This window comes from Phyllopteryx taeniolatus, chromosome 5 (genome assembly GCF_024500385.1).
Source record: "Phyllopteryx taeniolatus isolate TA_2022b chromosome 5, UOR_Ptae_1.2, whole genome shotgun sequence".
NCBI lineage: Eukaryota > Metazoa > Chordata > Actinopteri > Syngnathiformes > Syngnathidae > Phyllopteryx > Phyllopteryx taeniolatus.
In genome coordinates, this window is record NC_084506.1 from 982,700 (window position 1) to 1,050,000 (window position 67,301).

At 42.3% G+C, this 67,301-nt stretch overlaps 3 protein-coding genes across 5 annotated transcripts in view; all 3 read right to left on the reverse strand.

Annotated features, from left to right (window-relative positions):
* has3 (hyaluronan synthase 3) overlaps positions 1 to 6,742 on the reverse strand; it is a 20,415-nt gene extending 13,673 nt beyond the window's left edge. The window contains exon 1 of the mRNA XM_061774619.1: positions 6,548 to 6,742. The gene's annotated coding sequence lies outside the window, so the exon portion shown is untranslated. The remainder of the gene's footprint in view (positions 1 to 6,547) is intronic.
* An 8,224-nt stretch (positions 6,743 to 14,966) lies between these two features.
* tango6 (transport and golgi organization 6 homolog (Drosophila)) lies at positions 14,967 to 60,733 on the reverse strand. Of its 3 annotated transcripts, none has more exons than XM_061773495.1 (18): positions 60,578 to 60,733; positions 59,291 to 59,946; positions 58,922 to 59,038; positions 58,298 to 58,445; positions 58,176 to 58,225; positions 57,754 to 57,916; positions 53,813 to 53,880; positions 50,935 to 51,047; positions 39,565 to 39,741; positions 39,334 to 39,460; positions 38,292 to 38,498; positions 30,261 to 30,404; positions 29,220 to 29,714; positions 26,792 to 26,849; positions 26,502 to 26,660; positions 22,178 to 22,329; positions 21,876 to 21,989; positions 14,967 to 18,172 (listed from the first exon to the last, which is right to left on the reverse strand). In XM_061773495.1, exons 1-18 carry the CDS (start codon positions 60,627 to 60,629, stop codon positions 17,996 to 17,998), a joined length of 3,177 nt encoding a protein of 1,058 aa, XP_061629479.1. In that variant the 5' UTR covers positions 60,630 to 60,733; the 3' UTR covers positions 14,967 to 17,995. The 3 variants fall into 3 exon arrangements, with proteins under 3 accessions (XP_061629479.1, XP_061629478.1, XP_061629480.1); XM_061773494.1 differs by having other exon boundaries at positions 58,119 to 58,225; XM_061773496.1 differs by lacking the exons at positions 14,967 to 18,172; positions 21,876 to 21,989 and having other exon boundaries at positions 22,187 to 22,826; positions 58,119 to 58,225.
* A 2,278-nt stretch (positions 60,734 to 63,011) lies between these two features.
* Positions 63,012 to 67,301, reverse strand: part of cry2 (cryptochrome circadian regulator 2) — a 27,543-nt gene continuing 23,253 nt past the window's right edge. The window contains exons 11-12 of the mRNA XM_061772886.1: positions 65,654 to 65,734; positions 63,012 to 65,544 (exon numbers count right to left, since the gene is read on the reverse strand). Of these exons, the coding sequence (XP_061628870.1) occupies positions 64,985 to 65,544; positions 65,654 to 65,734 (641 nt within the window). The 3' untranslated portion in view covers positions 63,012 to 64,984. The remainder of the gene's footprint in view (positions 65,545 to 65,653; positions 65,735 to 67,301) is intronic.

A 67,301-nucleotide genomic window follows, 5' to 3' on the forward strand; every position in this document is an offset into this window, starting at 1 on the left:
AATTTTAACACGCTCAGGAATGGTTCCTTTGCTGCTGCCACCACTGTTACTACTTGAAGAGCAACTAATACTTGGACTTTATACATCAAATCTCATGCATTTGTCAGATTTCTCACATTGAAGGTTACACTAATACTTTGACTATTTGTGTAATAGTAGGCTAGTAAGTACTACTATACAACTACTACTAATACTACTAATGAAAATACCATTTAGAATACTACTACTGAGAATAATAATAATTCCAAACATAAAATTCCAAACATTTTAATTTACTATTCAGACTTCCAATAAATTTGATTTGATTACCACCGTGATGCCATGAGTAGTCCCAGAGCTCGGTTAAATGTTAAGATTAAATATACAGCATATACAGCAATAGCTCAATCTGTGAGGATTTGCCTCGGGGAGTAGAGGGTTGCGGGTTTGAAGCCTGTGTATGAACAAAATAGACTTGGCACTGCTTGTTGGAGAGATGCCAGTTAACTTTTTGGGTATTGTCCATTTTCTATCTATATCAATTGGCCACAGAAGTAACACACCTAATGGATGCACAGCAACAGCGTTGTGTCTTTTATCTTCCTCCATCCTCCCCCTCCCCAGACATCCCCTTCGTCAAGCATCTCGCACTCCCTCCCGACCCTGTCCTCATGAGAATTTAGTAGGATTTTGTTTCAACTGGAATGCACTGCAATCCTAACGGTCTTGATGACAGCTTGCGCAGTGGCAGTCTCTTCTGTATTTGAAAACAAACAAACAAACAAAGAGTTCCAATATCGAGTTCAATTTCAGCTTTATTTCGTATACAATTCTCAGCAGAATATCCTGGCCCCTTTGTTGACTCGAGGGTTCATACCACTAATTAAAGGTCAGTCGGGGTGTGGCCGGTGTTCACGACCAATGTACCTGGAGGTACAATTCTCTCCTTTCATTCCTAACATTTCCTCTCAAGCAACCCCCCCGTGGAAACCTTCCCAACCAACCTTCACGGGAGACACAGCCCGATATTTATATCATTGCATTCAGCTCTTGGGAGGCCCATGTACACATGTACAGCTCGTTGAGATGACATTAGATTTACAGTAACCCACAAATCCAAATATATCTGTACTAGAGTCCTGGGGAAGGAGTTACTGGGACATTTTCCGGTCCCATAAGACGAGCGTATTTAGTTAGTTGAAAGCAATTGTGGTACATTACATGTGCGTTACAAATTTTTCTTCCCTGGGGATGAGGAGATGATGGCGTCCTGTTTCGAAAAGACACCCCAAATTATGTGATTTATTTATTTATTTATAAATAAATCACATAATTTATTTATTTATTTATTAGAAATGCAGCCCTATGGGGGGGCACAAGTCAGTGCAAACTGTAGGCCGGTCCCAAGCCCGAATAAATGCAGAGGGTTGCGTCAGGAAGGGCATCCGGCTTAAAACCTTGCCAAACAAATATGAGCGTTCATCCAAAGAATTCCATACCAGATCGGTCGTGGCCCGGGTTAACAACGTCCGCCACCGGCGCCGTCAACCTGCAGCGCGCCGTTGGAAATTCAGCTACTGTGGGTCGAAGTCAAAGAAGAAGAAGAGGTGGAAAGCGGGTTCTTCGGCAGAAAGAGAAGAGGAAAACACAGAGCCTAGAACTGAATGTGGGGACTTTGAATGTTGGGACTATGACAGGAAAATCTCGGGAGTTGGTTGACATGATGATTAGGAGAAAGGTTGATATATTGTGTGTCCAGGAGACCAGGTGGAAAGGCAGTAAGGCTAGAAGTTTAGGGGCAGGGTTTAAATTATTTTACCATGGTGTAGATGGGAAGAGAAATTGAGTCGGGGTTATTTTAAAAGAAGAGTTGGCTAAGAATGTCTTGGAGGTGAAAAGAGTATCAGATCGAGTGATGAGGCTGAAATTTCAAATTGAGGGTGTTATGTGTAATGTGATTAGTGGCTATGCCCCACAGGTAGGATGTGACCTAGAGGTGAAAGAGAAATTCTGGAAGGAGCTAGATGATGTAGTTCTGAGCATCCCAGACAGAGAGAGAGTCGTAATTGGTGCAGATTGTAATGGACATGTTGGTGAAGGTAATAGGGGTGATGAAGAAGTGATGGGTAAGTACGGCATCCAGGAAAGGAACTTGGAGGGACAGATGGTGGTAGACTTTGCAACAAGGATGCAAATGGCTGTAGTGAACACTTTTTTCCAGAAGAGGCACGAACATAGGGTGACCTACAAGAGCGGCGGTAGAAGCACACAGGTGGATTACATCTTGTGCAGACGATGTAATCTGAAGGAGGTTACCAACTGTAAGGTAGTGGTAGGGGAGAGTGTGGCTAGACAGCATAGGATGGTGGTGTGTAAGATGACTCTGGTGGTGGGGAGGAAAATTAGGAAGACAAAGGCAGAGAAGAGAACCATGTGGTGGAAGCTGAGACAGGACGAGTGTTGTGCAGCTTTTCGGGAAGAGGTGATACAGGCTCTCGGTGGACGGGAGGAGCTTCCAGAAGACTGGACCACTGCAGCCAAGGTGATCAGAGAAGCAGGCAGGAGAGTACTTGGTGTATCTTCTGGCAGGAAAGGAGAGAAGGAGACTTGGTGGTGGAACCTCACAGTACAGGAAATCATACAAGGAAAAAGGTTAGCTAAGAAGAAGTGGGACACTGAGAGGACCGAGGAGAGGCGAAAGGAATACATTGAGATGCGACACAGGGCAAAGGTAGAGGTGGCAAAGGCAAAACAAGAGGCATATGATGACATGTATGGCAGGTTGGACACTAAAGAAGGAGAAAAGGATCTGTACAGGCTGGCCAGACAGAGGGATAGAGATGGGAAGGATGTGCAGCAGGTTAGGGTGATTAAGGATAGAGATTGAAATATGTTGACTGGTGCCAGCAGTGTGCTTGCTAGATGGAAAGAATACTTCGAGGAGTTGATGAATGAGGAAAATGATAGAGAAGGGAGAGTAGAAGAGGCAAGTGTGGTGGACCAGGAAGTGGCAATGATTAGTAAGGGGGAAGTTAGAAAGGCATTAAAGAGAATGAAAAATGGAAAGGCAGTTGGTCCTGATGACATTCCTGTGGAGGTATGGAAGCATCTAGGAGAGGTGGCTGTGGAGTTTTTGACCAGCTTGTTCAATAGAATTCTAGTGCGTGAGAAGATGCCTGAGGAATGGAGGAAAAGTGTACTGGTGCCCATTTTTAAGAACAAAGGTGATGTGCAGAGCTGTGGCAACTATAGAGGAATAAAGTTGATGAGCCACACAATGAAGTTATGGGAAAGAGTAGTGGAGGCTAGACTCAGGACAGAAGTGAGTATTTGCGAGCAACAGTATGGTTTCATGCCTAGAAAGAGTACCACAGATGCATTATTTGCCTTGAGGATGTTGATGGAAAAGTACAGAGAAGGTCAGAAGGAGCTACATTGTGTCTTTGTATATCTAGAGAAAGCCTATGACAGAGTACCCAGAGAGGAACTGTGGTACTGCATGCGGAAGTCTGGAGTGGCAGAGAAGTATGTTAGAATAATACAGGACATGTACGAGGGCAGCAGAACAGCGGTGAGGTGTGCTGGAGGTGTGACAGAAGAATTTAAGGTGGACGTGGGACTGCATCAGGGATCAGCCCTGAGCCCCTTCCTTTTTGCAGTGGTGATGGATAGGCTGACAGATGAGGTTAGACTGGAATCCCCGTGGACCATGATGTTTGCAGATGACATTGTGATCTGGAGTGAAAGCAGGGAGCAGCTGGAGGAACAGTTAGAAAGATGGAGGCATGCACTGGAAAGAAGAGGAATGAAGATTAGCCGAAGTAAAACACAATATATGTGCATGAATGAGAGGGGTGGTGGGGGAAGAATGAGGCTACAGGGAGAAGAGATAGCAAGGGTAGAGGACTTTAAATACTTGGGGTCAACCGTCCAGAGCAATGGTGAGTGTGGTCAGGAAGTGAAGAAACGGGTCCAAGCAGGTTGGAACGGGTGGAGGAAGGTGTCAGGTGTGTTATGTGACAGACGAGTCTCTGCTAGGATGAAGGGCAAAGTTTATAAAACAGTGGTGAGGCCAGCCATGATGTATGGATTAGAGACAGTGGCACTGAAGAGAAAACAGGAAGCAGAGCTGGAGGTGACGGAAATGAAGATGTTGAGGTTCGCTCTTGGAGTGACCAGGTTGGATAAAATTAGAAATGAGCTCATCAGAGGGACAGCCAAGGTTCGATGTTTTGGAGACAAAGTTAGAGAGAGCAGACTTCAATGGTTTGGACACATCCAGAGGAGAAATCGTGAGTATATTGGTAGTAGGATGATGAGGATGGAGCTGCCAGGCAAGAGAGCTAGAGGAAGACCAAAGAGAAGGTTGATGGATATCGTGAGGGAAGACATGATGGCAGTTGGTGTTCAAGAGGAGGATGCAGGAGGATGCTCTCATGGAAAAGGATGACGCGCTGTGGCGACCCCTAATGGGACAAGCCGAAAGGAAAAGAAGAAGATTTATTTATTTATTAGTATTGATTGTTTTTGTGAAGGAGGGAGAAAGTGGTGTTTAAATAATGTTTGATATTCTTATTGTTGTATGTTATAAAATATGGTCACCCTCACCCCTCTCTGCATTTTAAAATAGAAACAGACAGCACAATAAGATGAGTTAAAATAATAATATAAATTAGAGTTCCATGTGCCATTTGATAAGAAGACTGCACCACTTGAGTGCTGTTTGCATATTAATATTTTTTTGTAAGACTCTCAACAAGCCTCAGTAAATGGTATGTTAAAGAGTCTAGATTAGAGGGAGTAATTAATGCAAAGCACACCGAGGACACTTATGCTATGATTGAGCGTCATAGCAAAAATAGTTGAAAGTTGAGTTGTGAGGTATTTGTATTCTGGGATTCTAGTTTGTTGTCATGCGTGAGGCATTAAAATTACCCCCCCCAAAAAAACTTTGTTTGACTTTTGTTTGATTTATCTGCCCATTTTACTAGATTGCATTAATAAAGCCATCAAAAAAGAGGAGACAACAGACTCGAAATGCAGGAGCCCACAGCCCCAATTTTCTGCGATGAGTTAGGATATGAGTATATGACGAAATTTAAATCACAGTAGTGGGACTGGAAGTGTGAATTATGGGTATCCGTTGGGCAGACCCAGTGATGAACAGTAAAACAAGGAGAAAGACTATTAATTATGCCTTCCCCGTTGATACAATTTTTTTTAATGTTATGTATTAAAATAAACAGTGGTAACTTGTTTTTATATTTGTACGACGATCAAGAATGTTAGAAGTTACTTACCAAAGTTGCCAGTTGTACAGTTGTTAAAGTTCCTTTTAATGACAGCGACAGTTTGACTCTAGAATGGATCATTTTAAATTTTCAATATGTTCGACATACATCCGCCTCACAGTTCTGAGGACCTAGGTTCAAATCCCCGGCCCTGCCTGTGTGGAGTTTGCATGTTCTCCCTGTGCCTGGGTGGGTTTTCTCCGAGTACTCCGGTTTCCTCCCACATCCCAAAAACATACGCGCTTGGTTAATTGAAGACTAAATTGCCTGTCGGTGTTACTGTGAGTGCGAATGGTTGTTTGTTTGTATGTGCCCTGCGATTGGCTGGCAACCAGTTCAGGGTGTACCCCGCCCTCCTGGCCGATGATAGCTGGGATAGGCTCCCGCCTACATGTATTTCAGCCTCAACGACTGAATAAGTGAAATAATAATATATGAGTTGGAGTCGGTGTTGTAGTCCATGCTGATACAGTATACTGTAGCTAAGGATCAATCAAGTGAATATATATATATATATATTTTTTACTTTGTTTCATGCTTACACATGAGCAAGGCCTACTTGAACCATGCTGCCCCTGTAAAGTTGCAACGCACATTACAGTACACTGCACCATAGGAAGCGGGCCACCCAATATTTTGGCTTCCACGAGGGAGCAAATCTCATTATGATGCAGTGCAAATTATAACCACAGTTGCATAATTAAAATGAATTCCTCTCAGCCAGTGTAAATCCAAACTCAGCATTATTATATTTGTAAGCTCAGATTTGTTATAGTACTTATTGGATCTCATTAGATTGTGCAAAATTTTAATGCTTTATTTTCCCAGTGCACATCACTGGAGTGTGCATGCGTGCCCACACACACACACACACACACACACACGCACACACACACAGAAAAAACATATTTTCTCTACGTCACATTGCAAACACATTGGCCACTCAAACATGAACACACTCAACTCTTTGTCCTGCGTCTTCTAACTCAACTTTAATGTCACTTCCTTGAGCTTTCAAAAACTTTTCCATTCAAAGTACCTCCCTCCAGAACACGTTTGCTCACGGATGAATACTTTCATTCATTCTCCTTGACAATAAAACCTCACAATTGAACATGAAGCCTTATTGTGAGTTCACCTAATCATTGCTTTCACAATAATCCTGAGCCCTGTTTTAACAGTAAACTACAAAAAGGGAGGATTTATCTTTTCTCCTCTCCCAGTGGGCATCAATTTACATTACAAGGACTGTCTCCTCAATTGAATGACTTCCTTACCTTCGTGATCCAGTGGACCCACCGTCTTTGTCTCCCCCCAAAGATCTGTCCTCCTGGTCCGTGCGTCCAGCTGGGACGTCCTCTGCTACCCTTAGCACAGCACTCTCCTTGTTCGCTCCCCCTCCTTCCACCAGCTCACACTACATCTTTATTCCTGCATGCTCGCTTCAGTCGCAGGATCCCAAAAATACAGCCGGCAGCTTCAACCACTGCGAGACCACGTCTGTGAGACAGCCCCCCCACCTACCACCGCCTGCTCCTCCTCTACCGCCCTCCCCCCATTCTGTCTCCCAGGACGCTCTCTGATGAAGCCCTTCAAGTTTGAATATGATCAGTCTTGCTTCTCTCAGAGTTCTCCATCCTGGCTGGCCCACCGGGAGGTCAAAGAGGCCAAGAGGGTTGAAGGTCACCTGTGCTTTGTCTCCAGCTGTCCCGTCGTCCCGTGTTGCAGTATCAGCGCCACTTCAAACCTCCAGTGCGCAGCAGAGCCGCCATCCTTCTCCCCTCGGTTGCGCTGTCCCTCATGCTGAGCTCCTCTCTCCCGCCACCACCGATCTGCCCTCGCCTCTCTCTCCCCTCCCTCCCTGGTGTACCTCCACACCGAAGCTATACCTTTCTGTTCTCGCTGCAATGCAGCCAGCAGAATCCGTCAAGCCACGGGACTCTGTGATTACAAGGAGCCACCTCTCGCCTTCCCTCTGCCTGACTCAAAGCGTCTTTTATGGCCCTATTCATCCTTGCCTCCCTCCTCCTCTCGCCTGCTCTGAGGCGTAGCTGCTGACATGCTGCAGGTTCAATGAAACAGACTGCCTGCATGCCTCACTGAGATCAATATGAGGCTGCCACGTAAATATATTTCATTAAAGTCCAGTAATAAAGAGATGAAGCAGAAGTGGTTCATCTTACCATAAATACATACTCTCCCTAACAAGCCTCTCTGCATTGCATTGCGTTGACCTTTAGATTTATAATTGGCAAACGCATGGTAAGAGAGTCTTATCCCAGAATAAAGCAATAGTTTGATTATGTTTAGGACCATTACCGAGAAATAAATTAGACGTAACAATAATCTGTCCTTGTGTAGGAAACTGAATCTTGAATTCCTCCCATTAAAAGTCATATAGTTAAGCCCAAAATGATTCATACCCTTGTCAAACTGCATTTAAGTGTTTTTTGCGAAATCTTTTAGCTGGAAATGTAACACAAATTAGAATTGTGTTTAGGTTCCATCCATCCATTTTCTATACCACTTGTCCTCAATTGGGTCAGTCACGTGTAACCATCCCAACTGACTTCAGGCAAGAGGTGAAACAAAAACATTCCCACTCACGTTCACTCCAATGAGCAATTTAGAACCTTAGAAGCTTGTTTTGGGGATGTGGAAGGAAACCAAAATACCTGGAGGAAACTCCTGCAACCACTAACCACTCTTTCACCACGTGCACACACTCACACAAACACACAAAATGATGGAACCGCAACATGTTTAATAATTCAATTAATAACAATCCAATTTTGGATTGTCTAGTGCTCAAGAAAAACTTACGCGATTGAGTTTCGCATTCTAGCAGCTGAGAGTCATTGGAATAATCGGGCGAAATTTAAAAGCTCCCTCAACAGCAGGTGTAGAAAACAACATAATAGAATACCACACTTACTGAATAGTGCAAAATTGAAGATCCATAGCATAATACATGTAACTACATTTGACATACTTACACAAGAGTTTGCCAATATACACATTATAGGCAACTACTGAAACATCATGTAGAATGATGTGGAGAAATAGTGCAACATGGCTGTGCAAAAACAATATTACAATGCAATGATATGTGGCTGTATTTACAGAACACGTTCCGTGCCTTTTGTTAGGTAAACGTGTTTTTTTTTTTTTGCGGTACTGTCGTGTAATCATTCAGCCAGTATGCTTCTAAATTCTGTCATTTTTCTTGCTAAATAGAAAGAATTAAAAGCGAAAAGCTCAACTTCTACTAAGAACATTGCCGTAGATTACTTTCCCATCTGCAGTGACAAAGGTCAGATGTCCTCTAAATCAGGAAAAATATTTGGAATGTGTGTTTGGATTAAGGTGCAAATGAAGGTGGTGAAATGGGGCTCATTTGCATGTTCTATTCCAGTCTGCAACTTTCTATAATAAAGGCTTATCAGCTCACAAAATTTCACAAAAACTAACAGCAGAGCCTCCTAGATTTAGGATAATCATCAGAAATATATTCAATTTTAGGGTTTCAGGCACAGACAATAGAAATATTTTTTATTTGTATACTGTACTTTTATGTGAACAGAATGATGGGCATGTAACAAATATATATTTAATTCATCCATAATTTGGATTTAGGGTCATGAGTGAGCTGGAACCTATCCCAGCTGACTTTGGGCAAAAGGTATTTTACAATCTGGATTGGTTGCAATTCGCAAGGCACATACAGCGGCTGAAAAAGGTATTTAACACGTCACCATTTTTATCACTAAATATACTTCCAAAGGTGCTATTGACCTTAACAAAGAAAGTAGGACAAACAAGATCAGAAATTAAGTTGTGTGTAAAAATGTGAAATGATGCTTGGAAAAAGTATTCAACACAAGAAAGTGAGGTGCAACAAGGCATGGAAAGCCAAGACAACACCTAAAATCTATCAAACAGCGCCTTGTCAGTGCAAATGAATATGAGCTGGTTCAGTCCTAATTGATGGCCTACAAAAAGGTCAGATTCCCAAGGTATGAGTCAAGACATATCTCAGAATCAGAATCATCTTTATTTGCCAAGTATGTCCAAAAAACACAAGGAATTTGTCACCGGTAGTTGGAGCCGCTCTAGTACGACAACAGACAGTCAATTGACAGAGAACACTTTTGAGACATAAAGACATTGAGAAAAACAGTCACTGAGCAATAAAGGGTTGCTAGTTATCTGGTAATGCCGGTAAAATATATATATATATATTTTTTTAAACAATTGTGCAAAAAGATGCAGAGTCCTCTAGCACTTAGAGCAGTTCGAATGACTAATCTTGCAATAGTCTGGTGCAATTACCATTGTGCAAAGGGCGCCGAGACTTCAAGGAGTGTATGCAGTTTAAAGTGACGAGTAGTGCGATAATCCGGGACAATGTTGATTGTGCAAATGTTGCAGATACTCCTCAGTCAGTCTGCAAATGGGGCAAATGCTACTCTGGCATGAGTGGCCAGTATTGGTCAACAACAGTGAGTGCACAAATAGTATATTATTGGCCCGACAGAAATGTGACAACAAACTCAGACAAAAGAAATTGGCAGCATGTTGCAATGGAATTGTAACTTAACTGTTTAAGAAGTTGATTGCAAGAGGGAATAAGCTGTTGGAATGTCTGCTAGTTCTAGTTTGCATTGATCAGCAGCACCTACCTGAGGGAAGGAGCCGGAAGAGCGGGATGTGGAGGGTCCGAGAGGATTTTGCACGCTCTTGTCTTAGTTCTGGCAGCGTGCAAGTCCTCAAGGGTGGGTAGGGGTGTACCGACAATCCTTTCAGCAGTTTTGATTGTCCGTTGCAGTCCGAGATTGTCCTGTAGCTGTCATGAACGGAACAGAGGATAGGACCCAAAAATGCACGACTCCAAAACAAATGGACAGTTTCCAAAAAGAGAGGTTTAATAGACGGACATGGGTCGGTACACAGGCAGGCAATCCAAGAAAGGCAACAGTATCCAAAAACATGAGGCAAAGAGGCGAGGTTGATAATCGGAACAGGGTCAAATCTTACTGAGTCTGTGACGTGGAAACAAGGAATGCTGGAACGCGACGACAAGGTACAACGAACTGGCGACGAGAGGGAATGAGACACGAGGTTAAATACAAGGGGTAATTAGGGTGAACGAGGCACAGGTGGTGAAGATGCTCACAGGAGCAGGTGTGTGTGAAACGGGGGAAGACAAAACCCGGAACACACACCCATGACAGTAACCCCCCTTAACGGCCCCGGGGCCCCTGGATGCGCAACGTGGAAGTCCCGAATGAGCGAATCATCCATGATAAACGCAGACGGCACCCATGAACGTTCCTCAGGCTCATAGCCCTCCCAGTCCACCAGATATTGAAACCCCCTCCCCCTCCGACGAGACGACAACAGCCGCTTCACAGAGAAGACAGGGCCCCCATCCACAAACCGGGGGGGAGGAGGGGGCCTGGAAGGCGGGACCAGAGGGGACTCCCGGGCTGGCTTGAGTAGGCTGACGTGAAAAGCAGGGTGGACCCGCATTGACCTTGGGAGCCTCAGCTTCACGGTGACAGGGTTGATGATCTTTGTGATCTGTCCATACTAAAAACGGAATCTGTGCCCCCTCTAGCCAGTGCCTCCACTCCATCAAAGCCACTTTGACTGCCAGCAGTTCACGGTCACCAATGTCATAATTTTTCTCAGCTGGGGTCAGTTTTTTGGAGAGAAAAGCACAAGAATGTAATTTATCATCCTTGAAAGATTTCTGGGAGAGCACTGCTCCTATTCCGGCATCAGACGCATCGACTTCTACCACAAACTGCTGTTTGAGATCTGGCAAAGTAAGGATGGGAGCGGAGGTAAAGCTCGATTTAAGTTTTTGAAAAGCTGCCTGACAAAGCGGGTTCCATACAAAAGGTTTGTGTGGCGAGGTAAGATCATGCAAAGGAGAGGCTATAGACCTGAAATTTCTTATGAATTTTCTGTAGAAGTTTGCGAACCCTAAGAACCTTTGTACATCTTTGCGTGACGTGGGAGTAGGCCAATTAATAACTGCATCGACTTTGCAAGGGTCCATTTTGACTTCACCTTGAGCCAGGACGAAACCCAAAAAAGAAACGGACGCCTTGTGGAACTCACATTTCTCAGCCTTGACATATAGTTGATTCTGCAGTAACTGCTGCAATACAGAGCGGACATGAATAATGTGAGTCTCCTCATCCGGGGAGAATATCAAAATGTCGTCCAAATAGACAAAAACATAAACATGTCACGCAGGACATCATTGACAAGGTTTTGGAAAACAGCTGGAGCGTTAGTAAGTCCAAAAGGCATTACCAAATACTCAGAATGTCCCGTTGGTGTGTTGAATGCTGTTTTCCATTCATCCCCCTCCCTTATCCTGACTAGATGATATGCATTTCTTAAGTCCAGTTTGGTGAAAATCTTGGCTCCCTCCAGGAACTCAAAGGCGGTGGAGATGAGAGGAAGAGGGTACCTGTTTTTTACAGTTATCTCGTTGAGACCCCGGTAATCGATACAGGGTCGCAGGGTCTTGTCCTTTTTGTCCACAAAGAAAAATCCTGCTCCCGCAGGGGATGAAGATGGGCGAATGATCCCGGCTGCCAGTGATTCTTCCACGTACTCCTTCATTGCCTTGTGTTCAGGCCCTGAAAGAGAGAACAACCTCCCTCATGGGGGTGTGGTTCCAGGCAGCAAGTCAACAACACAGTCATAAGGTCTGTGGGGTGGAAGGGATTTGGCCTTGGACTTGGAAAAAACATCTTTAATATCCTGGTAACAGGTGGGCACTTGAGATAAATCAGGATCCCCAGATAGGGTCTGTGGATTGTCCTGAAACATAGCCCTGAACATCACATGGCGGCTTGAAACAGTTCCGGGCGCAATTGCTGCCCCATGACATAACCTGCCCAGAGGACCAGTCATCCATCCATCCATCCATTTTCTGAGCCGCTTCTCCTCACTAGGGTCGCGGGCGTGCTGGAGCCTATCCCAGCTGTCATCGGGCAGGAGGCGGGGTACACCCTGAACTGGTTGAGAGGACCAGTCAATTGGGGGTTATGTAATTTCAACCATGGGTTCCCTAAGATAAGGTCATGATTCATGGCATCAAAAACATGAAAACTAATGCGTTCCGAGTGAGAATCAGGAAATGTCAATGTGAGTGTTTGAGTGCGGTGAGTGATCTTGCCCATAAAACTGCTGTCTGCAGCATAGGTGTTGCGGTGGAGTTTTATTTGAAAGGTTCTAAGGTGCATACGTCTAACGAGGAGGGAGTTAAGTAAGTTAGCGTCAGAACCAGAGTCAATTAATACAGGTGTATGAATTTCTTGATCAGGAGAGCATAGTGTCACTTTAGGAAGAACCCGTGTAGGGTCTTGCTTAATGAAATTCAGACCCAGGGGTCTGCCTTGGTTTGGCTGTTCACCGAGGCTCGTCCTCCAAGTGTGCGGTGACACAGCCCTCCGCCAATCTCCATCCAGCTCGCGATCCAAAAGCCTCGTCGATTTTTACGGCGAGAGCGATGAGAGTGTCCAAGTCGGTCGGCAGGTCTAGCGGGACTAAATGATCCTTGACGGCGGGGGATAGTCCTTGAAAAAAGGCATCGAGTAGCGCCCGATTATTCCAATGACTCTCAGCTGCTAGAATGCGAAACTCAATCGCGTAATCTGACACCCTGCGCTTGCCTTGTTGTAAGGTGACAAGGGAGCGAGCTGCCTCACGATCTGGTGTGGAAAATTGAAAAATTTGCTCCATAGTCTTTACGAATAAAGCCCATGAATGACACGCGGCGGAATTGCGGCTCCATTCAGCAGTAGCCCACTCCTCCGCACGACCAGTCAGGTGGGAAAAGACGAAAGCGATTTTTGCCCGCTCGGTGGGGAAGGCAGCTGCCTGCAGCTCAACGTGGAGTTCGCACTGCGTGATGAACGGCTTAATGTTCCCAGAATCTCCAGAGAACCTCTCTGGTCGAGAGAGCTGTGGGCAGACAGCAGCGGAGGTGGCAGGTGGCTGCATGGTGATTGCTTCACATGGAAATGTTGGTACCGTGGCGGTATCGGGTGTGGTGCCAACTGGTTTCTTCTCTTGAATAATTTTCATAAGAAGTTCAAACTGCGAGGCCACCTGTCTCATCATATTGACCTGATGCCTTGACAGTCCCTCGAGATGAAGGTGGAGGGCAGCAAGCTGCTCATCCTGCTTCGAGAGGCGTTGACCCTGCGCTTGAAGGGCTTTGCGCACCGGGTCTGAGTCTGCTGGGTCCATGTTATGGCCAGTTCGTTCTGTCATGAACGCAACAGAGGATAGCACCCAAAAATGCACGACTCCAAAACAAATGGACAGTTTCCAAAAAGAGAGGTTTAATAGACGGACATGGGTCGGTACACAGGCAGGCAATCCAAGAAAGGCAACAGTATCCAAAAACATGAGGCAAAGAGGCGAGGGCGATAATCGGAACAAGGTCAAATCTTACTGTGAGTCTGTGACGTGGAAACAAGGAATGCTGGAACGCGACGACAAGGTACAACGAACTAGCGACGAGACGGAATGAGACACGAGGTTAAATACAAGGGGTAGTTAGGGTGAACGAGGAACAGGTCGTGAAGATGCTCACAGGAGCAGGTGTGTGTGAAACGGGGGGGAAGACAAAACCCGGAACACACACCCATGACAGTAGCAGCACCAAACCAGAATGTGATGGAAGGATAGGACTGATTAGATGACCGCTGTGTAGAACTGCCTCAGCAGCTCGTGTGGCAGGCCGTGCTTTCTCAGAAGGCGCAGGAAGTACATCCTTTGCTGGGCCTTTTGAGGATGGGTAAGAGCAGAGAGCTGTCTTAAGACCATCGCAAAGCATAATGATGGCATTGGTTACAGGCGCATAGCTAAGCTTCTGAATGTTCCAGTGCACACGGTTGGGGCCCTAATACATACCACCATAAATTTGCCTCGATCAGGTGCTCCTCGCAAGATTTCTGACAGAGGAGTGCAAAGAATAATCAAAGGAGTTGTCCAAGACCCAAGGACCTCCTGTAGAGAGCTTAAAAAAGACCTGGACTTAGCAGGTACTGTTGGAACAAGGAAAACAGTGAGTGATGCACTCCGCCGCCATGGCCTTTATGCACACTCAATGTGCAAGACCCCATTGCTGGGGGGAAAAACATATATGTCAAAGCTCATTTAAGGTTTGCTGAACAACATTGGGAGAAGCCAGTTAAATACTGGGAGAATATAGTGTGGTCTGATGAGAGAAAAATTGAACTCTTTGGATGCCATAATGCACACGTTTAGAGAAATGGCACTGCACATCAACCTAAAAACACCATACCAACAGTGAAGTTTGGAAGTGGGAACATGATGGGACTGGTTAGAGCGTCAGCCTCACAGTTCTGAGGACCGGGGTTCAATCCCCGGCCCCGCCTGTGTGGAGAAGCGGCTCAGAAAATGGATGGATGGATGTTTTTATAGACCTTGTTTAGATATGCAAAAATACTAAGAAAGTAACTACATTGTTTATATTCATAAAGCCTTGATGAATAAAGATAATTCTGTTTCAGTGGCAAATGGTGAGAATTACAACCCCAATTCCAATGAAGTTGGAATGTTGTGTTAAACAAATAAAAACAGAATACAATGATTTGCAAATCATGTTCAACCTATATTTAATTGAATACACTACAAAGATAATGAATGAATCAATCAAAACTTTATTTGTCAGCGCTTTTCATACAGAAAAGAATGCAACTCGACGCACTTTACATTAATAATAATCCTGGAACACACAGGGAGCCAACGCAGTGATTTTAAAATTGGTGGAATGAGCCCCCACCTTCTGGTCTTTTGTAATACTGGTACCCCTCAGTTGATGAACAAAAAACCCACAGTGGTCAAAGAAATAACTTGAATCTGACAAAAGTAATATATTTAAAAAAATAAATAAATCATGAAAATTAACCAATGAAAATCAGACATTGCTTTTGAACTCTGGGTCAACAGAATTAATAAAAAAAACAAACTCATGAAACAGGCCTGGAGAACAATGATGGTACCCTTAGAAAAGACTGAAAATAATTTGATCATTGGGGACAGGGTGTGTCATTTAATTTGCATCAAAGGTGTCTTCAAACTTGTAATCAGAAAGTCAGCCTATTTAAAGGGTGACAAGTAATCACTGTGGTGTTTGGTGACAAGGTGTGTACCACACTAAACATGGACCAGAGGAGGCGAAAGAGAGAGACTTGTCTCAGGAGATTAGAAAGAAAATTACAGACAAGCACATTAAAGGTAAAGGCTATAAGACCATCTCCAAGCAGCTTGATGTTCCTGTGACTACAGTCGCATATATTATTCCGAAATTTAAGATTCACAGGACTGGAGCCAACCTCCCTGTAAGTGGCCACAGAAGGAACATTTATAACAAATTAAACAGTTGGATCATACGAATGGTAAAGAGCCCAGAACAACCTCGAAAGGAATTAAAGGTGAACCGCAAGGTCAAAGTACATCAGTGCATAGTTGTTGCATAGTTGCACCATCTTTCGTTGTTTGAGCCAAAAGGGATTTCATGGGAGATGACCAAGGAGGACACCAGTGTTGAAAATAAATAAGCAATAAAAATAAACAAGCAAGACTGGAATTTGCCAAATTGCTTGGTGACAAGCCACAAAGCTTCTGGGAGAATGCCCTATGGACAGACGAGACAAAACTGGAACTTTTTGACAAGGCATATCAGCTCTATGTTCACGGATAGAAAAATGAAGCATACCAAGAAAAGAACACTGTCCTTACTGTGAAACATGGCTGTTATGTTTTGGGGATGCTTTGCCCCATCTGGTACAGGGTGTCTTGAATATGTGCAGGGTACAATGAAATCTCAAAACTATCAAGGTACTCGAGAGAGAAATGTGCTTCCCAGTGTCAGAAAGATTGGTCTCAGTCGCAGGTGAGGGGTCTTGCAACAGGACAATGACCCAAAACACACAAGGAAAAACACCCAAGAATGGCTAAGTGCAAAACATTGGACTATTCTGAGGTGGCCTTCTATGAGCCCTGATCTAAATCCTATTGAACATCTCTGGAAGGAGCTCAAACATGCCATCTGGAAAAAGCACCCTTCAAACCTGAGACAACTGGATCAGTTTGCTCATGAAGAGTGGGCCAAAATACCTGCTAAGAGGCGCACAAGTCTCACTGAAGATTATATAAAAAAAAAAAAAGACGTTTGATTGTAGTGACTGCCTCAAAAGGTTGTGCAACAAAATATAAAGTTAAGAAATACACTTTTTTTTGGGAAGATCAGAAAGCAGGGCATTACAGTCATCAAACTGATTAGTGAAAACAGTGTGCATTATTGGCCTGAGAGAGAAAGGGGCAGACTCTGGCTATCTTCTTCAAGTCATAAAAACATCAGTTTGGTACTATCACCAAACCAAGTGAGTCACTCCAATTTGAAGTCTCAAATCCACAGAACCAATACATAACCCCAGAGTAAACACAGCTTTGATTTAAAACGCTGGTTCAGTGATATTTTTTGGCGAGGCCTAAATCTGCCACCAAAGTGAAAGAGGCTGCATTTGTAGAGCGCCTCATGCCACTGCAATACACTCCGTAACAAGGGGAATATCCATGGAAACGAAGCTGAAGCCTGCCATGTTTGCCCACGTTGGATGGATGAGAGGGATGATGCAGGACAAAAGAAGGAATGTCGCATGAGTCGGACCCTGTTCAAACCCAAAAAGTCATTTGGATGTGTTTATTTAGAGTAGCCACCCCCAACTTCCACAATTCAGTATAAATCTATGACTATGACTATGACATTTCCAAATATTCAAAGTCCTCACTTTGATCCAGCCCAAGAAACAAGGGCAAATACAATATGGTATTAATGTTAATCCATTTCAAATATCTTTTGTCAAATGAATTGAGTTGGGAAAAAACCTTTGAAACATTTCTGGTACATTTCTAGAAGCGTTCCATGTAAAATGTATTTAAATCAATTCTGGAAATATTTAGCTGGATATTTCCAATGGTAAATAAGATAAAAGATCATTCCTGAAAGTTATGCTTGATTTGATTTTTAGATTTTACAAGCTGTAACATACTGTACAGTATGAACATAATGAATATTTAGTTTTGCCATAAGCACACATTCACAGTTTTCACACACAGTCTTTTGCTTTAATATTTTTTGGGGAGTGTTACATTTTAACACACAAAAAAATCGCCACACCATTTTATGTGACCCACAAAAGCATATTATTTGCATCAACTTCGATGATTCTTGCTAAAATATGTACCAAAATTTCTAATTGTCATATGGAATAAATAACATTGAGAACAACAATAATTTTTGTTACCCAACCCTCTTTTACAGTAACTTGAACAATAGTTGAAAAAACAATTATATTTGACTTCTGATTTTTTTTAAACCACCAATAAGCGGTTTCGGGGTTGGTTCCTCCCAAGAAAAAGAAAAAAACAAAAAGAAAAAAATTAAAAAGAAATAAGACATTATTATTAACACTTCACATAACGTATAGTTGATACTACAACTGAATATATTGACATTGTCGGTCCACTAGTTCTGATAAAAAAAAAAAAGAAATGTGGCACACAACATTCTGTAGGCTCTTGACCATAAATATACGTCACCTCGAGTTCAACATAATGCAAGAGGTAAAGAAAAAGTAAAACTGTACTGTAAAATGTTATTTTTACGGCAGGACAACTATTTTCTTCTCCAGCTTTTGTTTGGGGAAGATGAGGCTTCGCATTATGTCGTCCAGCTCTTCCAGACCCAGCTGGGCGTGGAGCACGGCAACCTCATCTGAGTCAGATTGAACCACCCACTTTAGAGCTCGGTACAGGTCCAACAGAACATCACTGAGGATCTGGTGGACACACAGAGGAGCGATACTAGTTACACCAGTGATTTAACACTGAAGCCAGATAAATCGTTATTCGGACAATGAGAGATAATCTTCACATGACCCTTCACCCTCCACAAGACTGTCACCACCTGGTCTAACCTTTGTTATGTGTTCTGCCAATGTCTGTTGTCATGTCACCGGGTATCGTTAAACCCTGTACAGCTGGTGCGGTCGCACCAGCTGTTCAGTAATGACAGAGGCTGGTCTGAGAGCAGCACCGTAACCACACCTGAGCCACTCATCACATTTCTTTTTTTTTTTGGGGGGGGGGGGGGGGGGGTCAAGGGTTGGGGGTTGCATTGCAAGGTTTTAATGACAAGTACCAGTAATTTAACAATAGAAAAATAATACTGCTGCTTAATTTGTTGATTATTTGTTGAGGACAGGTTGAAGTGGTTACAATGACTGCCTCGCAGTTGAGAGGTTCTGTCTTTGAATCTCGACTCTGACCTTCCTGTGTGGTTCGCACATTCTCCCTGAGCTTGCGTGGGTTTTCTCTGGGTACTCCAGCTTCCTCCCTCATTCCCAAAAACATACATGTAGAGTTAATGGAAGATTCCATTAAAGAACACTCAATTGTCCATAGGAGTGAAAGTAAGTTGAAATGGTTATTGGATTGACTGGCGACCAGTCCAGAGTGGATGTATCCTGCAGTATCTGCATATCAGATATATTTAAAATAAACACACACACTCACACTTTTTTAAATCTGATCGCATCTTAACTTTGAATAACAGTATAGTGAGATAGGGACTGAGAAAAATCCACGATAAAAGGCACTCCAAAAGGTTTGTAACTGTAGAGCTGCCAGCCGGAAGAAATTTACTTCCAGAACAATTTGTCTGAATTTCCATATTATCAACATTTTGTCAAGAACATTACCGCAGGACAGTTATTGAAGTGTATTATGTAATAGGATAGAAATCATTCAGCATACTGTCCAATTGCACAACATAATAATTACTCTATAATCATAATTGTTAATAAATTACAGCTTCAATATGTTATTTTAATGTTGTTATTGCAACAACCTTCTATTCTGTTTTCAACTTCGGTAAAAAAAAGTAAATCGATTAATCAGATCTTAAAAGTCAATTAAAACTCAGCACTCTATTTTGCAAACAAACAAAGAACATTGCTGATAGATTGAATTGGGTAGTTTATGCATGGACAACAGTTTAGATTTCTATTTTATGAATTGCACTTATAAATCTAAGACATCTATACATTTCCTACATCCACTATTTCTACAGAGATATCCACTATTGCTACCGATATGATGGAAAATTCAATAAAGGTTTTATCTTATATTACAAATATTTATTATGATTAATAATATACTTTTAACCTGACCCCGTTCTCAGATGACATCTCCACTCTCCAGTGATGTATTAATTAATTTTCTGTTCAGATGGCATCTTGAACTATTCTACATTTATATCTCCAGATGCTTATTAATTGGCATGTTATTTTGTTGTTCAAACTTGGTTACTCTCTGCTATAATGCGGTTCCAGCCAGACCAGTCCACTTCAAAAGTATTGGAATGGCAAAGTCAATTCCTTTGTTTTTGTTGTATACTGAAGACATTTGGGCTTCAGATCAAAAGATGAATATGAGACAAAGATTCAGAATTCCATCTTTTATTTCATGGTATTTACATCTACAATCCCAATGAAGTTGGGATTGTAGATGTAAATACCATGAAATAAAATAAAAACAGAATACAATGATTTGCAAATCATGTTCAACCTATATTTAATTGAATACACTACAAAGACAAGATATTTAATGTTCAAACTGATTAACTTGATTGTTTTTAGCAAATAATCATTAACTTAGAATTTTATGGCTGCAACACATTCCCAAAAAGCTGGGACAGATGGCAAAAAAGACTGAGAAAGTTGAGGAATGCTCATCAAACACCTGTTTGGAACATGCCACAGGTGAACAGGCTAATTGGGAACAGGTGGGTGCCATGATTGGGTATAAAAGGAGCTTCCCTGAATTGTTCAGTCATTCACAAGCAAAGATGGGGCGAGGTTCACCTCTTTGTGAACAAGTACGTGAGAAAATAGTCGAAGAGTTGAAGGACAATGTTCCTCACCGTACAATGCCAAGGAATTCAGGGATTTCATCATCTACGGTCCATAATATCATCAAAAGGTTCAGAGAATCTGGAGAAATCACTGCATGTAAGCCCGAAAACCAACATTCAATGCCCGTGACCTTCATTCCCTCAGGCGGCACTGCATCAAAAACCGACATCGATATGTAAAGAATATCACCACATGGGCTCAGAAACACTTCAGAAAACCAATGTCAGTAAATACAGTTTGGCGCTACATCCGTAAGTACAACTTGAAACTCTACTATGCAAAGCAAAAGCCATTTATCAACAACACCCGGAAACGCCGCCGGCTTCTCTGGGCCAGAGCTCATCTAAGATGGACTGATGCAAAGTGGAAAAGTGTGATGTGATCCGACGAGTCCACATTTCAAATTGTTTTTGGAAATTGTGGACATCGTGTCCTCCTGGCCAAAGAGGAAAAGAACCATCCAGACTGTTATGGACGCAAAGTTCAAAAGCCAGCATCTGTGATGGTATGGGGCTGTGTTAGTGCCAATGGCATGGGTAACTAACACATCTGTGAAGGGACCATTAATGCTGAAAGGTACATGCAGGTTTTGGAGAAACATATACTGCCATCCAAGCAACGTCTTTTTCATGGACGCCCCTGCTTATTTCAGCAAGACAATGCCAAACCACATTCTGCACGTGTAACAACAGCACAGCTTCGTAGTAAAAGTAACCACACTTGGTTACTTGACTGGCCTGCCTGCAGTCCAGACCCTATCTCCCATTGAAAATGTGTGGCGCATTATGAAACGTAAAATACGACAAAAGAGACCCCGGACTGTTGAACAACTGAAGCTGTACATCAAGCAAGAATGGGAAAGAATTCCACCTCCAAAGCTTCAACAATTAGTGTCTTCAGTTCCCAAAACGTTTATTGAATGTTGTTAAAAGAAAAGGTGATGTAACACAGTGGTAAACATGACCCTGTGTCCCAGTTTTTTTGGAACGTGTTGCAGCCATAAAAATTCCAAGTTAATGATTATTTGCTAAAAACAATAAAGTTTATCAGTTTGAACATTAAATATCTTGTCTTTGTTGTGTATTCAATTAAATATAGGTCGAACATGAGTTGCAAATCATTGTATTCTGTTTTTATTTGTTTAACACAACGTCCCAACTTCATTGGGGTTGTACTAGAGATGTAAATGAATGTATTTGGACACAAATGAAAAGGATAGAAATTTTAGTATATAAGTATTTGATCACATTTACCTTCAAATCCAACCTAGAAACTGTCTGCCCTGTTACACAACTCGAGATATATCATTCTAAACACTAGCTACAGTAATCAATTTCTACAAAAGTTATCCTCTGTGAATTGTTTTTCTATGCCATAGTTATAAGGGTTTCAGAAAAAAAAAAAGTTTCTGTTGATAAAGAACAGTGAACATGGTGTCTCCCAAAGAATGCCATATAGCAAATATGGAGTCATATGCACAAACATCCATGAAGGTTTGGCGAACATTTTATTTGGGGGAATGTAGTAAACCGTATACATTACATACATGCTGGCAGTGTTTGTGTACCTGGGTGGTTTTGTCACTGAGGCCTCGGAGCAGCAGGGTGATAACATGGACAGCGGCTCTTCTCACCTCCGCTTCCTTCTCTGTCTTTATCAGAGCCGTAAGACAGGAGCTCAGCTGCACAACACACAAGTTAGGCACATTACTGCTATGATTATTTGCAACAATCGTTCTGTGATGTCAGAACTGTTTCATCATAGAAGTAAGGATTTAAGACTGTACTGTAGTTGTATTTGCAGTAATGTTTAATGGGGGCCATGCTGTAGGTCTAAAGAAAGGTGAAGTACTGTCGTGTTAACACTCACCTCTTGAGCCAGCGGACCGAGAGCGTAGTTCAGTCTCTGGCACAGTTCTCCCAGATTAGAGAGGCTGCTGGCCCGGACGTTTTGGTCTGAGTCTCTGGTTCCTCTCAGGAAAACTGCCACCAGGGGCCGACCCAGGTGGGGTGCCAACTCCCCTGTAGGAGGAGGAGGAGAAGGAAGGGGGGAGGGCAACTTGGTGACTTACCAAATGTATGCAAATTTGATTGCTCATTAAGGTTTTTTTATTCTACAAAGTAAAACAGACCATTTGTCCTTATGAGTCGTTGCTGCCACTTTATAGTCAAATAGCCAATAATGCTAATTGTACAGCAGTGTGTATTCCCTGCAAACTGATGATGGATGAGCAGTGAGCAGATAGGGGCGGGACAAATAATAGATTTTCAGGTACATTGCTATGCAGAGCGTTCTCCCCGTGCCTGCGTCGGTTTTCTCCGGGTACTTTGGTTTCCTCCCACATCCCAAAAACACGCACGGTAGGTTAACTGAATACTCTAAATTGCCTGCAACTGTGAATGTGAGTGTGAATGGTTGTTTGTTCACATGTGCCCTGCAATTGGCTGGCGAACAGTCCAGGGTGTCCCCCGTGTCTCGCTCAGAGTCAGCTGGGATAGGCTCGAGCATGCCAGCGACCCTGGTGAGGAGAAGCAGTACAGAAAATGGATGGATGGATTGAAGGATGGATTGCTGTGCAGACGTAAACAATAAAGCCAGTATTTTTCTTTCCACGATACAAAAATCTAATAACATGACGCTGAAGATGTTGAACGACGTCAGATTTTTTGTAGTTGACGCTGAGGTGATGACAGTAGAGTCAACTTTGATGAATAAGTGATATCAAAGATGTTTTTTTTCCTTGTCAAACTCGCTGTGCGCACCTCCAAACAAAATCTCGATCACTCATTCTCCCCATCATCCTCGGTTACACAGGCCCCACGTCCCGACTCAAGCAATGACATTCAGATCCTCCGCTCACTTGTTCAGTATGGAAACTTTCATTGCCTCACAGAGAGTTGGAAATTCTAAAACTATATACAGTTTGTACTACAGTAATCCCTCGTTTACAATGAGGGTTTACGTTTCAGAAAACTACTGCAATAGATGCAAAATAGTCTGCAAAATAGTCACCAATTATTTATTCTGCTTCCCAGAATTTTTTTGCAGTGCTCTTTTTAACTAGTATTTGTGAATTTATTTAATGACAACTGCCTGTGACCGGTGTGTTAAATAGTAGCATTCCGATCATGTTCACTGTATTACTAAGCAACTTGATGACTTACCAAATGTATGCAAATGTAATTGTTCATTAAGGTTTTTTTATTCTACAAAGTAAAACAGCCTATTTGTCCTGATAAGTCATTGCTGCCACATTATAGTCAAATAGCCAATAATGCTAATTGTACAAGAGATACAGTGGGTACGGAAAGTATTCAGACTCCCTTAAATTGTTCACTCTTTGTTATATTGCAGCCATTTGCTAAAATCATTTATTTATTTTCCCTCATTAATGTAGACACAGCACCCCATATTGACAGAAAAAAAGGAATTGTTGAAATGTTTGCAGATTTATTAAAAAAGAAAAACTGAAATATCACACAGCCATTAGTATTCAGGCCCTTTGCTGTGACACTCATATTTAACTCGGGTGCTGTCCATTTCTTCTGATCATCCTTGAGATGGTTCCACACCTTCATTGGAGTCCAGCTGTGCTTGATTATACTGGTTGGACTTGATTAGGAAAGCCACACACCTGTCTATATAATACCTTAGAGCTCACAGTGCATGTCAGAGCAAATGAGAATCATGAGGTCAAAGGAACTGCCTGAAGAGCTCATAGACAGAATTGTGGCAAGGCACAGATCAGGCCAAGGTTACAAAAAAAATATCTGCTGCACTTAAGGTTCCTAAGTGCAGAGTGGTCTCCATAATCCTTAAATGGAAGACGTTTGGGACGACCAGAACTCTTCCTAGAGCTGGCCGTCCGGCCAAACTGAGCAATCGGGGGAGAAGAGCCTTGGTGAGAGAGATAAAGAAGAACCCAAAGTTCTGTGGCTGAGCTCTAGAGATGCAGTCGTGAGATAGGAGAAAGTTCTAGAAAGCCAACCGTCACTGCAGCCCTCCACCAGTGGGGGCTTTATGGCAGAGTGGCCCGACGGAAGCCTCTCCTAAGTGCAAGACACATGAAAGCCCGCATGGAGTCTGCGAAAAAACACCTGAAGGACTCCAAGAAGGTGAGAAATAAGGTTATCTGGTCTAATGAGACCAAGATAGAACTTTTTGGCCTTAGGTTTAAGCAGTATGTGTGGAGAAAACCAGGCACTGCTCATCACCTGTCCAATACAGTCCAAACAGTGAAGCATGGTGGTGGCAGCATCATGCTGTGGGGTTGTTTTTCAGCTGCAAGGACAGGACGACTGGTTACAATCGAAGATGAATGCGGCCAAGTACAGGGATATCCTGGACGAAAACCTTCTCCAGAGTGCTCAGGACCTCAGACTGGGCCGAAGGTTCACCTTCCAACAAGACAATGACCCTAAGCACACAGCTAAAATAACAAAGGAGTGGCTTCAGAACAACTCCGTGACTGTTCTTGAATGGCCCTGCCAGAGCCCTGACTTAAACCCAATTGAACATCTCTGGAGAGACCTGAAAATGGCTGTCCACCAATGTTCACCATCCACCCTGACAAAACAGGAGAAGATCTTCAAGGATGAATGGCAGAGGATCCCCAAATTTAAGTGCACTGTATACTAACCAAGTGATTTGTTACTGCAACAGCATTTTTTTTTCTCAATTTCCATTATCAAACTCTAAGGCCACCTGTTTGCCTCTGTCATCACATCTGGACTGAAATCTTATTCTTTCTTGTGCTATTAAGCATGATTCCCGGTTTCCTCCAGGTCGCACAAAGATGCAAGTTGTAGGAGTAGGTTGTGAGTAAAAGTACAACTAAATTATTCGTTGGTTGTTATTTTGAGAAACTATCCAGGATCTCCCTCCATATACTGCCAATAGAAGCAGCCAGCCAAGACTGCTGGAGATGGCCAACATCAAACAACTACACAGCTAACCCACCCCCAAAATGTCATTACTGCTCAAGGGTGGTGAGGAATACAGCACTCCATCAACCATAGAAAGATTTCAGGCTGTATTATGTGCACTAGCTATAAATCGCAACCCCTTAAACAAGCGGTGATTGTTGCTATACTGGCAGTCTTACAAAAAGAGAGAGGGCAATGGAGACTCACCACAGAGAGTAGCCGATTGGCTCATTGTTGTGAGATCTGTTGAGTGCATCTATAAGTCACAATTATTTTGGCCTCATCCAGAAGCATAAACAGCTTGTAGATCAAATAATCCTACATCACAAACAAGATATCCAAACAAAGACACACAAAGCTCAGCTATTATCAGTTCAATTCCATATCTCACTAGATTGTAAGCCTAATGTTTGTAAAGTGTACTGAACAAACAAAGTTCCAGCCCACCTCAAGCCAAAAAAAAAAAAAAAAAAAAAAAACTCTCTCAGGGAAACACCGATGGCAATCTGGCAGATAAAAGCAAGAAAAGGGAAGACAGTTGAACAAACACAAGGTCACTTCTAGCGAGTTCTGCATGGAAAACATCACTATACTGTCGGGAAAACAAACTGAAAATAAATCAAATCTTCCTTTGTGCACAGACATTTACTGAAACATTGTTTAATGATGGTGCACTTAAAAAAAAAATGCTTCCTCCTATGGATTTTGAGCGAGAAAAAGAGTTTACCAGGGATATGGATGCTAAATATTTACAACAAACTAGTGGACAGAGAATGGCGTGAGGTTCCGCAGGCTAGCGAAGTAACCTGTGAAGATACGGCCATAAATTCAATGTTTTCTTGAGTCGCTAGCCTGACAACAGTTTAGGCTGCTTAAAGTTGTTAAAGTTGAATTACACATTTCCATGCAGCATATTTATAGCTTTCAACCTCAAGCTCTCTTGTTATGCCTTTGTGTTCAGGTAGCGTTATGGACAAAGTTGTATCGCCACCAATGGAACTGTGTTAGACATTTTTATTCCAAATATTCTGTATATTAATTGACATAAAGCTATGTTTGTACATTTACTATTGAGTTTCAGAAATGAATATACTTTTTAAAATTGGATAGCAATTCGCCAAATGCTTATAATCCATTTTTGGAAATAATTTGTTTATAGTGCTTTATGTGCAAATGCATCACTCAAGAACACAATGAGGAATTATTGACAATAAATTAATGACTGAAGAAATGATTCAGAAAATAGATAATTATGTGATGATGCTCACCCATAGCTCTGCTTGCCCTCATAAGGACTTCTCCCATTTTAAGGCGAAATTCCAAGGAGCGGTCCTTTTTGGATGTAGAGAGTGAAGGACCATGTTGAAAGTCTTTTAGGAGCCTTTCCAGGATTCTCTCAGGGTAGGAATCAGCCAATGAAGCAAGTCCTACAGATATTATACATTAGGTCCTCTTATTAGGAATTACTGACACTTTGTTATTAACAGTATTATAACGCTGCATGTCGTACACGAACAACACACATTACGTTTACAGCCAGGTAGTTAGATTATATTACCTTGAACGGCTGACAGGTAGACGAAGGAGTCCTCGTGTTCCAGGTTTTCAAGGAAGAGCTGGGAAAAAAACAACTATTAATCACCACATACTATATATACTGTATACACTAGTGCTACACGATTATGGCCAAAATAATAATTGCGATTATTTTGATCAATATTGTAATCACGATTATCAGTCAGGCTGTAAGCACCACCGACTTTTCATTTAAAAGTCCCCGTCAGTATAGTGAATTGTCAAGGAAGGGTACGGCTCCGTTGTTCTGCTTGTTTGGTCAATTGTGCACAGTCACAAACTGCAAAGAACTTGACAGTTGTGATTACTCTCCCAATTTACGTCTGGCGTATTTTTACAGTGGTGAGGCCAGCGGAAAAGTTCAAGTCAAGGCAGCCGCTACAACGATTGTTAACACTACAGTGTGTTTTACCTTGACATGCCGGCTCGCCGCCAACATACAGAGAGGGCCAACTTCAAAATAAAAAGCTTCATATACAGTCCCCTCCAAAAGTATTGGAACAGCAAGGTCAATTTGTTTGTTTTTGTTGTATACTGAAGACATTGGGGTTTCTGATCAAAAGATTAATATGAGACAGAAGTTCAGAATTCCAGCTTTTACTTCATGGTATTTACATCTAGATGTGTAATGCAGCCCTATGGGGGGCACAAGCCAGTGCAAACTGTAGGCCGGTCCCAAGCCCAGATAAATGCAGAGGGTTGTATCAGGAAGGGCAACTGGCTTAAAACTTTGGCAAACAAATATGATCGTTCATCTAAAGAATTCCGTAACGTATCGGTTGTGGCCCCCGGTACAGTTAACCTGCGGGGTGGAATTTCTTGGGAGAAAACCCAAGAAACAAAACTTTGTTCATAAACTTTTGTGGCTCATCTCTATACTTCTTTGCAAAATCCAATCTGGACTTCTGATTGTTTTTGCTGATGAGTGGTTTGCATCTTGTGGTATGACCTGTATATTTCTTCTCTCGATCATTGTGACACCTTCACCCCTGCCCTGTGGAGGTTGCAGTGATGTCACCGACTGTTGTCTTTGGGTGTTTCTTCACCGCTCTCACAATGTTTCTGCCATCAATTGCTGTTGATATCCTTGGCCAACCTGTTCCATGTCTGTTGCTCAGTACACCAGTAGTTTCTTTCTATTTCATGGACATTCCAAATTGTTTTATTGCTCTGCCCAATGTTTGTGCAATAGCTCTGATCGATTTTCTCTCTTCTCTCAGGTTCAAAATGGTTTGCTTTTCTCCCATTGACAGCGCTCTGGTCTTCATGTTTGCTTAACAGCAAATGCAGTTTCCACAGGTTGAACCCAAAGCCAAAAACAAGCACTATGTTTAAGCAATCAATCTAAAAAGCAACACCTGAGCAACAAGAAACACCAGTCACATGTTCCAGTACTTTTGCTCACTTGAAAAGTGGGTGGCTTCAAACAAAAGATGCTCAGAGTTGTTTAATACATCTAGATGTAAATACCATGAAAGTTGGAATTCTGAACTTTTGTCTCATATTCATCTTTTGATCTGAAACCCAAATGTCTTCAGTATACAACATAAACAAAAAGAATCGACCTTGTCATTCCAATACATTTGGAAGGGACTCTATTACTACATTGGACATGAATGCCATTTTAAGCTTTTATTTTATAGTTGGCCACAGAGTGCGGTGCCCGCCCTTTATGAAGCCTAACCACAATTTCGGCCCCTGGGGGCTGGCTGACTAGGTTGTGGGCACTGCTGTAAATTAAGCATTTTTCATATGCAGCAGAGCCTGCATTTTAAATGTAAAAAAGTTGCCAACAATCAGGCTCCTTTAATCATGGCAGCCAAAATCGCGATAACAATTAAAATTTGATTAATTGTTCAGCCCTCGTAAAAGATTATGTCTACACTTTTATTCAACATGACATCAAAATCAAACTGGATCAAAGCTGGTATAAAGTTATTCAAAACAAGACGATTAAAGGGTAAAAAAAAAAAATTATCCAAATTTACCCCCAAGTACAAGGGGTTGTGATATGGAAAAAAAATTCATAAAGTGACAAAAACAGAAGGAGAAAATAAATAAATAAATAAATAAAAAAAAGAAAGAAAGAAAGAAAGAAAAAAAAAATCAATATCGGGGGTTCTACTCTTCTGATAGATGGTGGATGGCTGTTCAATTTGACAGGGCGGGGACTTCGGTTAAAGAGAATATTAAAGTAGTTGTCTTTTATTGCCTGAGCCAACAAAGTCCCTAGGTATTACTACAGTTGTCCCTAGAGGCGCAGGCTCGTCTGTTCCTTCATTATACACACAATCGTGCCAGAAGATGCTGTCACCAACCTACACGCACAAATTCAAGCTGATTTTTCTTCAGAAGGGACATACATTCACCTCACTGACTAAATTACAGAAAATCAAGAATAAACAACTTACAATTAGGACTTTCTCCTGCGCTTGTACAGTTTCTTGGTCTCTGGAATGCATCAGTTGGGTCAAGTGCCTCAAGGCAAATGCTCTGGTAGGAATATCAGGGTCACACGCCTCGAGTAGCAAATCAGAAAAGGCTGTAGAGGAACGTGAAGTTTCACCTGCCACAGAGTCCCCAGAGGATGCTGGTTGTTTGATATGGGATTGTTTCAGGTTGTTGTTGACGGATAGAAGTGACGGCGGAAAAGGCTGTGCTTTCTTTTTTTTAATCGTGTTTCTTTTCATTGAAGGCAGACTGTCGCTCTTGGGTAACATCTCACTGTCTTTGGAGCCTGGGGAAGCACTGGTTGTGAGGTTGTCTGGTCGGTAGGCACCGTGGGTAGCAATGACCGCTCTCAAATTGGAGGCCAGCTCCTGGACAAACAACTCTGGGTGTTGCTGAGACAGAGTCCCTAGCGGCTGGAGCAGTCGTGACATGGAAGAGTAGACCTCAGCGCTGAGCTGTGGATCACAGACAAAATTTGACAAGAGGTTAGGTAAGGTCAAGGCCCCCTAATGCATATTGTAAAGAGAATATTTTAAAAAGTATTACCAACATCAGATAATCACACTACAAGTGAAACTTTTCTTGACATGCGATCAAGTGACTGGAATGGGCAAGATCTGCCTCATTAAGGTAAACGCATCATTATTTGAAGAAGAGAAAAAATTATGACAAACATGAAATATGTCATCACTTCCTATAATAATTACAGATACAAACATTGTATTACAAATAAATACTGATCACTCATCACTACAGTTCAATGTCATCTTGACTGTTCAGATCCAATGTGGTGGTGTGTAAAGGTAAAATCATAAGACTGTAATTGTGCAAATAATTCTTCTATAAACATTACACTGCATTAAAGCAGCCCTTTCAACAATTGATAGTTACAACACCAGTCTGCAACAGAATGTACCGTATGTTAGACAATACAGTATTTGAGTTGACTGACTACTGCACATTGTGTAATATGGAAGATAGGAGTTCTCAGAACAAAGTACCTGAGGTCCAGACAGCAGAGTTGCCACCAGGCCCATTCCCATACTCAGTGTTTGGTTGTCTATTGGGTTTCCAAAAATAACACCATTTGCTTGAAACAGACCGATGCATGCCCTCTGAAGCAGTGCGACTATGAAGTCTACCACCTGGAGAAAAGACATAACACAAAATGAAATCCAACATGGTCTCTCAAAAATTCATCCTCTTAATATGGCATTGAAGTAATTATGGCAGCAATCGCTGAATTATCACAGCTAAAATGTACCAAAGTATTAGGGAACCTTCAACCATTACAAAAAGATCCAGAGGTCAGCAGGCGAGAAATAAGTTTACTCAGTGATGTAATGCCAATGTATGAGTCATTTCTTAATCTGTCAGGCAATGTGTGTTAGCCCTACATTTCAAGACAAACTAATATTTACTGTGCTTATCAAATGTGTTATCTATACTGTAATACCTTCCCTTAATCTGCTTCAACTATTTTTTTAATGGCATGACTCAACATGACCTCCTTCCATTACCTAACTCCTAGCTCTAGCCAAATTAAGAACGAAGGCACTTTTTACCCTGAAAGACCCCTTATATTGGTTTTTTAAGACAACAAATCTTGAACTGCTTCCTAAATTGTTGGAAATTTTTTTCTTCCAACGCAATTATAAAGTGACAGCTCACACGCACCAAGATCATATAATAATAACAGGGTCCGAAATACTCAAAATGTTTTGTATAACATTTACTGCTGCGCTAATTAATGTGCCTCCCCCTCGTCCTCCATTGGTAACAACAACACGGTGCCATGGAGGCGATGATTAGTGACTTATAATGTGTTGACAGTGGACGCAAATACAGCCTTCACCTGTGTGTGTGTGTGTGTGTGTGTGTGTGTGTGTGGGGGGGGGGGGGGGGTTAGTAGTAGTAACGTAATAAAGTAGCGTGCACCAAGCATTCACTGACAGTAGTAGGCGGAAAGCAGGGAGGTTGGGCGACTTTAAAATGTGGACGTGCCCTTTTTCTTTTGTTTTTACATTATAGTGTTCATTTCAAGAAAAGTGTACTCAGTGTTACAGCCGGTATGAGTCAGGGTTCAAGCGACTTCCATAACAAAATACGGACGTTCACTAACATTTGACAGCTCTGCTTTTGACCAATCAGCAATCGCCTAGCTGTTTACCTCTGCCTGCCACACAGTTTTAATTTCTATTATCAATCCACGCGCTTTTCACCGAGTTACGGGAATGGAACGGTTTAATCTTTGTTTCGAGAGCTGTTGACCGCTCAGAAAAAAGGTTTTACTGACTGCAAACTTTAAAAACGTGCATCGCATATTGTAGCGACATATTTTGCATCGCATCTAGCGATGCGATACTGGATATTTTCTGACCCTGTGTCCAACAGCTATTTAATATTTAAGAGAGATCTTGCCAGGCAATGTAATGAATATATAAGTTATGCCCCTATGTTTTGTTCAAAATTGGGACACTCCTACTTTGAGGGATACTTGTATGTATTGAAAGTTGCAACAGTCGTAGACAAGCCGAAACAATTTTTTTTGACAAGTAAAATGGATTTTTGTGGTTGGTCATTTCATGATATGGCTCCAGAATCTTGAGCCCGCGTTTGGTGTCATTTCTTTAGATTACAGAGGATTGTGGTGACATTTGACTGCAGGGTTAATCTGGGGTTTGACCAATGCAGTGAAATTGTTTAAACAAATTGGCTGTAAACATTAAACAGAGGCGGCACGGTGGCCCGACTGGTTAGAGCGTCAGCCTCACAGTTCTGAGGACCCGGGTTCAATCCCCGGCCCCGCCTGTGTGTAGTTTGCATGTTCTCCCCGTGCCTGCGTGGGTTTTCTCCCACATCCCAAAAACATGCATTAATTGGAGACTCTAAATTGCCCGTAGGCATGACTGTGAGTGCGAATGGTTGTTTGTTTCTCTGTGCCCTGCGATTGGCTGGCAACCAGTTCAGGGTGTACCCCGCCTCCTGCCCGATGACAGCTGGGATAGGCTCCAGCACGCCCGCGACCCTAGTGAGGAGAAGCGGCTCAGAAAATGGATGGATGGACATTAAACAGATAAATAAAGTGTTAAATATATTGTAGAAGTTATCATTTATTTGCTTAGCTTGCATTAGTATTATGGACCATTTTGAGAAAGGAACATGTCTCGCCTTCAAGAAGATGACTCAGCAGGAATCATCAGAGAGAAGGACGTGGCCGGGACGTGGCAGGTGTTGGTCCCATGTTTTCACCTTGAAACCCTACCCTTAGTGTGTTGTGTCTTGTATCTTAGTACGTTATGTCTTGTAAACTTAGAAACCTCCCTATTTCAAATAAATACAGGAGCGACGGGAGAGATTGTTTAGAGCGTATTGAGAGGCTGTAATTTGAACAATCTCCCATACGCCCTCCTCATGAGAAAAAGAAACCAGCATCTTCATTCCTTTTGTGTCTATTTTTTATAATGTTGGGTAAGACAAATCCAACATTAAATTGGTCCTTCGAGCCGGATGTCAACACACCCGAGGATTCCAGTTGTGGAGCCGACTTCCAGTTAAGAGACCGTGGCCACGGCAAGTAAGACCCTTTACGGGACTGGTCTTCGTTCTCCTCAACTGGGATCTGAAGGTTGACGACAAACCACAGGATTGAAGACGATTTTGGTGAGTTAAATTTTAAAATTTTTTTAGGAAAAAGGACGGCGGAGTCCGACAAATTCCGCGAGGACAGCGGAGTCCTGTACGTACTTAAATTCCGTGTTTAATAAACCCTGTGAATACTAGTCAATGGCGGGTAAAATAAAGAAACTAGGAAAGTTTCGTGGCGTCGTAGTTAAATTCCGTATAGGACGGCGGAGTCCTCTAACGAGGTGTTGACAGACGTAGTTAAATTCAGTATTGGACGGCGGAGTCCTCTGACGAGCCAGTGTGAATGAAAACTGTTTGAATGAGAGTGTAAATGGGAAATCACTAGGTTTTTCATTCCATACCAAAACAGTGGGAAAGTAAACGGTGGACTTTTGTGGATGCAAAGGCAAGAATTCTCCACTCGAAAGAGTTGAAGTGAGAATTACCACAGAAAGTAAATTTGAATCACCGTCCTACTGAAAAGAAACAGTGTTCTAGACTACCCTAGGTAGTATTACACTGAACCAAATTATTTCAAATGGGGAAAGGAAGTAGTCAAATAAAAAACAGGGATACACTGCAGTGTAAAGGTTGGAAGTTCATTAAATTAAATAAAAAAAAAAAAAAACAGGATCCTGATAAAATTTTATATTTAGAGACAGGGATAACTGAACACGGCTTTAATGGTTGGTTAAATACACAAAAAATAGCCGCGTTGCAGGAATCAAATTATATAAAATAAAAGAGAATACGGACAAACTACCGCATGACTAAGCCAGCCTGCTTCCCAACTCAACAAATCCTCTTGTGCAATCATTGCAGAGAATGAGGAATTGGATTTCAATTTACAGGACATTCTGAGTTTGGACACTGAAAAACCTGAAATAACCTTGTCAGTAAATGGGAAAGAAATGAAATTTCTTTGCGATACAGGAGCATGTAGGACTGCTTGTCGGGAAAAGATTCCAGGTTCCAAACTATCGGGACATAAGGCAATAGTTAGATCTGCAAACGGGGAAATTACTTTTGCCATGGAACTTGAGCCTGTGTGGATTAGAGACCCACAGGGGAGAATTTATAGAATGCCCATTTTCAAAGTCCCGGAGTGCCCTGTGAATTTGTTGGGAAGAGATGGCTTATTCCAACTAGGACTTGTATTCATTCCATCATTAAATGGAAATATTGTAGTGAAACGAAAACATGAATTAAAAAGAGAGGACCTCTATGTGACACTGGAAAGCAGAGAAATTACATTCTATTACACAATCGATATCCCAGACAAACCACCGTTAAACATTGGAAAAGCCCTGTTGCAGCCTTGCAGCTTATCACAGAAGTAGAAGATAATAAAAAAGGTGATGAGCTGCATATAACTCATACATGGTAGGTTAATTATACAGTGCGTCAACTGGTCTAATTAGGAAGGCGATGTTTTGGACAATACAGGGTGATGAAGGGAAACACATGCATCCTGTTTGATTAGACCAAATCATCCTCACTGAAATTGATGAAGAAATATTAAAAAAAAAAGTTCCAAAAAAATTATGGTCCACAGGACCATTTGATGTAGGCCTTATTAAAGGGGCTTTACCAGTACAAATTAGACCCAAAACAGAATATAGACCAGGGATTCGTCAATATCCATTAAAACCAGATGCACATGAAGGAATCAAATCGGTAATTGAAGCACTAATTAAGGCAGCAGTTATAGTGGAGTGTCCAGAATCACCATGTAACACACCCATTTTCCCCGTAAAAAAGGCCCCACCTTCAGTGGGTTGGAGACTTACAGGCAGTAAATACTGCAGTAATACAGAGAGCAGCATGCGTACCAGATCCACACACACATTGTTAAATTCATGAAGACCAGACGCTACTGTGTTTAGAGTAGTGGACATAAGTAATGCATTCTTTTCTGTACCAATAGAAAAGAACAGTAAATTTTGGTTTGCATTTACATTTGAGGGCAAAAAATATACATTTACTAGATTACCGCAAGGTTACTGTGAAAGTCCAACCATTTATTCACAAATTATGACAACACGCATGTCTTCTGGCATCTCCAGATGGAGAGACATGCAAAGATTCATTGGTCTTACTGCATCATCTAGCAGAAGAGGGACATAAAGTTAACAAAAATAAATTGCAATGGTGTAAAAGACAAGTCAAATATCTAGGCCATAATTTAAGTATAGGAGGAAGGACTATATTAGAAGACAGGAAAGCTATAGTCTTAACAAATCCTAAACCACAGAAACATATAATAATCATTTTTAGGTCTGACAAATTATTGTAGAGCATGGATTCCAAACTATGCAGAAATTGTTGCACCATTGTCAAAATTCATGTATGAAGACAACCTTCAAATGACATCACCTGTTTAATGGAATACAGAGGCAGAAAAGGCCTTCTGTGACATTAAACAACATTTGGTGTCCAGTGCTGCGCTAGGCCTTCCAAATTTAATGATAAAACATTCATTCAAATGGTAGATTGTAAAAGCTATTACATGACCTCTGTACTTACACAACAATACGGTGATAAACTAAGACCATGGGCTTATTTTTCGACTAAATTGGACAGCGTGACGTGTGCATTACCGCATTGTGTCAGAGCAGTTGTGGCAGCCTTGACGGCAGTAGAGAGCAGTTCCACAATTGTGTTATTTCATCCATTAACTCTTAAGGTCCCACATGCAGTGTCTGCTCTCCTATTGCAAACGAATATGGCGTTTTTATCACCTGCAAGACATTTATCTTGCATGGCCATCTTGCTGTCACAACCACATTTGACTGTTGAGTGATGCACAACCTTGAATCCAGCCACACTAAAACCCTTACTTGATGAAGGCACGCAGCATGATTGTCAGGAATTGGCTGAACAAGCTGCTGAATTAGTAGCATTAACCGAGGCATGCAAACTAATGATAAATAAAGATGGTACAATCTATACTGATAGCCAATATGAGTATTCCACAACAAGAACGCAATTATTGGGAAAAACAAAGTGCAAAACTACAAAATGAAATTTACATTAGCACAGAGAAAAAAAAAAAAATTCAAATGGGCTGCTATATTGAGCCATGCTGTGTCACATGTCTCAACCGGAGTGATGGTGGCACAGATAGATTGACACCAATCGGCTCTCACCAATGATGCTCAAGAGAATGGGCAGAATTGGGGATTTGGATATGACTGGTATGCAACTGTAGGCTTTGGATGGGAACACCTCATTTGTGAAACAGGTTATGATTGCTCCAGTTGGTCACAAAAAATAGCAAAAGAACATAGAAGTTTAACATAAGCAAAACGGCCCATAGTTTAATATTGAAATACAAAGCAAGTCACCCAGTGTGTTTGATGGTGAGCTTGTGGGCCTATTCTGGCGGAAAAGATCCCCACTTCCAAGTAGCATTGTGTTATAGGAACCGTGTTAAACCAGAAATGCCATTGAAAACTTCAAAGAAAGGTGGACAAATTTTAATGGTTAACAACATAACTACTGATGATTGGTTCCTTGTTGTCACAGGAGTTTCAGGACAAAATAAAAATTGGTGACTATTGATGGAACAAGCAGCAAATGTAGCGAGAAAAGATTGTGTTGTTTGCATGGGTCCCAGGCCTTTGTTGCGCATAGTTCCGGCACAATTATCACAAGATTGTATTATTCCATTAATGAACGCTACTGTACCAACTGAGAGGTGTAAATCATGGGATCCTATATATCCCGTAACAAAAGCAGATAAACACAAACCGATGTTTTCTACTTTAGTAGCACCAAATAATTTCACTTGTATAAACATGATTAGTAAAGGCAAAAAATGAGGACCACTGAACGACACACAGTGTAAAGTAACCTTAAAAGTCGGACCAAAGTTTATGCCAGTATCACGGAGCGACATCTGGTGGTGGTGCGGAGATGATAGACTGTTTGATAGATTACCTAAAGATATAGCTGGATTGTGCGCTATTATCACTTTGATATTGCATGTGTCAGTATACCCTATGCCTGTTCAAGATTTAATGGAAAGGGCACCAATGTTTTTGTCCAATCTAGAACATAGACAAAAAAGAGATTTATCCTGGCAGAGGCAAAATTATCCAACATAAAACATACATCGACGCCATAGGTGTTCCTCGTGGGGTTCCTAATCAATACAAATTAGCTGACCAAGTTGCAGGAGGATTTGAATACTTCATATGCTGGTGGTGTAATATTAATAAAATGTTGATGGGATAAACTATATCCACTTCAATGTACAGAGATTAGGAAATTGGACTCAGAGTGGGTTGGAAGCTGTGCACGAGCAGCTCAAGGACATTCCAAGACCGCATAGCTGTCGACATGCTCCTCGCAAGAGAGAGAGGTGTTTGCGGTATGTTTGGAGAACAAACAATACTGCTTCAGATGGCAGCTTGACCAGAGCCATCGATGGTCTACGGACCCTCAATCAACACTCCTTGTGGGACAGCTGGATGGACGTTTTTGGTAAATACAAAACCCTAATTTCACCAATATTGATATCAATTGCTGTTTTTGCAGCGATTCTGACATTGTGTGGATGTTATTGTACCCCATGCATTCGGGCTTTAATCAGTAGATTAATTACCACAGCAATTACCCCCACATGGAACCGTATGGAGCAGATTTATCCTTTATTGGAGGTTGATAATGATGACGATGATGATGATGTTTTACCTGATTTGTTTCCTGATCCAGATGATTACGATGTTTAAACTACAACATTCATGTATGACAAGTTTACTCTGAGTGTAAATGTATTTGTTTCATAAAAATGATTCTACAGTTAAAAAAATCGAAATGAAGTGACTGTAAAATTATATGAGAATTTGTGCAAATACATGATAAACAGGAGGGAAATGTTAAATATATTGTAGAAGTTATCATTTATTTGCTTAGCTTGCATTAGTATTATGGACCATTTTGAGAAATTAACATGTCTCGCCTTCAAGAAGATGACTCAGCAGGAATCATCAGAGAGAAGGACGTGGCCGGGGTGGCAGGTGTTGGTCCCATGTTTTCACCTTGAAAAGCTACCCTTAGTGTGTTGTGTCTTGTAGCTTGGTACGTTATGTCTTGTAAACTTAGAAACCTCCCTATTTCAAATAAATACAGGACCGATGGGAGAGATTGTTTAGAGCGTATTGAGAGGCTGTAATCTGAACAATCTCCCATACGCCCTCCTCATGAGAAAAAGAAACCAGCGTCTTCATTCCTTTTGTGTCTATTTTTTATAATGTTGGGTAAGATAAATCCAACATAAAGGCTGCAGAGCAAATAGAGTATTTATACTGGAACATGAAAACCATGAGATTTACCATTTACAGTGCAAATGCAGCACAATATTTCAGCTCCATCTGTTGGAATGCACATTCTTCACTAACCTGTATGCTTTTTCTCAGTATCACAGTATGTTGAAGGGACTCCACCATTATGGCCAACACTTGAAGCAAAGCCAGCGTGTGACCTTGCCGATCAGCTTGGCTCTGTTGCTGCTGCTCCACCTCCAGGAGAGTCATGGCCGATATGGCCAATTGCTGTCCATCTTCCTCCTCTTCTTCTGCTGCTACTGCCGTCCAGCTGGTTAGCTCCTGCAGAAATCCCAAAGAAACATTTGAAAAATTAACTCTTTGTCGACCCTCAATGTTAATGTAAAGTTCAACATGCTGCATTTTTCTCAAGTATGACTTACTTCGTTTCTATTAGTAGAAGTAAAATACTGTCAGATATCTGTTGGTCTGTATTAATAACATTTATTCTTCAACAAGTAGCTGCAGGCCTACAATCATAAAGAAATAAAAATGTTACCCGGAAACAATTTAATTTGAGGAAGCTCACAGCGCAACTCAGAGTGTGCAGTTCATGATATGGGTGAAAAATACTGTACCCTTTTTTGAAACTTCACAGTGGGCTAACCCTTTCTCTCTGGTTCATTTTACATCAGTGACCTACATTTTATTAGTAGTAAAAACCAATGAGCTTGTGGTTGTGAGAGTACAGAATCATGACGCCTCCTATTTTGTGTGATATTGCATATTGAGGCAGCACGGTGACCGACTGGTTAGCACATCCGCCTCACAGTTCTGAGGACCCGGGTTCAAATCCGGCCTCGCCTGTGTGGAGTTTGCATGTTCTCCCCGTGCCCGCATGGGTTTTCTCCGGGTACTCCAGTTTCCTCGCACATCCCAAAAACATGCATCCTAGGTTAACTGAAGACTCTAAGCAGTACGGAAGATGAATGAATGAATTGCATATTGATATAGTTATAATTAATATTGCCAATAGGACTGGATTTTTTTGTTTCGCTGACAAAAGGCGTAAAAATTTACTCCGTTCATCCTTCAGTCAGAGATTGGACCAATATGAACAAATGACTAAAGCAATATTTACAACAGGAATCAAAATCAGGATTTTATTTTTTTTTACCTGAAGCAGAGCCAGGAAGAAATCTCCAGGCACATCACTGTCTTTCAATTCAGCCAACAGGTGGGTCAGACACTCCAGCCTCAACTGCTCCCCTGACAGCTTCTCATACAGAGCATCATCCTCATCACTGGGAAACGCAATACAGGAGTGAAATGCAGAAAAAGACAAACCAGGGTAACTATTATTACAGAGCTCTTTCGCAAAGGCCACTCCTTGGACTGGATCCATCACCTGCAGCTGTCTTTCCAGCTAAGTTGGACTCCACCATTGCTGCCAGGGGTGAAATGGAATCCTGTTGCTACATCATTCTTCTGACAATGTAAACCTGAGAGCTGCCTGAGTAGTGATAGGACTCCAGAGGTCTCAGCATGTCTCAGATACCACAGCAAAATATCCTGACATGGGGATCTGTTGAGCAGAAAGAATACAGACACATTTGTCCAATGATCCATAAAAACACCAAACCATGTAACTCTTCTCTTATTGGTCAGTACTGGGTGCAAGAATGCTAACAATACACCACTTTGTTTGTTTTACATCATTATTGCTGTGATGCTTCTTATTTTTTTTGTGTTGCTATTCTTAAAAAAATTAAATAAAGCGCGACTTAGTGTGATGCATCTAGCATTTTTTGTTGCTATTCTTTTTAAATTGGTGGAAACTTGAAAATGACAATATTTAAAACAAACAAACAAACAAAACAAAAACAGTAGAGTTCGAAGATTGTATTGTAATGCGACCAAACCATAGCGTTCATGGAGAGAAGCTAGCAGGCATAACAAATCCTTAAATCCTTGAGAGGATTTAACCCCCAAAAAACATGGCAGACAAAAGAACAAAAAGATAACTTTCACAGTGAATGGGAGGACGAGTTCTTTTCTACCACTCTGAAAAAATCCTGTGTGTCTCATTTGTGGAACAACTGTAGCAACGCCAAAGCAGCATAATGTGGAGAGACATCTCAGAACATCTCACACAAGCTTTCATGCGAACTACTAGGGATTTCACAATATTCACGGTATTGTGATATCCCGTAATTTAAAGTGGCTCGACGGGGATCTCGTTCTGGTTAGGAATTAAAGAATCACTGCCTCGATGCACCGTGGCACTGAGGCAATCAGCCTGTGGCATTGCCTGGGAGTTTTGGAAGCCCAGATTTCCTTGATGCTTGCTGACAGTTCTTCTTTGTTTTTGGGTCTAGTGCCCCTCATTTTCCTCTTGATAATACCCCTTAGATTCTCAATGGGGTTTAGATCTGGCGAGTTGGCTGGCCAGTCAAGCACCGTGATGGCATGGGCATCAAACCAGGTTTTGGTGCTGGAAGATGAAATCTGCATCTCCAAACAAATCCTCAGCAGAAGGAATCATGAAGTCCTCGAAAACATTCTGGTAGACTCTTGCGGTGACCTTGGATTTAAGAAAGCAGAGTTTACCAACACTTGCACTGGACATTGCACCCCAAATCATGACTGACGGATATTTCACATTGGAACTCAAGCAGCTTGGTTTCTGTTCTTCACCCATCTTCCTCCAAACCTTTGGACCTTGAGTCCCAAATGAAAGGCACGCTTTACTTTCATCGGAAAAGAGGACCGAAGACCACTGGCCAACAGTCCAGTAGTCCTCCTTGGCCCAGTTGAGATGTTTCCTACGTCGACTCAGGCTCAGAAGTGGCTTGAAACGAGGAACCAGACAGTTGTAACAAATCTCCCGGATGAGTCTGAATGTGGTGGTTTTTGAAGCTGTGACTCCCAACTCATTCCACTCTTTCTGGATCTCTGCTAGATTCTTGAATCTTCTCTGTTTGATAATCCACTTCTCCTGCCACATTTTGTCCTTCCACTAGACATTCCATTGATATGCTTGGACACAGCACTCTGTGAACACCCAGCCTCCTTAGCTATGAACTTTTGTGGCTTACCCATCCTATGGAGGGTACCAATGATGGTCTTCGGGGCAGTTGTCAAGTCTGCAGTCTTCCCCATATTGAACCCCACTGAGACAATTTAACCAAACTGAAGCAATTTAATGACACCTAGGTCAACCTCTGCAGGCGCTTTGAGTATAGCAGATGATTAGTGTGTGGCACTCAGTTTAAAACATTTATGGCCTGTAAAATTTGGGCTGATTTCTTCACAGTATTCCAATTTTTTGAATTTCTGATTTCGTGGAGTTTATGAGCTGGAAGCCCAACTTACGTAAAAAATAAATAAATACATACATACTTTAAATTGTTAAATTGTGTGAAGTTCCGACTAGATATAGTCGGACTCGCCTCCACGCACAGCTTGGGCTCTGGTACCAGTCCTCTCGAGAAGGGTTGGACTCTCTTCCACTCTGGAGTTGCCCACGGTGAGAGGCGCCGAGCAGGTGTGGGTATACTTATTGCTCCCCGGCTCGGCGCCTGTACTTTGGGGTTCACCCCGGTGGACGAGAGGGTAGCCTCCCTCCGCCTTCAGACTGTTGTTTGACTGTTGTGCCTATGCACCAAAGACCAGTTCAGAGTACCCACCCTTTTTGGAGTCCTTGGAGGGGGTGCTGCATAGCGCTCCCGCTGGGGACTCCATCGTTCTGCTGGGGGACTTCAATGCTCACGTGGGCAATGACAGTGAGACCTGGAAGGGCGTGATTGGGAGGAACGCCCCCTCCCCCCCCCCCCCCCCTGCACGATCAAGACTGTGTATAGTGGGGATGGGGCGCTGCTGAACTCGACTCGTTGTGAGCCGGTGGGGAGACCTCGACGTTGTGAGCCGGTGGGGAGAATACAATCTCCTCAATTCCACCGACACGCCTTCCCATGAGGGAGCAGAGTCTGGGTTCTCTGAGGCGGGCTCTCCTATCTCTGGGATTGAGGTCACCGAGGTGGTTAAAAAGCTCCTCGGTGGCAGGGCCCCGGGGGTGGATGAGATTCGCCCGGAGTTCCTCAAGGCTCTGGATGTTGTAGGGCTGTCCTGGTTGACACGCCTCTGCAACATCGCGTGGACATCGGGGACAGTGCCTCTGGATTGGCAGACTGGGGTGGTGGTCCCCCTTTTTAAGAAGGGGGACCGGAGGGTGTGTTCCAACTACAGGGGGATCACACTCCTCAGCCTCCCTGGTAAGGTCTATTCAGGGGTGCTGGAGAGGAGGGTCCGTCGGGAAGTTGAATCCCAGATTCAGGAGGAGCAGTGTGGTTTTTGTCCTGGCCATGGAACAGTGGACCAGCTCTACACCCTTGGCAGGGTCCTCGAGGGTGCATGGGAGTTCACCCAACCAGTCTCCATGTTTTTTGTGGACTTGGAGAAGGCGTTCGACCATGTCCCTCGGGTGGTCCTGTGGGGGGTGCTTCGGGAGTCCACCGGGAGGAGACCCCGGGGACGACCCAGAACATGCTGGAGAGACTACGTCTCTCGGCTGGCCTAGGAACGCCTCGGGATCCCCCCGGAAGAGATGGATGAAGTGGCTGGGGAAAGGGAAGTCTGGGCGTCCCTGCTCAAGCTACTGCCCCCGCGACCCGACCTCGGATAAGCGGTAAAAGATGGATGGATGGATGGATGGGTCTGTATGAAATAAATTTCGAACTTCAAGACTTTTTAGACTGCACGGATTGGAGTGTATTTGAAACTTCAACTGGCAGCCTGGATGAATATCCGGACAGTGTTATATCCTATATCAGTTTCTATGAAGAGGTGTGTGTACCAACAAAGACATTATGCATTTACAATAACAACAACCCGTGGTCACTACCAAACTTAAGCAATTTCGCCAGGCGAAAGAGGACGCCTATCGAACTGGGGATAGAGCCTTGTATAATTGCGCTAGAAACCATTTGAGTAAAGAAATTATTACTGCAAAAAGAGATTATGCAGGAAAAACTAGAAAAACAGTCTACTACTAATGACTAAGTCAGTGGCGTGCATTACAATCGCTAACCAAATACAAGCAACCATCCGCCCAAGCAGAGAACAATAAAGGACTAGCTAACGACTTGAACACCTTCTACTGGAGATTTGAAAAGGAAACTTTCACACCCCACACCCACCCAGCTGCACCACCTCTGACTCTCCCTGACATATTTTCAAACAACAAAAGATCAACAAAGCGGCCTGCCCAGACCTTGTGTCCCCATCCTGCCTCAAAGTCTGCAGGAATCACCTCGCTCCAGTCTTCACACAGATCTTCAACAGATCTCTGGAACTGTGTGAAGTACCATGCTGCTTCAAATGCTCCACCATCACCCCAGTCCCCAAGGAACCGGCAATCTCAGGTCTGAATGACGACAGGGCTGTCACCCTGACATCTGTGGTCCTTTGAACCCCTTGTGCTGGACCACCTCAAGCGCATCACAGGTCCCCTGCTGGGCCCCTGCAGTGTGCCTACCGAGCAAACAGGTTTGTGGATGGCACAGTCAACATGGGACTGCATTTCATCCTAGAACACCTCAACGGTGCAGGGACCTCCGATAGGATCCCGTTTGTGGACTTCAGCTCTGCGTTCAACACCATCATCCCGAACTCCTCTCCTCCAAGCTCCTCCAGCTCAGCATCTCGCCTGCCATCTGCCAGTGGATTTACGGCTTCCTGACGGGCAGGACACAGCAGGTGAGGCTGGGGGACACCACCTCATCAACAGGCACCACCAGCACCAGGGCGCCCCAATGATGTGTCCTCTCGCCGCTGCTCTTCTCTCTCTCTACACGAACGATTGCAACGCAACGCACCCAGCTGTCAAACTCCTGACATTTGCTGACGACGCCACATTCATCGGCCTCGTCAAAGACGGGGACGAGTCTGCCTATCGACAGGAAGTAGTGCGGCTGCAGCTGTGGCGCGGCCAACACAACCTGGAGCTGAACACGCTCAGGACTGGAGAAATGATCGTGGACTTCAGGAGGCTTCCTTCACCACAGCTGCCCCTCACGCTGTCCAACTGCCCCATGTCAACTGTCAAGACCTTCAAGTTCCTGCGAATTACAGTCTTTCAGGCCCTAAAGTGGGAGACAATAAGCGTTGCTAAGGTTTACAATATTAGTGCCTAACATTTTCGGGAAACTATTAGTTTCACACAAAATCCCAACTTGGTTCTCTCTCTCTCTCTCTCTCTCTCTCTCTCTCGTCCGGACTGAACACACTTTAGTCCAGCAACACGGTGTTCCATTTCCCTTTTCGTACGCCAATTTTTCTCTCTTACACCATTATTCGTGTTTCCTTGTTGTATTTAGACCCCTCTCTGTGTTTACCTATAGATCCCTCGTAGATTTCATTAAATATTCTATAAAATTCGACTCTTGGTTGTGTTTTGTGTGTTTTGAGTTTGAGTAAGCCTCTGTCATCTAGAACTCTTATTTCATAAAATGTAGCAACCTTTAGATTATGAGACTGATTAAAGGTTTGTCGTCGCTTTTTCCTCAATTTTATACATATTAAAAGTGACGTGGTGTCCTTTACGAGACATAATAGCTTGATTGATAACGCTAAGCGTCAAATCACGCTAGACCGGAAGCAACGCAGGCATTGCTGCTTCGACAAATGTATTTCTTAAATAAATTCCGTTATCCAAACGCCAATATATGCTACACACGACACCCATCTGGTCTCTAAACCGATAAGAGATAGTGAAAGGCGGTACGGGACCCTCCCTCTGATTGGCCGTGTGTGTGCCTGTGTGCTTTTCAAATGCGGGCACAAGTGTACTCAAAGCTTAGTTTTCTGACGGCAATTCAGCAGCTGCACAGTTACAGAAAGTTTAGCGGTATAAATGGAATTGATTCCAAAGACTAATGCACCGTGACGATGTGGGAACATTTTGGATTCAAGCCAGATACACGCGGCCAACACCAAGAAGATGGTATGTCAAATTTGTATGAAGTCACAACAAAGACAACACAAAACCTCAAAATGACAAAATACATTTTAAACAGAACCCTCCCACCCAATTTCTTCAGCCGGTAACAAAAAAATACAGTGGGACATTTCCCGTGTCCTGTCAGCTTGCAATTATGGAACAAATGTAAATACAGTACAAACTTGAGAGCGTATATGTTGCACGTATGCTCACATTATATACAGTACAGCGTACTCGCTATTGTAAGAGATGAACATGTTGACAAAGCAGCATTTAAAGAAAGGCTGCAGACTTAAAAAATAGTACAAATCTTGAGCAAAAATAGGTTTCTTTGCTATACTTATTCTGTAATTAATGTTGCTCTACTTGGCACTTTTTCTTAACTGGAAACTTGATTGGCAGTATATTTGTTGCCTGTTAACGCATTAATGTGTGTAGTCTGTTAATTTGTGCCAATTTTTGCCAAATCATCAATATTTGTTCACATGCAATTTTTTTTAACAGAGCCTGAGTGTTGGATTTATATTTATCTATTTTATTTATTGTTCTACATTACAATGTTCAATATATTCTTCGAGTTGATTTTTCTTAAAAAGGATGTACTTGCAATATTATATGGTCTAATATCACTAATACCTATAAAACTCTGTGCTTGAAATATTTCACTTTGTATAATAAATACAAATACAATGACTTTCCCTCGATATTATAATTTTTAGCACACCTATATATATATCCATCCATCTATCCATTTTCTGAGCCGCTTCTCCTCACTAGGGTCACGGGCATGCTGGAGCCTATCCCAGCTATCATCGGGCAGGAGGCGGGGTACACCCTGAACTGGTTGCCAGCCAATCGCAGGGCACATATAAACAAACAACCATTCGCACTCACATTCATACCTATGGGCAATTTAGAGTTGTCAATTAACCTACCATGCATGTTTTTGGGATGTGGGAGGAAACCGGAGTGCCTGGAGAAAACCCAAACAGGCACGGGGAGAACATGCAAACTCCACACAGGCGGGGCCGGGGATTGCACCCCGGTCCGAAAAACTATGAGGCAGACGCTCAAACCAGTCGGTCACCGTGCCCTACCCACACACCCATACACGCGCCAAATGTATTCACTCACCTGGTCACTGATGGTGTAGTGTTACACTCGCCTGACTTTGGCGGGCAGCGTGGGTTCAGTTCGCAGTCAGTGACTGTGTGAATGTGGGTGCGAATGGTTGTCCGTTTCTATATGTGCCCTGCGACTGACTGGCAACCAGTTCAGGGTGTAGTCCGCCTTTCACCCGAAGTCAGCTGCGATAGGCTCCAGCGCCCCGTGACCATAACCAGGATAAGCGGCGTTGAAAATGGATGGATGGATTCATTCACCTGCATTGACTGACATATGAATTTAGGTGGAAACCCATTACTAATCCAGAGTGCTGAAAATATGATGTTGGTCCACCCTTTGCAGCTATAAGAACTTAACTATTCTGGGAAGGCTGTCCACAAGATTTGTGTGTTTTTTGACCATTCTTCCAAAAGCGCATTTGTGAGGTCACACACTGATGTTACACGAGAAGAGCTGGCTCTCAGTCTCCGCTCTAATTCATCCCAAGCGTGTTCAATCGGTTTGAGGTCAGGACTGAGGCCAGTAAAATTCATCCACAGCAGACTCTATAATCAATGTCTTTATGGACCTTGCTTTGTGCACTGGTGCAGTCATGTTGGAAGAGGAAGGGGCCAACTCCAAACTGTTCCCACAAAGTTGGGCGCATGGAATTGTCCACAATCTCTTGGTATGCTGAAGCATTCAGAGTTCCTTTCACTGGAACTACGAAGCCAAGTCCAGCTGCTGAAAAACAACCCCACACCATAATCGGCCCTCCACCAAACTTTACACAATGCAATCAGACAAGTACCATTCTCCTGGCGACCGCCAAACACAGACGTGTCCATCAGATTGCCAGATGGAGAAGTGTGACTCGTCACTTCAGAGAACGCGTCTCCACTGCTCTACAGTAAAGTTTGGAGGTCTGTAGCGATTAACTCGGCAGAAAGTTGGCAACCTCTTTGCACTATGCGCCTCAGCAGCCGCTGACTCCGCTCCATCAGTTTACATGGTCTAATTAGGGTTGGCATCGTTTGAATTTGAGCAATTCCGGTCCCGATTCCAGTTCCTCATTTCGATTCCGGTTCAAAACGATTCTCTCTTTTTTTTTTAACCTGTCCTGTTCAGTTGCATGGCCTTGCAGAATGGTGGAGCTATATGCCTTTGTGCTGGAACAGTTTTGCTGTGCAACAGGGGAGTTTAAAATACTCCCTCTGCTTATTTTTTACTTTTTCTGATGTTTATTGAAAATGCAGACAGAAAAGCGTTTTAGGGGACAGACAGAGGGACAGAATGGACAAGGGGACTAGGGTGAAAACCACAGCCAAACAATAGTGAGACAGTCTAGATATTCGAACACAAGTAACATTACAAGTAACATTTTTGTAGATTGGGGGGTGGGGAGGCACCCGATGATGACATGCAATAACGAACCAAGAGAACCATATAAGAGAGTACAGAAAAGGACAGGACAGGATGTGGGAAAATGAGCAAGGCAGTGCTACGGTCGAGTGATGCGGGGGGATTCTTTTTTAGTGTCTAAACACCTGTAAGAACCTGTGAGTTTATATGTTAGTATAACCTGTGTTGTTATTAGTGATTCCAGGACAAGTAATTAAAATCTATTGTGTTTCTATCGAACTTATTAGTGACTGAACACCATATCACATGCATGTTAGTCAACTAGTGTATGGAGTTGCTGAGCCGGCACATCGAGGAAGGCTCAGCCACCCCCCACCCACCCACCCACAAGAGGGGGGGCCGAGTCAGAGAGCCCGTCCAGCAGGGAACCCAACCAGGGGGACGCCACCGACCACCCAGGACACAGGGAGGTCCCGAGTCTGACCAAACCGCCCAGACCAGTCCCAAGGGGAGGTGGACTGGCACCGGACCACCGCCCCCAACAGCCACCCCCCACCCAGCAAGCCCCACCGCTGCCACTGCCCCCGTCATCCCCAGAGAGCATTGGGGGCCCCAGCCACCACCCAAAAAAAACAGTCATAGCCCACCAAAGCGAGCCCAAGTTAAGCCCAAAAACCCCGGCCCCCAGCCCCGACGCCCAGAGTCCGGCCACCTCAAAGAAGAAGCGGCGAAAACCAACAAAGCAGCAGCGAAAACCAACAAAGAAGAAAGCGCACAAAGACGTGCCTGCGCCCAATGGCGGCGAACAAAAGCGCGCCCCAACCACCCCAAAATCAATGACCAGCTGCCCCAGTGACACAACCGGAACCAAACGATTCTCAATTCCAATTCTTTTGGGGGACTGGGCCAAAAAAAAGTTTGCCTGGTTTAAATAAAGGGTGTCCAAATTATGAACATATTTTTTCTTAGCAGCCCGCAGCATAGACTAAAAAAGACTCCTTTGCACAATATAATCTTATTCTAAGTGTTGCGCTGAGGCGACTGGTCACCGCCGTTGGGCACCAGCACGTCTTCGTGCGCGTTCGTAGTCGTTGGTTTTCGCCACTTTCTTCTTTGGGGTCGGCGGACTGTAGACATCGAAACTGGAAACCGAAATTTTTTAATTTCAACGATTCCGGGAGAACCGGAACGTTACTCCCTGTTCCAATCGGTTCTCAATTCTTGATGCCCAACCCAAGGCCTAATACTTCGTGGCTGAGTTGCTGTCCTTCCCAAACGCTTCCACGTTCTCGTAATACAGCTGACAGTCGACTAGAATATTTAGGAACGAGGAAATTTCATGACTGGACTAGTTGCACAGGTGGCATCCTATCACAGTTCCACGATGGAATTCACTGAGCTCCTGAGAGCGACCCATTCTTTCACAAATGTTTGTAAAAACAGTCTGCATGCTTAGGTGTTTGATTTTATCCTTTCATTTCACAGCCTTCGGTCGGTTAATACAAATGTCAGCGTAAACACAAAACAGACTTTTTTTTTTTTTTTTTTAAACACTAATAGGGATCCAAGTACCAGACAACTGGTGTGAATGGAGTTTGAGAACCCCGACCTTACTGGGAAGAATCTTACCTTCAAAACTAAATATATTTTAACTATTAAAAATTAGTTAGTCGAAACTTAGTTTTAGAATAATGAACACCAAGACAGACAATAAGGGCAGTTGTAAAAACAACTAATACCAAACAGTCAAGTCACATTACTCAATTCTAATTAATTTATTAAACCTATGTACAGTGTTCCCTCGCCATTTCACGCTTCACGTTTTGCGGCTTCAGTGCTTCGCGGGTTTTTCAAAAATATTCATTAAAAAAAAAAATAAATTCATCAAAAAATAAAAACAAAAAAATACAGCCATATCAGCAGCCATATTGCAGAAAGACGCGTTGTTTCATGCTCATGCACGAGAGAGAAGTTTTCCCTCCGTGCCAAACAAAGAGTTGACTCAGAGGCTTTGTACATGCCTGTACTGTACTGTACATGCCACGGGCACTCATACAAGTTGTGTGATTGGTTCCCGGCGCGGCATCGACCAATGAGAGCACGAGTGGATTTATCCCGTAAATAGATTGGCTGCGCATCATCGCAGCCTCACCCAGCATCTTCCCTTGTTGTGTCTCACCAGTCTCGTCCACGCTGTTGACTGTCTCGCATACTGTATCTTAGTGTTGAGTTTGTGATAACTTTTTTTGTTTAAGCGATAACTTTTTTGGATTAGTTAAGCCCTTACAATGCCGCCTCAGCGCTGTGCCCCTGCGTAAACTTCCTCCGGGGTGCCCGAGAGGAAGAAGATGATGATGACCATCAGCCAAAAAGTGAAAGTTTTAGATATGATCAAAGAGTGCAGAAGTTATCCATCTGTGGCACGCTTTTATGGCGTGAATGAATCTACAGTGCGGTACATTAAGAAAGAGGAAGCAAACATCAAAAGCAAAACTGCTTCAATAAAGAAGCGAAACGTGTGGTAACTCCGCGTAATAAGAGACGGGGGTTATGTCCTTGTACAGGGGAATTTTGAAGCAAAAGAAAAAACAAAGACAACTACCCATCACCATGATTTTCTCCAAGGTAAAACCGCAGCTACACCATCAGCGCCTCCAGCAGAAGAGTCTCCGAGTGAACCTAAAGCCTCTACGAGTCAAGTGAGAGCCTCTCCTCCGCCACCAACGCAAGCCTCTTCGCCTCTCTCAGAAGGCAATGTTGATGAATGTTAATGACTGTATAAGGTTTTATAATTAAAGATTTAAGAAATATATGTACTGTTGTAAGCTTTGTCTCAAATATGTAAAGTATAAATACTCTTTACGCATTTTAAACATTCCGGTAGCCACATACACACAAGAAAATTCCTATTGGGGAGGCGTGGGGTAAATCCTACTTTGCGGTTTTTCACCCCTTCGCGGGGGTTTCTGGTCCCCATTAACCGCGAAAAACGAGGGATCACTGTAATCTCTCAAGCGTTTGTATACGTTTGTGTCATACCACACAGAGAATTAGGCCACAAACTGTGTTGTGCCCCTAAACTGGGATTAAGAGAGTTTGGTGCCTTGCTTAAGATCCCCTCAACATTCGACAGGATGTAGACCAGCATTTGTCCAACAACTAGCTTGCAATTTCTTTTATCCGGAGCTGGACTTGAACCGTGACATTCCAGTTCAAAGCCCAAGTTCTTACTGCTCAGTGACTGTTGAAAAGACTTTGAAAAAAACACTGCATATACAGCCATGACAATCCCGATAAGACAAAAACAATTACCGTAGGTTGGCGAAATTCTGCTTGGTGAAACAGAAGAGTGTGAAGACAACTGGAAGAACTTCTTCTAAAGCTCTGAAAAGAGGAGCTGATGGGCTGTTGCCCACAACCCAGATCTGACCACAAGAAAACCAATGAAAAACAAAACAAAACAGTGAGATGTATGACATTTGAGTTTGTAGAGAATGTTCAACTCTACCAATTCATAAATACTCTTTACGTTTTCCCCTTTATATTAAAGGGGTCCTCGGTTCACGACAGTCTTGACCACCGTCCAGTGTCTGAAATTCAATTTCTGACTCACTGGCGAAACTGGCTGGTAGATGAAAAAAAGAAATACAAATAAAAATACATCGACCAAGCATATTTTTGACCGGGCCAAAATATTAAATCATTTTACACAAATTAAGTCTATAATATGGTATTATAACATAGAACATTTCACAAATAGCTAACATTTGATTAAGAACTGATCAAGATAGAGGCTAATGATACTACTTTCTCTCACAACACAATAACTGTTTACATTTTTTGGTAAATTTTTCAGGTTTTTTTTGTTTTTGTTTTTTTTGGGAGGGGGTAACCAACCCCAAAAACGCGTATTTAGGGGGGCTTAAGAAAGCGTATGTAACGACTGCCACTGGCTTTCACACAATCCATGAAGTCTGGCTCTTGCTCCTGACACAGTCCTTGCGCCGCAGCATTACAGCCTCAGTGGCTCATTACTCCCCGATTGCATAACTCATGCTGGAGCCTATCCCAGCTATCATCGCGCAGGAGGCGGGGTACACCCTGAAATGGTTGCCAGCCAATCGCAGGGCACATACAAACAAACAACCATTTGCACTCACAATCATATTCAACCTATATGTAATTGAATACACTACAAAGACAAGATATTTAATGTTCAAACTGATGAACTTGATTGTTTTTAGCAAATAATCATTAACTTAGAATTTTATGGCTGCAACACGTTCCAAAAAAGCTGGGACAGGTGGCAAAAAAGACTGAGAAAGTTGAGGAATGCTCATCAAACACCTGTTTGGAACATCCCACAGGTGAACAGGCTAATTGGGAACAGGTGGGTGCCATGATTGGGTATAAAAGGAGCTTCCCCGAATTGCTCAGTCATTCACAAGCAAAGTTGAGGCGAGGTTCACCTCTATGTGAACAAGTGCGTGAGAAAATAGTCGAACAGTTTAAGGACAATGTTCCTCAACGTACAATTGCAAGGAATTTAGGGATTTCATCATCTACGGTCCATAATATCATCAAAAGGTTCAGAGAATCTGGAGAAATCACTGCATGTAAGCGGAAAGCCCGAAAACCAACATTGAATGCCCGTGACCTTCGATCCCTCAGGCGGCACTGCATCAAAAACCGACATCAATGTGTAAAGGATATCACCACATGGGCTCAGGAACCAATGTCAGTAAATACAGTTTGGCGCTACATCCGTAAGTGCAACTTGAAACTCTACTATGCAAAGCAAAAGCCATTTATCAACAACACCCAGAAACGCCGCTGGCTTCTCTGGGCCCGAGCTCATCTAAGATGGACTGATGCAAAGTGGAAAAGTGTTCTGTGGTCTGACGAGTCCACATTTCAAATTGTTTTTGGAAATTGTGGACGTCGTGTCCTCCGGCCCAAAGACGAAAAGAACCATCCGGACCTTTATGGACGCACAGTTCAGAAGCCAGCATCTGTGATGGTATGGGGCTGTGTTAGTGCCAATGGCATGGGTAACTTACACATCTGTGAAGGCACCATTAAAGCTGAAAGGTACATACAGGTTTTGGAGAAACATATGCTGCCATCCAAGCAACAGCTTTTTCATGGACGCCCCTGCTTATTTCAGCAAGACAATGGCAAACCACATTCTGTAACAACAGCGTGGCTCCGTAGTAAAAGAGTGTGGGTACTAGACTGGCCTGCCTGCAGTCCAGACCTGTCTCCCATTGAAAATGTGTGGCGCATTATGAAGCGTAAAATATGACAATGGAGACCCCGGACTGTTGAACAGCTGAAGCTGTACATCAAGCAAGAATGGGAAAGAATTCCACCTCCAAAGCTTCAACAATTAATGTCCTCAGTTCCCAAACGTTTATTGAATGTTACAAAGTTAAAAGAAAAGGTGATGTAAAACAGTGGTAAACATGACCCTGTCCCAGCTTTTTTGTGTTGCAGCCATAAAATTCGTGTTGCAGCCATAAAAGTGGAAAAGTGTTAAAAAAAATAAATATAAATAATAAATAAAATTCTAAGTTAATGATTATTTGCTAAACAAAATAAAGTTTATCAGTTTGAATATTAAATATATTGTCTTTGTACTGTATTAAATTAAATATAGGTCGAACATGATTTGCAAATCATTGTATTCTGTTTTTATTTATGTTTAACACAACGTCCCAACTTCATTGGAATTGGGGTTGTACATGCAGACAGCAGAGGAACATGAAGGAGAACTCAACCAAAATAAAGACTAAAAAACGTGAATAATATGGTCAAAACATTTACTCGCCATGTGGCGGCTAGCCCTGTGAGATGTACACGCCAGACGGAAAATTTACTCGCATTTGGCGCCTGGAGAGTGTTAATTTCAGAACCTGGCTACAGCGTTTCATGGTTATGAACCACGCACAATGAACTATAGTTTGCACAACGTGCAAGTCTACCACAGGGCAAAAGTTACAGAACTGTTCTCTGTTTTGCTCCGGTTCTATTATTTTATATTTATTGCTTGAGAGTGTTTTTCCACTTGCGTACAAATTTGGGTTTTGTCAGTGTTGCAGCAATGAAAGTCCATCATAAACCGAGGACCTCCTGTATTTTCAAAAAACTTTTCTTGGTCATATGAGCAGACAATTTTGGAGGATGTTACCTTGTTGATGTCCTCCACACATTGCGTCATCTCCCATTCCTCTACAGCAACTTGGCAGTGAACATCATCTGGAAAACACATACAGCACTTCATTTATTGGCATTTTACCTCTTGAAACAACCAATGAACTATATTCTAATAAATATAGTTCATTTGCTAATGCTATCGCACATATCTGGTTTATTCCTTCTGTTTACTACATGAATGAACTAGACACCCTTTTTGCATAGTTTCGCCACTTTGTTTACGATCATCAAACAAATGTTAATATCAGACAAATATAAACCAAGGGAACTTAAAATGTTGCTTTTAAACAGTGATTTCATTTATTATGAAAAAAACTATTCAAAATTTACCTGGCCCTGTGTGAAAAATAAATGGACCACTAAACCTGATAACTGCTTGGACCATCCTCAGCAGCAAAAACTGAAATCAAGCATTTTCTACAACCCCAATTCCAATGAAGTTGGGACGTTGCATTAAACATAAATAAAAACAGAATACAATGATTTGCAAATCATGTTCAACCTATATTTAATTGAATACACTACAAAGACAAGATATTGAATGTTCAAACTGATAAACTTTGTTGTTTTTAGCAAATAATCATTAACTTTATGATTATCATTTAATGGCTGCAACACATTCCATGTGGAATTGAGGTTGTATAACTGGCAAACTGACTCTGAGTCTATCACATCTCTGTGGCGTTACAGTGGGTACGGAAAGTATTCAGACCCCCTTAAATGTTTCACTCTTTGTTATATTGCAGCCATTTGCTAAAATCATTTAAGTTAATTTTCTTCCTCATTAATGTACACACAGCCCCCCATATTGACAGAAAAAAACCAGAATTGTTGAAATTTTTGCAGATTTGCAGACCTTACAACTCACTGTGCATGTCAGAGCAAATGAGAATCATGAGGTCAAAGGAACTGCCTGAAGAGCTCAGAGACAGAATTGTGGCAAGGCACAGATCCGGCCAAGGTTAGAAAAAAATGTCTGCTGCACTTAAGGTTCCTAAGAGAACAGTGGCAACCATAATCCTTAAATGGAAGACGTTTGGGATGACCACAACCCTTCCTAGAGCTGGCGGTCTGGCCAAACTGAGCAATCGGGGGAGAAGAGCCTTGGTGAGAGAGGTAAAGAAGAACCCAAAGATCACTGTGGCTCAGATGGGAGAAAGTTCCAGAAAGTCAACCATTAGAGCAGCCCTCTACCAGTCGGGGCTTTATGGCAGTGTGCCTGACAGAAGCCTCTCCTCAGTGCAAGACACATGGAGTTTGCTAAAAAAATAAAATAAAATTTAAAAAAAACACCTGAAGGACTCCAAGATGGGGAGAAATACGATTTACTGGTCTGATGAGACCAAGATATAACTTTTTGGCCTTAGGTCTAAGCAGGATGTGTGGAGAAAACCAGGCACTGCTCATCACCTGTTCAATACTGTCTCAACACTGAAGCATGGTGGTGGCAGCATGATGCTGTGGGGTTGGTTTTCAGCTGCAAGGACTGGTTGCAATCGAAGATGAATGCGGCCAAGTACACGGATATCCTGGATTTAAACCTTCTCCAGAGTGCTCAGGACCTCAGACTGGGCCGAAGGTTCACCTTCCAACAAGACAATGACCCTAAGCACACAGCTAAAATAACGAAGGAGTGGCTTTAGAACAACTCCGTGACTGTTCTTGAATGGCCCAGCCAGAGCCCTGACTTAAACCCAATTGAGCATCTCTGGAGAGACCTGAAAATGGCTGTCCACCAATGTTCACCATCCAACCTGACAAAACTGGAGAAGATATGCAAGGAGGAATGGCAGAGGATCCCCAAATTCAAGTGTGAAAAACTTGTTGCATCATTCCCAAAAAGACTCATGGCTGTATTAGCTCAAACGGGTGCTTTGACTAAATACTGAGCAAAGGGTCTGCATACTTATGGCTGTATGATATTTCAGTTTTTCTTTTTTAATAAATCTGCAAAAATTTCAAAAAATCTGTTTTTTTCTGTTAATATGGGGTGCTGTGTGTACATGAGGAAGAAAATTAACTTAAAGGATTTTAGCAAATGGCTGCAATATAACAAAGAGTGAAAACTTTAAGGTGGTCTAAATACTTTCTGTACCCACTGTATTTTGGCCCATTTTTCCTTGCAGAATTAAATTCAGCAAAAATGGAGGGTTTTCGAGCGTGAACGGCCTTTTTGAGGTCATGCCTCTGCATTTCAATTGGATACAAGTCTGGACTTTGACTAGGCCACTTCAAAACCTTCATTTTGTTTTTTTAAGCCATTAAGATGCTGACATGCTAGTGTGTTTTGGATCGTTATCCTGCTGCAGAACCCAAGTGCGCTTCAGCTTGAGGTCACAAACTGATGGCTGAACTTTCTCCTTCAGGATTTTCTGTTAAAGAGCAGAATTCATGGTTCCATCAATCACAGCAAGTTTTACATCAAGTTGTCCAGGTCCTAAAGGAGCAAAGCAGCCCAAGACCATCGCACTACCACCACCATGTTTGACTGTTGGTATTATGTTCTTTTTCTGAAATGCTGTGCGACATTTACGGCAGTTGTAACGAGACAAACACTTTAACAGCTTAACTTTCATCTCGTCCGTCGATATGTTCTCCCAAAAGTCGGGAATCATTCAGATGCTTTTTTTTGTGTGCAAAAGTAAGACGAGCTTTTATGTTCTTTATGGTCAGCAGTGGTTTTCACCTTGGAATTCTGCCATGAATGCAATTTTTGCCAAGTCTCTTCCTTAGTGTTGTGTCATGAAAACTGACCCTAACTAAGGGAGGCCTGCAGTTTTTTAAAAGTTGTCCTGAGTTCCTTAGTGGCCTCCTGGATGAGTCATTGCTGTTCTCCTGGGGTAATCTTTGGATGCCGGCCACTCCTGGAAATGTGCACCACTGTTCCGTTTTCTCCATGTGAGGATAATGGCTCTCCCTATGGTTCGCTGGAATCCTAAAGCTTTAGAAGTGGCTTTTATAACCCTTTCCAGACTGATTGATGTCAATTACTTTATTTCTCAACTGTTCTGGAATTTCTTTAGATCGTTGCAGCTTTTTTAGATCTTTTGTCCGACTTTATTTTGTCAGGACAGATTCTTCTTCAAATTCTTGATTGAACAGGCCTGGAGGTAATCATGCTTGGGTGTGATCAGTGAAAACTAACCAAAAATTATGAGTAGCCACAATTAATTAATTATTTAACTTGAGGGGGGGTGGGGGGGAATTACTTTTTCACACAGGGCCGGATAACTGAATAGTTTTTTTCGGGAAATCAATTAAATGAAATCACCATTTAAAAACAGCATTTTAAGTGCACTTGGGTTATATTTGTCTGATATTTACATTTGCTTTATGATCTTATACAATAAAGTGGGGAAACTATGCAGTGAGAAGGGGGCCAATATTATTTTTGATGGCATTGTAGACAAACAACCACTTACACTCAAAACTATGGGCACTACACAGTCTTCAATTCACCTGTCATGCATGTATTTGGAATGTGCGCATTCGGGAGAACAGGCAAACCTACACAGGAAGGCCTGGGCAGAGATTGGAACACACAACCTCTCAAGTGTGAGGCAGATGTCATAACCTCTATAGCACCATGCAACGTCATTAGATTTTTGCATACTAAATGTATCATTTTTAAAGAAAAACAGGTGTTTTAGGGCTGATCTATCACGGCTGGCCTCAGGGAGGTTCATAATGTCAATATGAAAATGGCCAAAATAGCCCTTAAACTAATAAATAAATAAATAAATAATTTTTAAAAATAAATAAAAACGCCTGACTTAGTTGTTTTAAGACTTATAAATCAGTACGTTATCACAGAATATGCCACAATCCAGTGTACGAAAGATGTCAATGTTGCATCTAATGACTACAGTGAACATAAAACCTATTGCATACAGATATGTAGTGACGGTGACTAACCGGTAGCAGTGATGCAACGGTATAGGGGATCCAAAAGAGGAACCAGCAAGTAGGGCTGAGCAAAACTGGTCTTCTCTTGCACCAAGTAGAGAGTTGCCCGAGTAGCCACACATTGAAACTGTTGGGCTGTAAGCTTGTCTTTGAGGTGCAGGAGCTCAAGGATCTACACCAACATAAACCAATCAAATTCATGCATTTACCTTTGATGAGATAATTAATGAAACTATGACAACAGACAAATTAAATAACCCCAAATGATGTAAACTGTTAATATCCAATTTAGCTTGATTGGTGTGTTCTACGATGGTTCTAAATGAGAAATCTTTGAGTCCCATAATTACAGCTTTGTGTGCGTGCACACTGACCTGAAAACAGACTTGTTTATAGTAAGTGTCGGCTGATGCAGACTGCTGGGGGCATACTGTGAGAATCTTGGCTATACTGTCACATTTCTTCCAGTCTGACTCGCCCCCTAAAGGACAGGAGCAGTACCACAGGTAAGAAGTGAGACAAGACATTTGTGTTTGGCATTTCGCTCGCTCACCTGTTCCTCCCTCCAGGATGGCTCTGACTACAGCCTGGACTCCGTTAGGCTGCATCAGACGCTCAGACAGCAACTGACCACACAGGCGCCTCAGCCAACCAGGAGCTGTCCTGCTTTTAGAACCACTGGAGCTTCCTATTGGACCACTCTTGAGGAAGGGACATTAAAAGAGAATATTCAGTTTATTTCCCACGACTGTATTTGGATCTCATTGGTTATGTTTGTATTTTTCTACCCCATATCTTTCTATTTATTTAATTCACCCATTTTCTATGCCAATTATCATCATTAGGGTCACGGGTGAGCTGGAGCCTATCCCAGCTGACTTCAGGCTAGAGCAGGGTACACACTGGACTGGTCGCCGGTACATATACACAAACAACCAGACACATATTCACACGTTAGGACAATTTAGTATTTCGACCCAGAGAAAACGCACGCAAGCACACAGAGAACATGCAAACAAAATCCACATAAAAACACGGCTTTGAACCCCCAACCTCAGAACTGTGAGGCGGATGTGCTAATCACTCGTCAAATGTTTATTTAATTCAACAATCATTCTATAAGAACATTTGGACAAAGTCTCTATGGTAATGACCCATCACTAAGACACAGACAAACCTGTTTGGCTCCACCTTGTAAAATAAGGAGCTCCTTGATAACGACTGGCTGATACACTTTTACCAGAAGACTTTGGAGAGCCTCCTGAATGTTTCTCCGTTCCTCTTCACTGAGCACCTACAAAGAAAAAAAAACATATTTCAGCCTGGATCAGACTTTTGACAAAATCGGCAAAAATTGCATACTTAAAATATACACCCACCGGACACATCATTAGCACAATCTAATGAGATCTAATACAAGAGCCGTATAAAAAAAATGTTGCTTATACAAATGTAATATTGATCAGTTTTGACTGGCATGACACAAAGGCATGAATTGAGCTCAATCAATTGAGAGCACAAACAAGTCAATATGAGGATGCGCTACCTGAACATCCTTTGTGCTGCTTGCCTTGGACTGCTGCGGCTGATAGCCAAGCTGACAGAGTGCCGCCATCACATCTCCCAGGTGCCGGGTGAATACCAGTGTGGCGAGAGATGACAGTTCAGCAAAGTCCAACAATGTAGTCGTCGTTGTCAAGAGATGGTGTGGTGTCACAACAGCTGTTTGAACACATACAATTTTTTCCACCATTGTGGCAAATGCAGACCTGTGACCCAGTGTCACACCCACTCCTGGAGCCAAGTAAGGACAGAGCCCTAGAGAAACCACAAACTGAAGGGCTGCCCCAACTGTTTTCTGTTGAGTGAAACTGAGGACATCTGGGGGTAAGGGGGGAGCCATCTCTGGGGTGCGTAATTTGGCAGAGGGAGCGGATGTCTGTCTGAAACGCTTGAGTTCAGCAGAAAGGTGGCGTGCTAAGCTGAGCAGCAGAAGGAGACACTCCTGGACAAAGCCCCACGTCACATCCTCCGTATCATTTAACAACCAGGTTGCACCAGCCATCACGTCTTCTCTCAGCCTCCTTGCCTCCTGCAGGCTGTAGTCACTGTTCAGCCGCTGCAGGAGAACATCTCTGTTCGCCTGCAGTGCTGATAGAAGCGCCTCCTCCTTTGAGATTTGATCATTACATCCAGACACTTCTGCAGTCAAAACGACACGATTATCACCATTACACATAACAATATGTACCGTGCTGCCAAGTAACTTGAGTGAATTAACTAAATCATATTTTATTATGTGATTGAAATAAATGCCTGGTTCTTAAAAAAATAAATAAATAAAAGGTTACAAATCCTACAAACCAAAATTCCAATTAAGCTGGGGCGTCGTGGAAAAAAACGTAAATAAAAACAGACTATATATTATTTGCAAAAGAAACAAACAACGTTCATCAGTTTGAACATTAAAAATGTTGTCTTTGTAGTGCATTCAATTGAATATGTTGGAAAGTCTTAGCAAAACATTGTATTCTGTTTTTATTTACGATACAGACAACGTCCCAACTTCATTATAATTAGGGTTTGTGTACTTCGTTGGCGACCAGGGACTCCATAACCAGTCTGGTAATATTAATTGGGCTACAAAACGACACTGTGAGTACAAACTTGAAAAACACTTCTTAAAACACGTTACAGTTGAGATTATACAAATAAAAGGAATGAATGTGTCGTCACTTTGAGGTGTTTTTCCCCCCCAGTTAGACAAATGCCACATAGGGATTATTCCAGTTCCGTGACAATTTCAGAATGGTATAAATTGTTAACCACGTACCGCCAAGAGGTTTCGTGAGTATATTCAAAGCCGCGATTATTGCCGCAGTCATCTTGTCATCGAATACAACGTAAACTTGTGCACGAGTCCTTATTTTACAGCTGTATTCTTTAATCGCGAGCCAACTCGCTAAAAACACGTTAAATGGCGCTGAAATTATACGTCACGGTTTGTAGCAAGGTTGCATTCAAGTACTGTAGGAAAAATACCAGCGTAAACTCTATAGCAATAAGGGTGGCGATGATGAACACTGACAATTATCTAGTAGCTAGTAACCTTCCTTACAAACATCCTCCTCCATTCTCTCTTGTGTGTGTGTGTGTGTGTTTGTGTGTGTGTGAATGGATGAGCGAGAGGAATTACGTCTGTGACAAGCAGTGTAGGGAAAGTTCATTTTCTACGCGAAGTAGTTGAAAGTCCAGTACACCGTTCCAAAAATGAACTAGTTCAGTTCATAATTCACCTTCAACAATATATTAAAACCTTATAAAATCACTCGGGGTTGGCGATATGTTCGTGTGAATATTTTTTTAGACTCATGTCTGCCAATACAAAGACAACCAAAGTACACATTCCCAGTGTCATCGAACGCACCTTGCGCACACAGGCTGCTGCGACGTGCCTGCCGAATGTAAACACGAATGGCGGTTGCCAAATACAGCGTTTATCCGCCGACTAATGAATGCTCGTATATAGTGTGTTCAGACGGATTTTGTCCGGAAAGTCCCTAAGCATAACCTGGCACACTTGAATGAAAAAAACTCTCGTTTGAAAACCGTGCTTTGACAGTTGAATGAGCGCGTTCTCAATTACGTACATCAGACAGAAATTAGCTATATGGACCTGGGTTCAAATCCGGCCTGTTTTAATGTTGTCTGCAATTGCTCGGGGTGGGCGTATCGATCTAAATATCGATACTATCGATACCAAGTGTGAGTATTGGCATCGGATCGATACTAGCGTGATGAGATCGATACTGCAGATTGTCTTCTGTCGTCCAGCAGTTTACTCGAATTTCCACTGGAAAATAAATCAGTCAACATTTCCATGTCTGAGTAAGATTGCAAAGAAACGGCTGAGACTAATCAGAATCAGAATCATCTTTATTTTGCCAAGTATGTCCCCCCCCAAAAAAACACACACACACAAGGAATTTGTCTCCGGAAAGGATTTTCTTTAAGGCGGGACAGTTAAGAACTCAGAGAAGAAGAGCAATAAAAGGGAAGAATGTAAAAATCTTACTGTTCCTGAACAAAAAACTATAAATTTGCTGTCAATATGGGAACAGAGCCAAAAGGGCACCTCAAGGGATTCTTCCTTGGAGGGCTTTGTGAGCAGAGCTAAAGGTTAAGAATGAGAGCCAATTGTAGTTTACACTTTATTTGCACTACTGACTTTATTTTTCACAATATCGTGCAATGGAAGATATTTTTGTTGTTGTGATGTTGACATTGTTATATTTATATTTTTATTACATTGCTTCTTTTTTTTGCTATTTGCGCTAGTGACTTTTTTTCTGAAACAATTGTGGTAGTAGAATTATTTTATTATTATTATTATTAGCGTCTGCCTCACAGTTCTGAGGACCGGGGTTCAATTCCCGGCCCTGCCTGCGTGGAGTTTGCATGTTGTCCCCGTGCATCCGTGGGTCTTCTCCGGACACTCTGGTTTCCTCCCACATCCCAAAAAGATGCATGGTAGGTTAATTGACAACTCTAAATTGCCCATAGGTGTGAAAGTGAGTGCGAATGGTTGTTTGCTTCTATGTGCCCTGCGACTGGCTGGCAACCAGTTCAGGGTGTACCCTGCTTCTCGCCCAGAGTCAGCTGGGCTCCAGCACGGCTGCGACCCTAGTGTAAGCAGTATGGAAAATGGACCGATGGATGGTTTATGAGGGAGATCTGACACATCCGATATGGTGGACGCGCTATGATGGCAACAAGCCACTCTTCCTTTATCATCATCATCCTGAATAATTTGTGCATACAAACAAGATATTTTCAACTTCTTAAGATTCATTCTTCAAAAATGGCTCAAAGCAATACTACATTTAGTTTCAAAGTACAGTGATTAAACGCTATTAAACGGTATATCACATGATTTAGCTGTTACTTATTCATGCTTTTTTGCCTGGAAAATACTGAAAGACAAAATGACCAATGACAATGTTGTGTCAAATTACTTGATTTAATTTAATGCTATTAGAAAGTCCATAAAAAAGTCATGCTTTTATAATTGAAGAAAAATCAGTTTACTTTTTAGTCATTTACAATATATACTCTTGTTCACTGGCTGATAAATTGAATATTGTTGCACACTGATTTTATTTATGTAGTCTCTAGGAAAAGACTATTCATATGAAAGCATTGCATTGACAACAATGTGCCTTTAGATGTGACCCTAGGTAAAAGTAAGTGAGTAAAAAGACAGTGTATGGGGTTTAAATATTTTATGTACAAACTGATAAATACAATAATGGGTGAGAAGACCACAGGCTTTTCTCTACATTCATTAAATACAAGTACCATTATCAATCGCCTGAAAAAAAAAAAAAAGTACGGCAAATATTATAACTGGACTGCACTTCGTTATTCTGAGACATCATCTATAAAGTGTCCGAAAGGTTCCAGGACTGGCATCACAAAAGATATTTGAAATCCAAACTACAGATTTTCCCCTTTAAAGTAATCCCCCTAGAGTCTAACACACTTTCCCGGGCTTCTTTCCCACGACTTCATGAACACCTGGAAGGATTCTTGTGGGATCCTCCACAGCTCCATTGTCAGAGCTACCTTCATGTGGTCCATGCCTTCAAAACAGGTCCCCTTAACCTCCATGCGTTTGGGAAGGAAGGGGCAAGGGGAATCAGGCAGACCCAGGTCAGGCGAGTAGGGAGCATGGAAATGTTCTTTTCAGACAGGAACTGTCAGATGCTCAGGGCACTGGGAGCAGGCACCTTGTCAAGTTGTCTGACCACAACTCCTCTCTCTTCTCGTGCACTGAACATGCAAACACCGCACAATCTCTTTGTAGACGTGCTGGTTCATAATCTGGCCCACATTGATGGGTCTGGAGTTTGAAAAACATCTTTTGTGACATCAATCTTGGAACATTTCGGACACCTTGTATTTAGCTATACATTATATAAATGTGTGCCACCAAAAGCTTTACATTGAAGGGCCTACAATGTGATGTGACGTTTAATTTAATTTGGGGTCGGTCTTTTGCCTGCCTCAAAATGTATTTATTGCCAGGTTGCAATGCACACAAGAGAACGTTAAATCTGTCCCTGGGGGCTATTCAGTATAAAATATAATAGCAGAAAAGGTCAACATACACTGCTTTATCTTGTCAATTAATTGTCATCCCTCTGGGTTGAATTGCACACACAAATCAGGTGATCCTGTGGTATCTGGTTTCGATCGAGATGTTAATAGAAGCAGGAGAAAGTAGGGAGATGCTACAGCTGACAGCAATGCAAGGTGGTATTGTTAAACAAGGCTCTGTCGCAATGCAATATGGCGCTTCTTGTTGCTTGAGTGTGCATCGCTGAATTAAGATTAATCTAAACACTTTAGTCATCCAAATCAAATTTTTTTTACACGACAGTTGATCATTTATTTTCACTCCTGCATATTTATTTCTGCAGTCTACCATTATTTTAGATCAAAATATTCAAGTTTCAAGTGAAATGGTGTTGTACTGTTTGCACTTCCAGATATTTTATATATACACACTCACCGGACATTGAATTAGGCACACTTGCACAATCTAATGAGATCTAATACGGGGAGTGTTTCACTAAAACTGCCTTTACAAATATACTGCTCCATTTATTATGAAGGTTTATGTTAAGTTTGTAGTGGTGTAAAATTGCATCATACAGACAGGCCCATTAATAAGATTTTGGTTCTCTTATTTCTCAATATAAAGGCAAAAAAATTGGAACAGTGTGTGAAGGGGTGAAGTTCTAGACAATTGCAAAATACAACCACAATAAATATATTAAGTACACACTCTGTCAGTGTTAATCAAAACTGAGATTTTTATAACAAAGAAAATTAAAATGGCAGAATTGTGGGTATAATTATTGCACTGGATCTAATTACATTGTGCATTTGTTCCTTCAATGTTGTAATCGGTGAGTGTATATTTTCCGCATAACCACAAAACATCTCCATTTTAACTGTCCCGTTTTCCCAGGATGGATGTTCAATGTTACTTCTCCTGAAAGATACATGAGAAGAAAACACAATTTGGAGATTTTGGGTCATTTGAGTGACTGGTGAAGTGTTGTTTTCAAACAAGTATTTAATTTTTGGAGCGCCATCTCAAAAATGCAATAATATGTTTTATCACTGTTTTGACATGTTTGTAGAAGCAATGAAGGTTTTATTGTACTGTGTATTAATGTGGATGTCCTGCATGAGTCTCCTCCTCCATTCTCTCTTCCTCCAACTCTATACCTTCTTCCATCTTTTCTTTCCCTCCTACTGGCTCTCCCTCTTCCTCATCACCTCTCCTCTCTCCCTCTCTGGCTACTGCATGGCAGCTGTGTCGCCCTCGCTGCCTCTGGCCACGGCGCACCTTACGGGTAAAACCTTTTCTTCTTGGTCCCAAAGAAGATGTCTGGGTTTGGGCTGAGGCTGGACTAGGAGATGGGGCCAATGTGGAACACAATAAGGATGGCATGCACATCGTGGACCTTGATAAGGGGCTCTGCGCTGGTGTTGAGACTAGTGAAGAAGGAGACTCTACAGCTGCTGAATGGTCTGCACATGTTAATGTCATGGCTGCAGAAGCAGGCATATGTGAGTCTGAAGAGTTGCCATATGTGTGTGATAAGCCTCTTGTTGCATCCCTCTCCAGTTCTGGGTGTAAAACAGTGTTGGAAGATGTGCAAACTGTGGATGAATCAGGAGCTGTAGAGCAGCCAGCTGCTTCATCGTGAACTCTGGAGGGAGAGTCTAGGGATGGAGGGGAAAAAAAACAAGCATGTTGTTTTATCAATTAAATCACTTGTGATGTAATTGTTATCAATCTGAGTAAGAATAAGAAATATGTTCGTCCTCTCACCGGGGCCACTGCTGGTCTGAGACTCATCAGTCATCAGTGGCTCTGCCTCCTCCTGGATTGTTGGTACTGACGCAAGCAGACCTGAAACACACACACACAGGTTAAACACGATAAAAATCACAATATGTTCAGTACGTTCTAAAATAAACCCATCAACTCACTTTTACAGCTGTATTTCACTTTTACGTTTCCTCATTCTAAATAAAATAAATAAAATAATAATAACTCTAATAACCCTAATAAAATAACAGTTAGTAGAACACGGACCTCTGCCAAGCCTGAAATGATATTGCAGATAGTGATTTCCTTCTAAGTTTAGGGCTCTTTTATACCGATTTAAACTAAATTACAAAGGAGAAAAGATGTGCATTTCAGCCTTTTATTTAAACTATGGTGTTTTGGAGGATAAAAATATGTTTTTTAATCGATCCAATGGAAAACAAGGTAAAACGCCTTTCTGCACAATTGGAACGTGACTTGCGCATACATCACATTCAAAATAATGGTGGCAATCAGGACTGTACGGAAAATGGATGGATGGATGCGTCTTAATGGCTACTGCAATACTGGAAACCGACTGAAAGCCAAACTATTTGTAAATTAAAAACAGTAGCCTTGTCTGCCATCTCCCATGGTGTCATAAACAATGATAAAAAAAAACAAATTTCTACATCAACAAGAAAATGACATTCTTTTATCTTTGGACAATGGCCCAACCCTCCACAAACCTTTGTGGAAATTGGTTAAGTAGTTTTTAAGCCATGCAGGTAATTATTTTTTTTTATATAGAAGCAGATAATAAGTAATGTACTTTGAGATAAGGTGGAACATCAGTTTGCCAACGCCCAGTTCACGAACAATTTGGTTAATGAATAAAATTTTGGAAGAGAATTTGTCCTGGCTTAAGAACGATACTTCGGTTCACAAACACGCTTGGCATTGACGTGGAAGAACGAGTTGCGCATTTTATTGTAGAGCATCACATCATTCACGGTGTGCTTATTGTTAGGAATGAAGAGGCAATAAAGGGATCTGATGTGGCTAAAGGAGTGACTCGACAGATACTATAGTCTGTTTATTTGTTTATATATAAAGGCTACAATGTTCCTCAGTTATTGGCTAGCAAACACACAAGTGAAGTGAGAGAGGGGACTGAATGAGACAGGAGAGGTCATGACATGTCTTCAACCAGACATGCCAATAATTTGCCTGCTCCATGCATATTAGCAAACATATATAAACGGTAACAGCTTTTGGCAGCATATCATGTGTATTTTTTTCTGTATGGTAACCAAGAGCAAGGACCCACAATCGTTTGTGCCCACACAATAACAGGTGAGCTAGATGATTAAGTATGTCAAGTGGTGGCATAATGTAACATTATTGCATCTAACTGGTGGCACAACATATGCTTAAATAAAAACAAATAACAATAAGTGACGTATGATCTTTATACTCGCACGGGCGGTGACCACGCAGACGTCACTGCGGCTATCCCACACGCAGATTGCCTTTATAGTTGAGTGCGACGCACGCGCGCAGTTTTGAAAATGTGCTGTAGTTCTCCTCCAAGTCGGGGGTGTCGCTACGGCTGGTATTGGCTAGGACGTCACAGGGTGGAGTTTCCTCTGCATTTTAAGTGGGAGTT

Coding starts and splice junctions, on each gene's coding strand:
- tango6 (XM_061773494.1), bottom strand. CDS start 60,629: ATGACTGCGGCAATAATCGCGGCTTTGAATATACTCACGAAACCTCTT. Junction 58,446..58,921: donor TACAAGGTGGAGCCAAACAG/GTTTGTCTGTGT, acceptor CCCTTCCTCAAG/AGTGGTCCAATAGGAAGCTC. Junction 38,499..39,333: donor TCTTCCTGGCTCTGCTTCAG/GTAAAAAAAAAT, acceptor GGATTTCTGCAG/GAGCTAACCAGCTGGACGGC.